Raw genomic sequence first — 70,744 nt, forward strand, 5'->3', positions numbered from 1 at the left:
TGAAATTGTTTAACCTTAGAGGGACGCCCTGAATTTCCTGCTTACCTTGTTTCAAGGCGGAATATTTTCCCTTGGTCATTGGGGAAGAAAACTGTTGGGGTCCAGCTGTGCCCAATTGCATTGTTTTAGGGAGACCCCCTGGGGCCAACGTGGATTAAAAGCATCCTTGCAAACCCAAATGCCTTCTCCCACTTTTAAATAAAGAGACTCTACTGATAAATAAAAATCCTAGATTTCACTAATTTCTTTTATTATCACTATGGTTTTAAACTATTTCATTTCAGATGCATTTCAGGCTAACATTTTGTTTGTACGTGCGGTGTTATTATCAGGCCCTTGGTCACAATAGCATTTTACAATGTAGAATGGAAACCAATGTTTGTGTTATAAATCGGCGCCCTCTTGCGTTTCTAAAATAGAGAACTCTTCCAAACACTTCTGAATCAGCCTTAGTTTTTAGTCCAAGAGAATATAGCTAGAGATGGACAGAAGGAATATATACCAAGCTAGAATCAAGGTGGGGGGAAAAATCCTACATATTTGTTAAAAGACTTGCATTAATTTATATTACCTTTCTGTATCAACTAACAATCCAATCAGTTTTCATGTTCTTAGCAATTGAAGGGGAAGTTGAAGCAAGATACTGAATAGCAATAGCACTTAGACTTATATACCGCTTCACAATGCTTTACAGCCCTCTATACGTGGTTTACAGCCTCTTCTCCCCAACAATCTGGGTCCTCGTTTTACTGATGTGAGAAGGACGGAAAGCTGATTCAACCTTGATCGAACTTTAGACTGGGCAAAGTTAGCCTGCAATGCTGCATTGTAACCACTGCACCACCATGAATGGATGGATGAGGTGGCGCAGTGGTTAGGGTACAGTACTGCAGGCCACTTCAGCTGACTGTTATCTGCAGTTCAGCGGTTCTAATCTCACCGGCTCAAGGTTGACTCAGCCTTCCATCCTTCCGAGGTGGGTGAAATGAGGACCCAGACTGTGGGGGCAATATGCTGACTCTGTAAACCGCTTAGAGAGGGCTGAAAGCCCTGTGAAGCGGTATATAAGTCTAACTGCTATTGCTATGATGATAGGTAGGTAAGTAGGTAGGTAGATAGAATAAATAGAGAATAAATGGGCTGTAATAATATTTAACTGTCCATAGCTCTGAAAAGCAATTGCAATAGCGTTTAGACTTGTATACCTCTCCGTATGCTTTACAGCCCTCCCTGAGCAGTTTACAGCCTCTTGCCCCCAACAATCTGGGTCCTCATTTTACTGACCTCAGAAGGCCGAGTCAACCTTGAGCCAGTCAGGATTGAACTGCTGGCCGTCGGCAGAGTTAGCCTACAATGCTGCCTTCTAACCACTGCGCCACCAGGGCTCTCCACGCACTATAGACCAACTAATATTTTTTGTTAGTGTTGTATTAATCAAACAATGGAGCCCATGGAGACTGGATGCCCAGCCTGTAAATCATCCCCATTGGTTTCCAGCTTATCTGCCTTTCAAAGCCAAAGTGAGGCCCCTAATTCTTTCCCCCCACCCCTTCTCTGTATCTTCTTGACGTTCGTCCCAAGAAAAAGCTCTGGGGACTTCAACAGGCTACGGCCTCCGTTGAGAGTTGGACCTCAGGAAAGAAACGGCCACCGATACAGTGTGAATTGACTGGGGACCAAGGCAACCCCAGAGCATTCAGGGCAGCCCTGATGCCCGGGGACGAAGGGCAAGTGACAGCTGGACAATGACGTCTTGTGCCGTCATTATGCAAAAGCCAGAGCTCTTGCACTTGCGCGAGGCAGAGGAACACGCCTGCCTAATACATTTGGACATAAGCACAGTTCAACATGCATGTTTTTTTTAAAAAAAGGGACAGAAGAAAGCAAGCTCCTTTTTTCCAGAGGCATCCACTGGTCTGTAGCGACTTGCCACTCCCTTTTCATAGGATTTCTTTTTTCCCCACTTCCCCATCGGGCCTACAGCCTGAGGATCGCCTGGTGGTCTCCCATCCCAGTCCCAATCAACTTAAATTGGACAGCGGAGCTTCCTCCTCCCAGCCCTTAGAGGGCGCGCGACGCCTTCACTCGGGATCGCCCGGCGAGGGGGGGGGCGGGGCTACCCGCCAGGCAGGGTCCAACTGCGCCTGCGCGCAGACCTCCCCGCCTCCTCCTGCTGCTCGCCCGTCGCCTGTCATGAATTCCGAGAACTTCCAGGCCGGCGAAAGGCTGGTGAACGCGGCCTACGTGCGGCAGGGATGGCAAGGCCGCCGCGCACACGAGCTGCGAGTGCGGACGCTGCTGGAACAGGTGCTGCTCGCCCCGGGCGGTTGGGAAAGAGCTGGGAGGCGGGGTTTCGGAGGAAGCCCCGCCCCCGGGGCGCGGCTTAGGGGTGCCTCCCCCGTCGGAGAGCGGCGCTGAGTTTGCTTTAGCTGCAACGAAGTGGCGAACCCTGGCGCTTCTATGACGTATGGACTTCAGCTCCCAGAATTCCTCAGCCAGCATGTTCCCAACGTCATAAAAGCGCCATAGTTTCCCAACACCTAATGGCTCAGGAATTCTGGGAGTTGAAGTCCACAAGTCATAAAAGGTGTCATAGCTCTTCTCTTAACCTTAAACTATGGTTTAAATCCAGCTGGTTGTGAGTCCAATCCTAAATCATAAGCTGGCTTGCTTTTTTTGAGTTTTTGAAAGGAATTGGAGATTGGCATCATATATTTCCTAGACCACTTCAGTTGATCTAGCAGATGACAGGGAACAAGTAACTTTGCTTTTGGTCTTATTTCAGCCAGGAAACCAAATTATACCTTAACAAAACAGGCAAAAAATTTCCTCTACATTATAAATAGATAAAATGAACAGATAAAATGAACCTTTGTTATGAAAGAATTTTATTTTTTTTTCAGTTACAAAAATAAGCATTCCATCTTTCCTTATGCAGCGTTCTTGTTCCTCATTTGCCACTTCTTTCACATTCATATAAACTTTTATTTCCCTAATTAATATATTAAACATTCAAACGTTATAAAACTCTCCGTTTTTTCCCTCTTAATTCCTTCTAGAGATGATACCCTATTAACATTCAACGTCATTATTCTCATCATGCACATACTCACAGTTTTCATCTTATTTATACCTCTGCCTTAATATATTTTCTACTTATTTTTTAGCCTTCTTCATTTCCAAACTTCTTTTTTATTCTCCAACCATCGGTAAAATACTTCCCAAATCACATAACATTCCATTTGCTCTTTCTCCTCAATTGCTAATGTTAATCTTTTCATTTCCGCACATTCTAATATTCTCCTTATCACCCAGCTTTAGCCTGTGGCAATGACCCAAGTATTGTTTTAAAATTAAAATCCCGACTACCGTTAAAATTTAGATTTTTCCATATTTTAGCTTGGTTTGGCTATATAAGCTGTCCAGCCTTTATTATTGGCCTTTGAGTCAGGAAGTTCAAAATAAAAAAAAAAACCTCACAGTTTTACTCCCCCTATAAATAAATACCCAGGCAACGCCAAGTTATCGGCTAGTATAATATAAACAAGGTATGGGAAAAATACACAATCTTGTATTCTTCTATCTGACCAAGATCCTAACATCTCTTTCTAGGTAGCTCCATTGGGTGTTATTATATGTTGTATCTTCCCTACCCAGGGTGGATGTGATTTAACAATTTAAATCACTAGTAAAAAGCTATATAAGCTGTCGAGGTTAGGTTAGGTTAGGTTAGGTTAAGTTTATTTATAGGCCGCCCTTTTCCCTGAGGGGACTCAGGGCGGCTTACAACTTATATAGGAAGGGGAAACATACAAAGACATATAGGACAATACATAATTAAAAGAGTAAAGCAACATTCATTCAACATTCGGGCGGGGATGGAATATAATCTTTAGCCCCAGGCCTGACGGGATAGCCAAGTCTTGAGGGCTGTGCGGAAGGTCTGGACGGTGGTGAGGGTACGAATCTCCACGGGGAGTTTGTTCCAAAGGGTCGGAGCTGCTACTGAAAAGGCTCTCCTCTGCGTAGTCGCCAGTCGACACTGACCCCCCACAGTATTTGTCTCCAGAGAGTAAGTCATCTGTGTACCAAGTTTGGTTGAAATTGCTTGAGGCGTTCCAGAGTTATGCTGGAACATACATCGCTCAATGAAGCGATGGACGTGATGAGCCAGGGTCTTGAGGCTGTTAAAGACTGGATGGGGGTTAACAAGCTTGTGCTCAATCCAGAAAAGACCGAGTGGCTGTTGTGCTTCCCTCCCACGAATTGGCCAAGTGTTCCATCTCTCAGGCTGGGGGGTCAAATTGTACGCCCCTCAGATAGGGTTCGCAACTTGGGAGTCCTCCTGGACCCTCAGCTGACTTTTGAACACCATTTGTCAGCTGTAACCAGGGGGGCATTTGCCCAGGTTCGCCTGGTGCATCAGTTGCGCCCCTACCTGAACCGGGAGGCTCTCACAACAGTCACTCGTGCCCTTGTGACCTCTAGGCTGGAGTACTGCAATGTGCTCTACATGGGGCTGCCCTTGAAGAGCATTCGGCGACTTCAGCTGGTCCAGAATGTGGCCGCGCGAGCGATCGTGGGTGCACCTCGATTCACCCACGTAACACCTATCCTCCGCGAGCTGCACTGGCTGCCTGTTGATCTCCGGGTGCGCTTCAAGGTGCTACTTGTCACCTACAAAGCCCTTCATGGTAGTGGATCTGGGTACTTGAGAGACCGCCTCCTGCCAATTACCTCCTCGAGACCCATTAGATCTCATAGATTAGGCCTCCTCCGAGTGCCATCTGCCAGCCAGTGCCGGCTGGCCACTACGCGGAGGAGAGCCTTCTCAGTAGCAGCTCCGACCCTTTGGAACGATCTCCCCGTGGAGATTCGTTCCCTCACCACCCTCCAGACCTTCCGCACCGCCCTTAAAATCTGGCTATCCCGGCAGGCCTGGGGTTAAAGACTCTAACCCCTACTCGAATTGTATGATTGTTGAGTTCTTAAATGATGTAGTGCTTTTATGTTGTAAATTGTTTGTCCTCCCCCCCCGCCCTTTGAACTGTGAGCCGCCCTGAGTCCCCCCAGGGAAAAGGGCGGCATACAAATAAAGTGAAACTAAACTACATACACACACACACACAGAGCTGTTTATACATACATACATACATACATACATACATACATACATACATACACATGTAAAAGAAAAATTATTGTGGGTTTTTCTTTTCCCTGAAGGGCAAATGTCCTGAAGAAGGATGGGACGAAAGCACAATTGAACTCTTTCTCCATGAACTTGCAATTATGGATAGCAATAATTTCCTGGGCAACTGCGGTGTGGGTGAGCGAGAAGGAAGAGTTGCCTCCCAAATCGTGGCTCGGAGACATTACAGGTAAAAAGGCGGTTCGTTTTGACCAAAGTTTTCTTCGGACGCTCCCCAGGTTTTATGCACGCACAAAGCTTTAGAACAATAATAATAGGGTCACTTCATTGCAAGCAGTCCTCGAACCTACGACCACAATCGAGCCCAAGATTTCTGTTGCATTTGTTTCAACGACTTTTCTTTCCGCAGTTGTTAAGTGAATCCAAGCTGTTGGTAACTGAGTAACCCGGTTGTTAAGTGGGACCGATTTCCCCGTTAGCCTTCCCCCAATGTTCTGTCTGATTTCGCAGGTTGATCCACGGGATCGGAAGGTCGGGAGACATCGCAGCCGTCCAGCCGAAAGCAGCCGGCTCCAGTCTCTTGAACAAACTGACTAATTCGGTGGTCTTGGATGTTTTAAGGCTTGCTGGTAAGTGGGATCAAATGCAGCCCCCACCCCCCTCTTTTGAGAGGCCCTCGGTGGTTTTCTTGGCAGACGTTTCATGGCCCAACTAGGTGACATTATCAGTGCTAGAAGAGAGAGGGGTTTGTGGAGAGGAGGAGGAGGAAGAGTGTGGGGTCCTTGGTGCTCTCTGAGCTGGGTGGTTTTCTTGCAGACGTTTCATGGCCCAACTAGGTAACACCATCAGTGCTAGAAAGGGGAGTGGGGTTTTGCTCTCAGTTTATATTATCGTGTCAGTGTCAGGTGGGCGAGGATGTCTTGGGATTTTTTGGGGGTTGGGCTGTTTACCTTTAGCTTTTTGACAGTTTCTTGATCCTCCTCCTCCCCCTCCTCCTCTTTCTCCTTGTCCTTCTCATTCTTCTTCCTCCTCCTCCTCCTTTTTGCAAATCTCACTCCCTTCTAGCACTGATGATGTTACCTAGTTGGGTCATAAAACGTCTGCAAGAAAACAGCCCAGCTCAGAGAGCACCAAGGACTCCTCACTCTTCCTCCTCCTCCTCCTCCTCCTCCTCCTCCTCCTCCTCCTCCTCCTCCTCCTCCTCCTCCTCCTCCTCTCCTTCTCCTCCTCCTTCTCCTCTTTCTCCTTGTCCTTCTCATTCCTCCTCCTTCTCCTTTCTGCAAACCCCACTCTCTTCTGGCACTGATGACGTTACCAGTTTGGATAATGAAATGTCTGCAAGAAAACCACCAAGCTCAGAGAGCACCAAGGACCCCACAGTCCTTCCTCCTCCTTTCCTGCTCCTCCTCCTCCTCCTTCTCTTTCTTTTCTTCCTCCACCTCCTCTTTCTCCTTCTCCTTCTCATTCTTCCTCCTCCTCCTTTCTGCAAATCTCACTCCCTTCTAGCACTGATGATGTTACCTAGTTGGGTCATAAAACGTCTGCAAGAAAACAGCCCAGCTCAGAGAGCACCAAGGACTCCTCACTCTTCTTCCTCCTCCTCCTCCTCCTCCTCCTCCTCCTCCTCCTCCTCCTCCTCTCCTTCTCCTCCTCCTTCTCCTCTTTCTCCTTGTCCTTCTCATTCCTCCTCCTTCTCCTTTCTGCAAACCCCACTCTCTTCTGGCACTGATGACGTTACCAGTTTGGATAATGAAATGTCTGCAAGAAAGCCACCAAGCTCAGAGAGCACCAAGGACCCCACAGTCCTTCCTCCTCCTCCTCCTCCTCCTCCTCCTCTTTCTCCTTATCCTTCTCATTCTTCCTCCTCCTCCTTTCTGCAAATCTCACTCCCTTCTAGCACTGATGACGTTACCTAGTTAGGTTATGAAACGTTTGCAAGAAAACAGCCCAGCTCAGAGAGCACCAAGGACCCCTCACTCTTCCTCCTCCTCCTCCTCCTCCTCCTCCTCCAATCCACAAACCCCACACCCTTCTATCACTGATGACGTTACCTAGTTGGGCCATGCAACGTCTGCGAGAAGACAAGCAAGCTTAAGAGAGCACCAAGGTCCCCACATATATATCCACCTTCCCCTTCCTTAAAGGTCCCTCTCTTAGAAGTTGAGATACGAAACTCTCCTTCCCAAGGTGGCGCAGTGGTTAAATGCAGCACTGCAGGCTACTGCTAGATCAGCAGTTCAGCGGTTCAAATCTCACCGGCTCAGGGTTGACTCAGCCTTCCATCCTTCCGAGGTGGGTAAAATGAGGACCCAGATTGTTGGGGGCAATATGCTGACTCTCTGTAAACCGCTTAGAGAGGGCTGAAAGGCCTATGAAGCGGTATATAAGTCTACTGCTATTCCCTCGCAGGGGCCAAGGCCGCCAGCAGCTGCTTCGTGCTTCCCATGGCAACAGGCATGAGCCTCACTTTATGTTTCTTAACGCTCCGGCACCGAAGACCGAAGGCCCGGTACATCCTCTGGCCCCGCATCGACCAGAAATCCTGCTTCAAAGCCATGGTGACCGCAGGTAACGCCTAACCTGCAGCTTCGGGAGCTCTGCGCCACCTCCACACTTCATTGCATTTAATTTACTTGTGTTCTAAACGTGCCTGCGGCAAATTCCACCTTGCAGGGCGAACTGGAGTCACGGCTCAGCTGGTGGGAGCAGACGGGGAAATGGGGGTCGGTCAGCTCAGGTTTTATTAGGTCCACCGTCGTCGTTTCGGGTGATTTAGATAGCGGTTATTTTGGAGGTAGGCGGCAACCGCTGTCACTTCCCGTCACGTTTCTTCTGAGTACAGGGGGTCCTCGACTTAGCGGCCGTGATCGAGCTCGTGACATTTCTGTCACAAAACGAGACATCGGTGGAGTGCCCCATTTGACCACCTGGTCTTGCCATGGTGGTTGTTAAGCGAAACATCGGGGGTGTTAGGTCATGTGGACTTCTGACGTACAGTAGATAATAGATAAAGAAGATCAAAGATGATAGAGGTAAATGGATGGATGGATGGATGGATGGGTGGATGGGTAGGTAGTGGGTGGGTGGGTGGGTGGGTGGGTGGGTGGATGGATGGATGGATGGATACATAGAGATAGATAGATAAGATAGAGAGATAGAGAGATATGGATGGATAGATGGGTAGACATAGATAGGGATGGATGGATGGGTAGATTGATGGAAAGAGATAGAAAAATAGAGAGAGAGAGAGAGGTGGGATGGATAGATAGATAGACACACACACACACACACACACAAAGGTAGATAGATAAATGGATGAGACTGGATAGATAGATAGATAGATAGATAGATAGATAGATAGATAGATAGATAGATAGATAGATAGATAGCGGTAGACAGACAGACAGACAGACAGACATAGATATAGAACTGTGTTTCTCAACCTTGGCCACTTGAAGATGTCCGGACTTCAACTCCCAGAATTCCCCAGCCAGTGAATGCTGGCTGGGGAATTCTGGGAGTTGAAGTCCGGACATCTTCAAGTGGCCAAGGTTGAGAAACACTGATATAGAAGATAGAGATGGATGATAGAGGTAAATAGATGATAGAGATAGATAGAAAGATGGATGGATGGATGGATGGATGGATGGATGGAGATAGATAGATAGATAGATAGATAGATGATAGATAGATAGATAGATAGATAGATAGATAGATAGATAGATAGATAGATAGATACTGGTAGAGAGACAGGCAGACAGAAATAGATAGATATAGAAGATAGAGATGGATGATAGAGGTAAATAGATGATAGGGATAGATAGAAAGATGGATGGATGCAGATAGATAGATGATAGATAGATGATAGATAGATAGATAGATAGATAGATAGATAGATAGATAGATAGATGATGGATAGATGGATAGACATAGATAGGGATGGATGGATGAGTAGATTGATGGAAAGAGAAAAAGAGAAAGAGAGAGAGGTTGGATAGATAGATAGATAGACACACACACACACACATATAGATAGATAAATAGATGAGATTGGATGGATGGATGGATGGATGGATGGATGGATGGATGGATACTGTAGATAGAGCAATCAACAGGTGAGGCTAAATATTACACTAATCTTCAAATCCCTCTGCTATCCATCTATTATTATATTTAGCGCGTAAAAAGTCCACAAACGGTTTCCAGTCTTGTATAAAGCTGTCTAGTCCATTATCTCTAATGAGAGCCGTTAATTTCGCCATCTCCGCTAGTTCAGTCAATTTCAAAATCCCATTCTTCAAAGAGTTGCCAGCTCTTTTCCTTTCCAGGGCTTGGCGAGTCCAATCCACGTGAAGGAAACACACCCCCAAACTGTTTTGTTTTTGTTTTTCAATTGACTTGTCCATCCAGCCTCCAAAGAGAAGCTTCCCGGTTTCGTGAATTTTTTGCATCTTAACTGTTTTCTGCACGATCGTGGCTCTGTTTCTCCACGCATTCGTGCGACCTCTTTGTAACCTGACATTCCAAAACTGAAACCGTTGTACCCAGATCAAATCAAAACAAACAAACAAAGAAGCGAAAGGGAGGGGAAGAATTAAAATTGCACAAGGATCCTGGATGCCCGTTCATTCGTCCATTCTTTTTTTGTTGGCCGCGTTAGGTTTTGAGCCGGTGGTGATAGAAAATGTTTTAGAAGGAGACGAGCTACGAACCGACCTCCAGGCAGTGGAAGCTAAGATCCTGGATCTGGGGGCTGATCACATTCTCTGCGTTCATTCCACTACGTCCTGTTTTGCTCCAAGGGTGCCTGACAGGTGAATAAATTGTTAAAATATTCATGACTGGGAGAGACATGGGAACAAGTGAATAGGCATAGCAACTCAGTCAGCCAATGGGAGCTTAAAGAGATCTGAGTTGGTGCAGAGAATTGAAACAGAAACTTAAGCAGTCTGCTGCTCTGAGAAGTAAACTAGCACTCTGCCTGGGCTTTTCTGCTGAAATGAAACCAACTGCTTGTGTTTGCCTGTAACTCTCCTGCCTTGCGTTTACTTGGAAGAATCACCTATTGGTATTGTACATTGATTCATCTATTTTTATGTATATAAAGAAGTTAATGAATCCAGCTGAATCAGTTATCTGCGTGTGCTTTCTGGATTTGATTTTTCTGCAACAATCTCTGACATAAATGGTAAATGGTGGTGTGAAGAGTTTAAAGAGTGTATGTATGAAGATTTAGCTGAATTTCACAGAAAGGAAGAAAATATCTGGCCCTTTTGGCTACTCTCCGACAGGCTCGGTAAGATCCTAAATGCTGGAAAAGCAAGGATTGATTCAAATAAAAGAAGGACAGGCTCAATCAATCAGAATAGAGCCGGAAGGGACCTTGGAGGTCTTCTAGTCCAACCCCCTGCTCAAGCAGGAGACCCCTATCTCCGTTCAGACAAATGGTTATCCCCTCTCTTCTTAAAGACCTCCAGTGAGGGAGCACCCACAGCTTCTGGTGGCAAGCTGTTCCACTGGTTAATTGTGCTTAGGAAGTTTCTCCTTAATTCCAGGTTGCCTCCCTCCTTGATTAATTTCCATCCATTTTTTTTTCTTGGCTCCATTCTTTAATTTCATCAGCTGCATCAAAAAACCCGTTCTCCACACTTAATGTCTGTAATAAAGAGGGTGTGGTTTTTTTTAAAAAAAAAAAAGCAAATGCCACGTAGCCAAATACCTTTGATGAGAATCGTGACCCCTGCCTCCCTCTTCAAGGTTGAATTATCTACGATTTTTGTCGGTGATTTGAATCTGTGCAAGGAAGCCGAGCCAGTGACTAAGCGGATCAATTATGCTTGCCGTTACAGTATAATGAGAACATTCTTATCCTTTAATTGTGAAGGTGAAATTGTCTTTCATGGAATGTTGGTTAAAAAGGTTCTGGAAGGAATTTTTCTTACCTGCAAAGAGGTGATTTCTGCAATCACGTCGTTGCAAACACAAGGAGAGGTTTTACAGAATAGAATAAGAATAGAATAGCAAAGAAAAGAAAAGAAAATAGAGAATGGAACGGAATGAAAAGAGAAGAGAATGAAATGAAAATAGAATAGAATAGAATTCAGGAGTAGAGTAGAATAGAATAGAATAGAATATAGAGAATGGAATGAAAATAGAATAGAATAGAATTCAGGAGTAGAACAGAATAGAATAGAATGAATACAGAATATAAAATAGGGAATGGAATGAAAATAGAATAGAATAGAATTCAGGAATAGAATAGAATAGAATAGAAAATAGAGAATGGAATGGAATGAAAATAGAATAGAATAGAATTCAGGAGTAGAGTAGAATAGAATAGAATAGAAAATAGGGAATGGAATGGAATAAAAATAGAATAGAATAGAATTCAGGAGTAGAGTAGAATAGAATGAACACAGAATATAAAATAGGGAATGGAATGGAATGAAAATAGAATAGAATAGAATTCAGGAGTAGAATAGAATAGAATAGAAAATAGAGAATGGAATGGAATGAAAATAGAATAGAATTCAGGAGTAGAATAGAATAGATTAGAATAGAATATAAAATAGAGAATGGAATGGAATGAGAATAGAATTCAGGAGTAGAATAGAATAGAATATAAAATAGAGAATGGAATGAGAATAGAATAGAATAGAATTCAGGAGTAGAATAGAATAGAATAAATATAGAATATAAAATAGAGAATGGAATGGAATGAAAATAGAATAGAATTCAGGAGTAGAGTAGAATAGAATAGAACTGTCCTTTGTCTCTATTCTATTCTCTATTTTCCATTCCATTCTATTCTAAAAGGCTTCCCTGTCATTTGCTTATGGTAAAACCCCCCAGGACGTTTTTCAGTTCTGGCCGTTTCGCCTGATCCTTTTCCATTTTGTATTTGCAGGTTGGAGGAGCTGGCTGAGATCTGCGCCAAGTACGACGTCCCCCACATTGTCAATAATGCATACGGGGTTCAGTCTTCCAAGTGCATGCACCTCATCCAGCAGGTAAGGTGAGCCCCCCGCCACGGAAGGCAGGATGGGGGGGGGGGAAACAAGGGAGCTAGTAGAAATGACGAAACGGACTGTTTTAATGGGGAAGAGTAGACATCCAGCTTTGGTTCTACTTGGAAACCACTCCTGGGCTTTGTGCTCGAGGCAGGGGGGAAAAAATGAACTCCTACCGTTGGGTTTCCCTGATTAATATACGGTCTGTCCTCAACTTACAAGTGTTCATTTTAGTGTTACAACCGCACGGACAAAAGTGGCTGACCCTTTTTCACACTTACGACCATTGCAGAAGAGCCGAGGTGGCGCAGTGGTTAAATGCAGCACTGCAGGCTACTTCAGCTGACTGCTAGTTCTGCAGTTCAGCGGTTCAAATCTCACCGGCTCAGGGTTGACTCAGCCTTCCATCCTTCCGAGGTGGGTGAAATGAGGACCCAGACTGTGGGGGCAATATGCTGACTCTGTAAACCGCTTAGAGAGGGCTGAAAGCCCTATGAAGCGGTATATAAGTCTAACTGCTATTGCTATTGCAGCATACCCGTAGTCATGGGATCAAAATCCAGACCCTTGGCAACGTAACTCACATTTATGACAGTCACATTGTCCCAGGGTCATGTGATCCCCTTTGGCGACCTTCTGAGGAGCAAACTCAACAGGGAAGCCCGATTCACTTAACAACCAGGTTACTCCCTTAACAACTTGCAGCGATTCACTTAACAACAGTGAGCCCAAAATTTATTTGGCTAAGCGAGACGGCCGTGGCTAAGTGAGTTTTGCTGTGACTTATTGCGCGGTGCAAACACAACTTAAAAAGAAACTTTTATCACTTTTGTTCTTCTCTTGTTTTGGGGGGGGGATTTTTGGCTCTTTTTTTTTTAGGGTGCCCGAAGAGGCCGGATCGATGCCTTTGTGCAAAGTTTGGACAAAAACTTCATGGTCCCAGTAGGTGGCGCTGTCATCGCTGGCTTCAGTGACACCTTCATACAGGAAATCAGCAAAATGTATCCAGGTACATTTCTTTCTTTGTTTTGCTTTTAAAGTGGTTTTTTTTAATAAAATGAAAGTGTTGCCTCTGCCTCCCAGCCATTTGCCTCCTTACAGCAAACAGCAAACAGCCTGTTGCAGTTTCAGCTTCAGCACAGCTTGATTAGTACAAACAGCTGATTGTCGGTTGAATCGGTGTCCCAATAATTAGCTGTTTCAGACTGCAAGGTTTCCCATTGCCTATTGCCGCTTCCGTGTGCCCCATTTTCGGCCTCCACACACTCTACTTTCCACCCATTCCGATCCCCGTCGCCCGGAACAGATGGAAAACGGGGTGCGCGGAGGCCGAAAACGGGGCGTGCGGAGGCTTAAAACGAGATGGCGGAAGCCGAAAATGGGGCGCACGGAAGCAGCCATAGGCTATGGCAATCCCTGCAGCCTGAAAGGCCCGCCAATCCGCTGATTGTGCTAATCAGGCTGTGTTGAAACTGAAACGGGCTGTTTGCTGCAAGGAGGCAAATTGCTGGGAGGCAGAAGCAGATTGTTTTCCCCCCTTGTTTTCCTCCCCAAAAGCTAGATGCGTCTTATACTCCAAAAAATACGGTAGTTTGAAATAAATCTATACTAGCCTCCCTTTATTTCTTTGTGGGTAAAACATAAATTCAACACAAAAAATAGTTTGTCGTGAAAACGGCTGCCTGCAATGCGAAGGTGCCTGAAAGATGAAAATGGAAGCAGAATGCTCCATCCCATAATTGGGTAGACTAGGTTGCCCTGATAGATCGGTCCCACCAGAGAGAGAAAACACTCATGTCCTGAGAGGTTTGTGGTCGGAGCCTGAATCTGCGGAGGGAAATGAGAGCGAAATGGCGCCAGCAAAGATTGAGGGGGTGGCTTCATTGGCTTGGGAGGAAAATGGGGAGGAACAGGTCAGGTCCTTTCAGGATTGGGATGGCTTGTATGCAGGGAGGAAGGGGGGCAGGATAACCAAGAGGGGTTAAGCAGTGAACATGAGAGACAGACCTCAGGTGAGGAGCAAGGACCACTCACTCCTGATCCAAGAGCATGGAGAGAGGAGAGAAGGTAAGAACAGCTCAGACTGACCCAACTACTCAAGGGGGACAGCACTCCGCCCCTCTTCAAAAGGTCCACCTGTGGACTGAGACTTAAGGAGACACTTTTGGGAGGGGGAATTGTCGGGAACCATCTCCGAATTACTGGGGTGGTTGAGTGCCAACATTTGGACTTTCCTGGATTCTTTCCATTCCTTCTGGATTTCTGGATTACTTGCCTTGCTCCTTTGATTCCAGGACTTCTCAACTTGCCCTGCTGGATTTCTTGCTTTGCAGCCGTGGTGCTCACAGCTTTAGACTGGACTAGTTGGAGGTGTGTGTGTGTGTGTGTGTGTGTGTGTGTGAGAGGGAGGGAGGGAGGGAGGGAGGGAGAGAGAGAGAAAGAGAGAGAGAGAGAGAGAGAGAGAGAGAGAGAGAGAGATCTTTAGTCTGGGCCTTGCCAGAAACATGGGAGCGTTTGGGGAACTTTGGAGCAATAAAGGGGCAGTTTGAACCACCTGCGGTGCCTCTGTGCCGTACCCCCAAGTCATCACAGATTACGTTTCTTTTCTCTCTCTCTCTCTCTCCAGGTAGAGCTTCCGCCTCTCCTTCCTTAGATGTGCTCATTACGTTGCTGAGTTTGGGCACCAAGGGATACCGGAAACTTCTTCAAGAAAGAAAGGTAGCGTTTCTGGATGAATAGGTGCAAGGTGGCCATTTTCACTTGTGAGCAGGTGGCAGAGAAGGGTAGGACTTCGGCTGTTAGGCGGCCTCTGAATTCTAGTTTTGATCTTTGCCCAGTTTAGCCAACGAAGAACTCTTTATTGTCATTCTACGTATATACACAGTATTCCCATACAGCGAAATTCACATAGCCCCCAGAGACCAGGCCCAACACTCATGGCGATCCCCAAATACCCCCCACCTACCCCAAATCCCCTGCCCCTAAACCACCCGAGTATCCACGCAACAGACCAAGCAGTGCGATCCTACAGCTCACTAAGGGTGGCCCTTTAGTTCATTGTTGAGTGCAATTATATCTCCGGGATAAAAACCATTCGGAAGACGTGAGGTCCGAGTTTTAATTGTTCTGTATCTTCTGCCAGAAGGCAACAGTCCAAAAAGAATTGTAAATTCCTCAAACAGCAAGATGCGAAGATGTCGCCTAGCGCTGCAGCCCGATGATGATATTCCGGGCAGTTGTAACGATTCTCCGTGGAGCATTTTTGTCCGCTGCAGAGCTGCTCCCGTACCACGCAAGGATGCCGTATGTCAGGACACTCTCAACGGTGCTGCGATAGTAGAAGAGATGTAGATGCTGAGATAGGTTTATCTTCCTGAGCATTCTCAGGAAGTACGGCCTCTTCTGTGCCTTCCTTGCAAGCAGGTTAGCATTCAAAGTTAGAACCAGGGGTAGGATTCAGCTGGTTTGGACTGGATCTAGTCAGGGACTAGAGACTAGAGGATAAGAAATTGGGTATGTCTAGTTTAATGAAGAGAAGGACCAGGGGAGACATGATAGCAGTCTTCCGATATCTCAGGGGTTGCCCCAAAGAAGAGGGAGTCAAACTATTCTCCAAGGCACCTGGGGGCAGGACAAGAAGCAACGGGTGGAAACTAATCGAAGAGAGAAGCAACTTAGAACTAAGGAGGAATTTCCTGACAGTGAGAACAATGAACCAGTGGAACAACTTGCCTCCAGAAGTTGTGAATTGCTCCAACACTGGACGTTTTTAAGAAGAGGTTGGATAACCGTTTGCCTGAAGTGGTGTAGGGTTTTCTGCCTAAGCTGGGGGGTTTGGACTCCCAAGGTCCCTTCCAATTCTGTCCTTCGGCCAAGTTCGGACGCCCCCCCCCGGTTCTCGCAATGTATTTTTTTTCCCTCTGTAAATCCAGTTCTCGAAACGTCGCGAATCTTATCGCTCTTCGATCTGCGGAAGGAATAAGACGTAATAACCTTCCTTTCCGGGAGTGTATTTTGGCCTGTTCCAGAATGGTAAAATTTAATGCCAGGGGTTTATTGCCTTAACACTCTTTAAAAGCGAAGCTAAAGCTACGATGTTCTCCGGAAAAGCTATTTATAGTGCGGTTTCTATTTTCGGTTCCACTAGACCAGTGTTTCTCAACCTTGGCAACTTGAAGATGTCCGGACTTCAACTCCCAGAATTCCCCAGCCAGCATTCGCTGGGAGTTGAAGTCCGGACATCTTCAAGTTGCCAAGGTTGAGAAACACTGTCCTAGCCACTGTCTTTCCACTGAAGAGGATGAAGGTATCTGAGGCTTTAAATCAGTGTTTCTCAACCTTGGCAACTTGAAGATGTCCGGACTTCAACTCCCAGAATTCCCCAGCCAGCATTCGCTGGGAGTTGAAGTCCGGACATCTTCAAGTTGCCAAGGTTGAGAAACACTGTCCTAGCCACTGTCTTTCCACTGAAGAGGATGAAGGTATCTGAGGCTTTAAATCAGTGTTTCTCAACCTTGGCAACTTGAAGATGTCCGGACTTCAACTCCCAGAATTCCCCAGCCAGCATTCGCTGGCTGGGGAATTCTGGGAGTTGAAGTCCGAACATCTTCAAGTTACCAAGGTTGAGAAACACTGCCTTAGACCCATGTGGTGGGAGCGGGGAGAGGAAAAATTTTTTTTTCCCCACTAAGGCAATATTTTTCTTTTCCTTCTGTAATCCTCGCATCAGTACAGGCAGTCCTCACCTTACGACCGCAGTCGAGCCCAGAATTTTTGCTTTTTATGCCACATCTGTCCACGTCTGAAGTTCTTCAATGAGTAACACGGTCATTAAGGGAATCCAGCTTCCCCCTTGCCTCGGCTTGCCAGACGGTCGCAAAAGAGAATCACGATACAGAATAGAGTTGGGAGGGACCTTGGAGGTCTTCTAGTCCAACCCCGCTCTTCCAGCAGGAGACCGTATACAGGGCAGCCCTCAACTTATGGCAATAACTGAGCCCAAACGTTACGTTGCTAAGTGAGTTTTGCCCCACTTTACAACTTTTCTTGTTGTTAAGTGAATCACTGCAGTTGTTAAGTTAGTAACGCGGTTGTTAAGCGAATCTGATTTGCCCCATGACTTTGGGGAATCCATTGCCTGAGCATCTGAATTTTGGTCACACGACCGTGGGGATTCTGCGGCCGTCATTAGTGTGAAACATGGTCCGAAATCCCTTTTTTTTTAAAAAAAATTGAGATTTTTTTTTAAAAAAAGGATTTTACAAATATTTACCTCCCCTCCCCCACCCTCTCCACCTGCACCCAACCCCCCCCCAACCTTCCCCCCCTCCCCGACTTCCCAGAACAAATACAGAGTATAAATCTTTAACAAAGATGTTCTAAAATAAACTTAAAGAAAGTTAGTATCATCTTTCATTTGAGCTTTAACTCCTCTTTTGTTAGGCTAACTCTAAACAGATTATATCATTCCTCGCTTTTTCAGTCGTAAACTATCTGGAGTTTCTTAGTCCCGTATTTAGTTTGAATATAGTCAATCCATCTTCTCCACTCCAGTTGATGTTTCTCATCTGAGTGGTCCTTGAGATATGCTGATATTTTAGCCCTCTCTGCTAAGTTTGTTACTTTTAATGTCCATTCTTGAATAGTAGGCAAATCTTCCTTCTTCCAGTATTGCGCCACCAAAAGTTTTGCTGCTGTTATTAAATGCAAAATCAAGTTAGTCTCTATAACTGTACAATCAGTAGTTATACCTAACAAAAATAACTGAGGGGTAAACTTTATCCTTTTTTTTAAGCACATTTTCCGGAGGGGGTACCCAGATTTGAACTGGGGACCTCTCGAAGTCCCTTTTTTTCAGTACCATTGTAACTTCAAACGGTCGCTAAACGTACTGTTGTAAGTTGAGGACTACTGGTAGCTTAAGAACTGCAGTGATTCACTTAAGAACTGTAACAAAGGTCGTAAAATGGGGCAAAAATCACTTTACAAATGTCTCCCTTATCAACAGAAATCTGGGGCTCCAGTGAGGTCGTAAGTCCAGGACTTGTGTCGTGGACGCTAAAAGAAATATAGGTTCAAACTTCCTCATCAGACTGGCTTAATGTATACCTTAACTGTTTTATTTTGCTTTTTTGAACTAACTCCCCACTCCAGAAACTGTAACTGACATGCTCTAGTAAGGAATAAATAAACTTGTTTTAATATTTCTCCAGCACAATAATATTCTTTTGCATCTGGCTTAAATATGGGATTGGCGATAGAGCGGGGGGGTGGGGGGGGGAATCAATGCAATTCAGTTACTATTTTAAAAGTTAAGACTTCTGCTGCTTGGCATTATCATAAATTCCGGATGAAATAGAATGTTGTATATAAAAGGATCATTAATTTATTGTACAGCAAATTGCTTAGCTAGCTCTTTGTAAGATCTAGGAGCTCACTATAGTTGGGGGGGGGAGTTAAATGTATATCCGCTAATGAGTAAGGCCTGTGTTTGTTTCATTTTTCCATTCTTTCTCTTTTTCTTTCTCTCTCCCTTTCTTCCTCATTCTTCCTTTCTTTTTTCTCTCCCTCCCTCTTTCTTTTTCTCCCTCTCTCCTGTCTTTCTCTCTCCCTTCCTCCCTCTTTTTTCTTTCTTCCTCTCTCTTTTCTTTTTCCTTCTTTCTCCCTCCCTCTTTGTCTGTCCCTCTTTCTTTCTTTCTTTCTTTCTTTCTTTCTTTCTGTCTCTCCCTTCCTCCCTCCCTCCCTCTTTCTTTTTCTTTCTTTCTTTCTTTCTTTCTTTCTGTCTCTCCCTTCTTTCTTCCCTCCCTCCCTCTTTCTTTCTTTTTCTTTCTTTCTTTCTTTCTGTCTCTCCCTTCTTCCCTCCCTCCCTTCCTCCCTCTTTCTTTCTTTTTCTTTCTTTCTTTTAGGAAATGTTTTCTTACCTTTCAATGGAGGTGAAAAAATTGGCAGAAAGCTACAACGAAAGATTATTGGATACCCCGCACAATCCTATCTCTCTAGGTAAGGTTGGCTTTAATGGAATGACATGCATAAAAGATTTGCTGGTCTCCCTTCCAAATCAGTGTGTGGTGTGTGATATTCTGGGCAGAATAACATTAAAATATTGCACAAGGGATGTTATGATAGCAGTCTTCCAATATTTAAGAGGCTGCCACACAGAAGAGGGGGGGGGTCAACGTATTCTCCAAAGCACCTGAGGGCAGGATAAGGTGCAATGGGTGGAAACTAATCAAGGAGAGAAGCAACTTAGAACTGAGTAGAAATTTCCTGACAGGGAGAACAATTAATCAGTGGAAAAGAAGTTACCTCCAGAAGTTGTGAATGCCCCAACACTGGAGGTTTTTAAGATGATGTTGGATAGCCATTTGTCTGAAGAGGTGTAGGGTTTCCTGCCTAAGCAGGGGGTTGGACTAGAAGACCTCCAAGGCCCCTTCCAACTCTGCTATTCTGTTCCGTTTTGTGCACAAAATGAAAAATAATTTCTCACGGGTGTTTTTCCCCCCCTATTTGCCGTTCTGAGCCATGTTTCCCCCCAGGACCGCAAAGTGCTTGAGATTCAAAAGGAGAAAGGCGTGTTGCTACATACCGGTGTGGGGGTTTTTTGTTTTTGTATTTCCAGCCATGTCCCTGGGAAAACTGGACGAAGAAAACCCAGAAGCTGTCACGCAGCTCGGATCCATGCTTTTCACCAGACAAGTTTCCGGAGCAAGGCCAGTCCATTTATATTAACATTTCGATTCAGGAATATCTCGGTTCATAGAACTCAGTTGCACCACGAGGGGCCCCTTGCGAAGATCTGGGGCCCTTGAGCTCGTCTTTAAATTTTGCTGTTTTAATCTTTACGGCATTTATTCGTACGGCGTTCAATCATCTTACGCCGTGTGCGTTACGGATCGTAACTTGGAGAAAAGTTGCAGGATAACAGGCAGCCTTTCAGTTAAGCCGGGCCCTGGCTTTTGCGGCTTGATGGACCCATGGATGGGGGTGGGGGGAGAAGGGAGAGGGAGGGTGGGTGAGCATGCACGTACGTTCAACTCTGTTCGCGCATGCGCCCGCCGCTCACACCATTGGAGCTTCATGCATGAGCAATAAGATGATAGACAGACAAATAGATGATTGATAGATTAGATAGACAGACAGACACAGGCAGGCAGACAAATATGCTAGATGATTGATAGATTAGACAGACAAAAATGGTAGATATATATATATATATATATATAGATAGATAGATAGATAGATAGATAGATAGATAGATAATTGATAGAGAGTCTCATAGATAGACAGACATAATAGATGATTGATGGATTAGGTAGGTAGACAGACAGACAGATGATAGGTAGGTAGGTAGGTAGGTAGGTAGGTAGGTAGGTAGGTAGGTAGGTAGGTAGGTAGGTAGGTAGATAGATAATTGATAGTCTGATAGACAGACAGATAGACATAATAGATGATTGATGGATTAGGTAGGTAGGTAGGTAGGTAGGTAGATGATAGATAGATAGATAGATAGATAGATAGATAGATAGATAGATAGATAGATAGATAGATAATTGATAGAGAATCTGATAGACAGATAGACATAATAGATGATTGATGGATTAGATAGATCGACACGGCAGATAGACAGATAGACAGACATATGCTAGGTGATTGATAGATTAGACAGACAGACAGACAAGAGAGAGAGAATTGATAGAGAGTCTGATTGATAGATAGACAGACAGACAGACAGACAGAATAGATCAGGAGTGTCAAATTGAGCAGTGCTTAAATTTGGCCTGGATGTACCCAAGGACCGGCCTGTGGTGCCTCTCACAGCCTCGGCATGGCCTATTTGTGACCGGCGGAGTGCTGTTGGAGGATGGCTGGGGGGGGGGGGGGATGAGTTGCGCCTCACAGTCCTAAGACGAGGACCAACATAGGCAACCTAAGCACTGATTTCTTTTTACTCGGAAGCGAGTCTTGGCAGATTTCAAAGCCGCTTCCATTTTGGGCACCTCCGCGGAAGATGACCCCCTTGTTGGAGTTGATGTCCTTCGATTTCCAGAGTTGAGCCCTCCCTTCCCCGCAAGTCCAGTGGTGGTAGAAAGGCCTTTTGAAACACCCCCCCCCAATTTCCTTTCCTTGCAGGGTGGTGTCACCTGGGACGCTGCAAACGGTGAGTGGACACGCCTTCCGAGGTTTCATGGCCCACACAGACCGATACAGCTGCTCCTACCTCAACGCCGCCTCGGCCATCGGGATGAAGGCGGACGACGTGCAGGTGTTCATCAAGAGGCTGGACAGGTGCCTGAAGGCTCTGAGAAAAGGGAAGGGCCCCCAAGAGGGACCACCGCCCAGCGTAGATCTGGATTCTGACCTGGAAAAATGCAAGATCGAAGGAGGAGGAGGCGCAACAGCCCAGCCTTAGATTATCCCCAAAATTACTTCCAGCTTAGAATGGTTTTTTTTTTTTAAATAGAAAAATAATCAAACGTCAATCAACTCAGGGCCTTCTCCTCCCATTCTCCCATTGAAACGAATCAAGAGAGAGTTATAGTATAGCCCAGTGTTGGAAAACCTTTAAGGCACCAAAGCAGAACATGCGTGCATATGCGCGTGTCAAAGCAGCAGAAACCTGAAGAGACATGCGCGCACATGCCTGTTTTTTTGGCTGTTTTGGGGCATTTTTGGGGCCGAAAAATGCCTTGGAAAACAGCCTGGAAAATTGCCTGGAAAAGGCCCCCAAACCAGCCTCAAAACAGCCCAGGAAACCCCCTGAAAAAGCCCCGAAAAACGGCCTTTTTGGCTGTTTTCCAGCATTCCAGTGCTCACAAAGACCATGCATGTGTGTGCCAGGAATCAGAAGAGCAGCTGGCAGTGGCGCAGCCATGTCTTTTCCCAACATTCAGACGTGCTGGTTCTGTATGCGCCTCGGCTTTCTGGGAACTGAATCCAAGCTGCTTCAAACGTCTAATTACTATTCATAGGGAAGAGTTCACACATACCTCCTTGCCTTAATACACTCTTAACCTTTGCTTGAGCCTACTCAGTAAAGCAGGCTTCCTGTGTAAATTATTTATTTAGGAAAGTGCTGTAGTAGTCGTTGATAAATAAATGAAATTGTCCTGTCGGTGGTGCCAGAATCACAGAACCGTTCTCAGGGGTGAGGGAGCTGTACCCTCTTGCCTTTGACATAATCCTTCATGAATCATTTATTTTGAGACCGCTTCTATGGAATCTCAGCCTGTCTCATTAAAGCAGCTACTTGTCACATTAAATCAGCTAGTCTCATTAGCTACTTTCTCATTAAAGCAGCAGCTTCACCAAAATAATTTAGTCCTATTTCAGTTGGTATCAAAAAGAATCATTTATTTTGAGACTGCTATGGAATCTCATTAGCCTGTCTCATTAAAGCAGCTACTTGTCTCATTAAAGCAGCTACTTGTCTCCTTAAAGCAGCTGCTTTCTCATTAAACCAGTTACTTCACTGAAATAATTAAGTCCTATTTCAGTTCGTATCAAAATGAATCATTCATTTTTTGAGACTGCTATGGAATCCCATTAACCTGTCTCATTAAAGCAGCTGCTTTCTCATTAAAGCAGCTACTTCCTCGTTAAACCAGTTACTTCACCGAAATAATTTAGTCCTATTTCAATTCGTATCTTGCCTTTCAATTATTTAGAAACCAACTTCTAATTAGCGGGGTTCCACCTATGGGCAGGGTACAAAAAACAGCAGTTATCAAAAACTATGCAAGATTGTTCTGGCTACCAAAGGATTTCTTGATTTGTTAACTTTAAGGTTGTTGTGACATGATTTAAAGTTGATTGCTTGGCCCGTGACCAGTCTGAACCGATGTCCGTTTCGGATCTGGCTTCTCTCCTGATGCTATGAAATAAATTAAAATTAATTTGTCTTTGGTTTTGCATATTTTATGGGGCATGCACCCACCGCGTTATTCTCACTTGCATGGATTTGTGTTTTGTTGGTAAGTTGATTTTGTTCATAATTTGGCCTTTTGAGCCCCTTCTGTGAATAAGGTATTCTTTTTTCCTACAGTGTAGAAGAGACAAGATAGATAAGTGTCATTTTGCTGAAGTTGCCTTCTTAACATGTCTGCAGCCCAGATTGGGTGGCCCTGAAGGCTGATGTGTTTGAAATCCACGTATTTAGCAAAAAGAAAGGGTGCCCTAATTGAGCTTGCTTGTTTTCTTGCAGACGTTTCATTACCAGAGTAGGTAATATCATCAGTGCAAGGAGGGAGTGGGAGTGAGATTTGCAGAAAGGAGGAGGGAGGAGGAGGAGGACTGTGAGGTCCTTGGTGCTCTCTGAGTTTGTTTTCTTGAAGACATTTCATGACCCAACTAGGTAACATCATCAGTGCTAGAAGGGAGTGAGATTTGCAGAAAGGAAGAGGAGGAGGCGGAAGAATGAGAAGGACAAGGAGAAAGAGGAGGAGCAGGAGAAGAGGAGGAGGGAGGACTGTGAGGTCCTTGGTGCTCTCTGAGTTTGCTTGTTTTCTTGAAGACGTTTCATGACCCAACTAGGTAACATCATCAATGCCAGTAGGGTTTGCTGTCAGTTTATATTCTAGTGTTGGTGGGTGGGGTCTTGGAGGTTCTTTGGCCGATCCTCGATTGGGAGATTGTTGACATGATGGTTGGTCTGCTGTTCTCCTTGGAGTTGATCCATGCCAAGGCTGTCAAACTCCCCAGCCTATGGGCTGGATGCGTCACACGCTGGCCACGCCCACACCTGGTTTAGCGAAGGGGGGGAGTCCAAAATACGTCCCATGATGCAGCCTTGACAACGAGAGTTCGACATCCCTGATCTATGCTGATCCTCCTCCTCCTCGCCCCTTTCTTTCTGCAAACCCCACTCCCTTCTAGCACTGATGATGTTCCCTAGTTGGGCCATGAAACGTCTGCAAGAAAACCATGAACCTCAGAGAGCACCAAGGACCTTACAGTCCTCCCCCCCCCCCTCCTCCTCCTCCTCCTCCTCCTCCTCCTCCTCCTGCTTTCTGCAAACTTAACTCCCTTCTAGCACTGATGACGTTACCTAGTTGGGTCGTGTAACGTCTGCAAGAAAATCAAGCCTGTTTCTGCCCCCCCCCCTCCCCTTTCTCGCTTTCTATATTGCTGCAGCACAGAAACCCCCGCAGAATATAAAATGCAGCAGTCCGATTTATAGGAAGGGAAGGAAAAGTGCATTAAGTGGGAAACGATGGCACTGCAGCTGGAGCTGGGCAGACCAAACATTCTCTACTGTACAGTCAGCAGGGGGGGTTTTCGGGGGGGGGGGCGGGGGAGGCTGGTGCACAGATGCTTATCAAACGATCCGTGTTGCATCCGTGTTTTCTTTATTTCGCTTCGTTTTGCTTGGGATTGCTGTGCTCTCTCCTTCCTCTGCCAATGCCTGCCCTACTTTTTCAACACCTGCTTTGGAGAAGAACGGAGGTGGCATTCCCTGCTTGCAAATTTTGCAGTCTTCTACCTCGTGCAGTCAAAGGCTTTTTATTTTTTAAAGTTTCCAGAAGCAACTCCAGTTCCATAATTAGCAGAATCCAAAAGGTTTGTTTCCCAGATGATTCATTGTCCTTAGATAATTTATCCGATCCCAACTGGATCGAAATGTGCACCGTCATTTAAATGCTGTGTTCCTGTAGAGAAGAGAAGTGAAGAGAAGAGAAAAAAGAAGGGAAGATAATTGAATTAATTGGAATGAAATCAAATGGAATGGAGGAATAGAATAGAGAATGGAATGAAAATAGAGAAGAAAAGAAAGGAAGAGAAGATAATTGGAATGAAATCAAATGGAATGGAGAAGAGAATGGAATGGGATGGAATAGAATAAAATAGAGAATGGAATGAAAATAGAATAGAATAGAGAATGGAATGAAAATAGAATAGAGAAGAAAAGAAATGATAAAAAAGGGAAGAAAAGATAATGTAATTAATTGGAATGAAATCAAATGGAATGGAGTGGAGAAGAGAGAATGGGATGGAATAGAACAGAATAGAATAGAGAATGGAATGCAAATAGAGTAGAATAGAGAAGAGAAAAAAGGAAAGAGAATTGACTTAATTGGAATGGAGTAGAATAGAATAAGAATAAACAACAGAACAGAATAGAAGCTGGAAGGGCCTTGGAGGTCTTCTAGTCCAACCCCCTGCTCCAGCAGGAGACCTTATGTATCTTATTGTTTTTCACCTTTGGGGGGAGGGGGGATGCACAAACCTTCCAATTTCTTCCAGGCTCCCTTTGGTTGGCTGTAGGTGTCCATTTTTGTCTGCATATTTCAGCTCCCTTCATCTCGGTTTTCTTGGACAATATTATTATTATTGTTTCCTTAGCATTTCCCTGGGCTGAACCCTGTCCAATCCTATGATTAATGCTTATGGCGAATAAATGCATGCTAAACAAGATTTTTACTTTTCCCACATCTTAGCAAATGGCCTGTTTGGGAAGTTGGCGTTTCGCAGGGCTTGTTCTGAGTCGGATCGCGATGCCCTTTCCTGCTTTCAAAGCTGCTGTGAAACCTTGGTTCGGATGGGGTGAGGTGGACGGGTGAAGAACAGACCAGGTGAGGACAGGATGAGATAAACCGAGCTGTAGAAACCCCGAGGAACTGCAAATCTTTCCTCCTAAGAGTAAGCCAAATGTCACTATCCAAGGTGAACCTATTGTATATCCTAACGTGCAGAATAACAGAGTTGGAAGGGACCTTGGAGGTCTTCTAGTCCAACCCCCTGCTCAGGCAGGAAGCCCTGTGCCATTTCAGACAAATGGCTGTCCATCCTCTTCTTAAAAACTTGGAGAATTCACAACTTCTGTTGGCAAGTTGTTCCACTGCTTCATTGTTCTCACTCTCAGGAAATTCCTCCTCAGTTCTAAGTTGCTTCTCTCCTTGATGAGTTTCCACCCAATTGCTTCTTGTCCTGCCCTCAGGTGCTTTGGAGAATAGCTTGACTCCCTCTTCTTTGGGGCAGCCCCTGAGATATTGGAACACAGCAATCAAGGTCCATCAGGGACCTTGAGGTCTTCGCATCCAACCCCCTGCTCAAGCAGGAGACCCCAGATCATTTCAGATCGGTAGCTGTCCTTAAACACCTCCAGGGATGAAGCACCTACAACTTCTGAAGGCAACTTCTGTCCTACTGGTGATGACTTCTCCTCGCTGTTAGGAAATGAGGACCTTCTCTTCGTTAGACCAGACATACCCAATTCCCTGCAACCGTTCTTCACATGTTTTACTAAGTTCACCCCTTGGTTTTTGTTTAAAGTCTTTAAAAGTGAGGCTTCTCCCCCCCCCCCAATTATTATCATTAGTACCAAGAAGTTGTTGGAAGGGCGATGGGTCATCAGTCTTCAACCTGCCGTCCCCAGGAGATCTTCTCCCCACCATCTGGGATCTCTCTGTCTGAGTCGCGTGGCTGCAACGAAGGCAAATTAAAAAGTGCACCAACCTGGCTTTTTCCTCTGAAATTGCCATGTGTAAATGCCTGGAAAACGCTGATATTTTTGTTTCTATAAATAGCAACCCTCCTGCACGGAGTATTTCATCTGCATGGTTCCCTTCGCTCCCCGATCACCAGGACTCGGAGAGAGGGGAATGCAAATTACGCTTCTCATGCTAAGAATTTAGCCAGCGACCAAATCTTGGGAGAGGGAGGAGAGGGAGGTGGGAGAGAAAGGAAGGAGGGAGGGATGGAGGAGAGACAAGGAGGAGAGAGAGAAGGGGAAAGAGAGAGGGAGGGAGAGAGAGAGGGAGGAGAGGGAGGAAGAGGGAGAGGGAGGAGAGAAAAGGAGGAGAGAGATGGAGGAGAAAGAGAGAGGGAGGAAGAGAGAAAAAGGAAGGAGCAAGAGAGGGAGGGAGGGGGAGAGAGAGGGAGGAGAAAAGGGGAAGGAGAGAGGGAGGGGGAAAGGGAGAGGGAAGAGGAAAGGGAGAAGAGAGAAGGGGAAGAAGAGAGAAGGAGGAGGGGGAGAAGTAAGGGAGGGAGAGAGAAAGGAAGGTGGAGGGAGGGAGGGAGGAAGAGGAAGGAAAGGGAGGGAGGAGGGAGCGAGCGAGCGGGGAAGGAAAAGGAAGGGAGAGGAGGAAAAGCGATTAGCAGAGGTAAAAAATGGAAGGAGAGGGAAAGAGGAAAGAGAGAGGGAGGGAAGGGGGAGAAAAAGAGATTGAGAGAAGAAAGAAAAGATGGAAGGAGAGAGGGGGGGAGAGGGAGGGGGAGAGAGAAAAAAAGAGGGAGGGAAGGCGGAGGAAAAGAGATTGAGAGAGGGAAGAAAAGATGGAAGGAGGGAGGGGGAGAGAGAAAAAAGAGGGAGAGAAGGCGGAGAAAAAGATTGAGAGAGGGAAGAAAAGATGGAAGGAGGGAGGGGGAGGGGGAGAGAGAGAAAAAGGGAGGGAAGGGGGAGAAAAAGAGATTGAGAGAGGGAAGAAAAGATGGAAGGAGAGAGAGGGGGAGATGGAGGGAGGGAGGAAAGAGAGGGAGGGGAGGAAAAGCGATTGAGAGATGGAAGGAGGCAGGGAGAAAGAGAGAGGGAGGGAGCTCACTGTGTGAAATGAACAATTGGCTGAATCAGGTTTCTTTACAAAGAGCCAAATTTAGACTCGGCTGTTTCCTTACGTGTGCAGAAAGAAACCGAGGTTAGCTCTCATCAAGGACTTCGTTTGACCCAGGATGTTTTCCAAAGATTTTGGTCCCCACGATCAATCAACCAATCAGTCAGAATAGGAGTTGGGAAGGGACTTGGAAGGTCTTCTAGTCCAACCCCCTGTTCAAGCAGGAGAATGTATACCGCTTCAGACAAATGGTTGTGCCAGCTCTTCTTAAACACCTCCAGAGCCCACAATTCCTGGTGGCAAGCCGTTCCGCTGGTTAATTTTACCTCAGAATCACAAGAGCTTCCATGCCTTTGAATTCTTTCCAGGTTAAGTTTCTGATTGACGCCGTCCTTTTATTTTAATCTGTATGGGACGGTTTCCCCATTGGACGTATAAATCCCCTCTGAGGTTCTTATTTTGCCTTTCAGCATTTCTTGGGAAAATGGAAGTGGGTTTGTGTTCAGAAAATCTACGTATGACAAAAACACACCTCCCTGGACTTAAAACAAAAATGCGACTGTAATTTAATTATGAATAAAAGTAGATGGCTTTATCTGGATTACGGTAACGTCATACGTTCTGGCGTACGGATTAAAATGACTCGTAATTGATCGCAAGGTCCCGTTTGAGAAGATGCAGAATATTTTTAAATATCACCAGGGCAAATGAGCTGGAACTCAAAAGACTCCCTTTGGTTTGTGATCATTAAGGTAAAGGTTCCCCTCGCACATATGTGCTAGTCGTTCCCGACTCCAGGGGGCGGTGCTCGTCTCTGTTTCAAAGCCGAAGAGCCAGCGCTGTCCGAAGACGTCTCCATGGTCATGTGGCCGGCATGACTCAACGCCGAAGGCGCACGGAACGCCGTTCCCTTCCCACCAAGGGTGGTTCCTATTTTTCTACTTGCTTTTTTTAATGTGCTTTCGAATTGCTAGGTTGGCAGAAGCTGGGACAAGTCACGGGAGCTCACTCCGTTACGCAGCTCTAGGGATTCGAACCGGCAAACTGCTGACTTTTCTGATCAACAAGCTCAGCGTCTTAGCCACTGAGCCACCGTGTCCCTTTGCAATAATTATAACTCCTTAAAATCCACCTGCTAGGAAACAGGTCTTGTGCTTGGAATTGTTACCCCTGAACGTGTTTTCAGGGACATCTCTGGAAAACGGGGAGGGGGGGGTCAAAAAAGTCAAGATGGCAGCTAGGACTATAGGATCCAAGTCCCACTTGCAACTAGGTGGATTTCTAGCCAGGCCATTGAAGCTGCCATCTTCATCCTTTTACAGATTCAACTCAAACCAGAAGTTTTGTTGCTCTTGTTGTTGTTGTTGTTGTTGTTGTGATTAATGGACAACTAGAAGACATCATGGAAAATTATTTTTATGCGAGATGAGTACTGCAAGATTATTTTGCGTGCAAAAATGGAGAAAGACCCCAAGTAGAGGAATGGTTGGTAAAAATGATGGAAATTAACAAGAGATGGCAAAATTAACTCGTTGCCTTGGGGGGGGGGGGAGGTAAAATTAACCTCTCAAAGAAAGTGAAGTAAAACAAGCGGCTCTTTCTGAAATCTGCTTTCTCATCCTCCTATTGGGCTTTCTCCTCCTTAATCCACGTTGCATCGTTACTTATTTATGATTCATATGGCAACAACAACAATGTAAATGCCTTTTACCCTGTGCCCAGGTGGGAGGCGGTGGAAAATTGGAGGCATGCAAAATTTGGTTAAGGGAGGGAAGGAGGGGGCAGAGAAAGAAGGAAGGAAGGAAGGAAGGAAGGAAAACGGCCCTATGGGCAAACCGGAGGTTTGGGGGTGGACCTACGGGTTTCCTGTAGGGCCGTTTTTCACCCTCCAGAAGTCCAAACTTCCGGTTTGTGCATTGGATTGTTTTTCGCCCTCCGGAGGCTTCAGGGAAGCTCCCGAAGGGTGAAAAACTGCCAAAAATGAAGGCCGAAGTCAGCTGGCAGAGCTGACAGGGCAACGCCTTGTGTGCCCTAAGAAATGGCTCTGCCTGCCACCTGTGCCATGGGTGCCATAGGTTCACCATCACTGTCCTATTCGCTAACAAAACATTTGTTTTTTTAAAAGAAAGATATGAATAGCAAGATGACATTGCGATTGTACTTTTCTGGAGAAAGCCAAAACCCAAATGCCCCCCATCCTTTTGCTCTCGTGTAGGTTCTGTTTGTCTCCTCCGATCTGGTGGCTCTAAATCTGGAGGGATCCTCTTTCATTAATTCCCGTTTTTTTATTATTTGCTCCCTTTCTATTATTTAATGTTAGCTGCCTCCTCCCATCAATGGGCTCGGAGTGTTTTCAACGGTGATCTCCTCTCGCCTTTTGAGTCCTGTCTTAAGTTTCAAACCTTCATTCACCAACTGGCAGGAGGTGCCTGAGCTCCTGCCATCCAAAAAACAGAGTAAATATAATTTAACCTTGCTGGCATTGCCCTGTTCCCGATTCCATCCACTAGGAATGGGCAGCAGAGGGGAGAAGAAGCAGCCAAGGGCCGCCTAGACAGAGAGGCAGGATAATGGTTAGGATGATGGGTGGGTGGGTGGGTGGGTGGGTGGGTGGATGATGATAGATAGATAGATAGATAGATAGATAGATAGATAGATAGATAGATAGATAGAGCGGGCGGATGGACACAGAGAGACAGACAGACAGATAGGATAATAGTTAGGATAATGGAGGGATGGGTGATATAGATGATAGATGGATAGATGATAGATAGATAGATAGATAGACAGACATAGATAGATAGATAGATAGATAGATAGATAGATAGATAGATAGATAGATAGATAGATAGATAGATAGATAGAGACAGATAGCTAGCTAGCTGGATGGATGGGTGGATGGATGGATGGGTGGGTGATAGATAAATGATAGATGGATGGATGGATAATAGATAGATAGATAGACAAACACAGAGAGACAGACAGATAGATAGGATAATAGTTAGGATAATGGAGGGATGGGTGATATAGATGATGGATGGATGGATGGATGGATAGATAGATAGATAGATAGATAGATAGATAGATAGATAGATAGATAGATAGATAGATAGGAGATAGATAGACAGACAGACAGACAGACGGGTGATAGATAGATAGATAGATAGATAGATAGATAGATAGATAGATAGATAGATAGATAGATAGATAATGGATGGTAGGTAGGTAGGTAGGTAGGTAGATAGATAGATAGATAGATAGATAGATAGATAGATAGATAGATAGATAGATAGATAGATAGATAGAGACAGATAGCTAGCTAGCTGGATGGATGGGTGGATGGATGGATGGGTGGGTGATAGATAAATGATAGATGGATGGATGGATAATAGATAGATAGATAGACAAACACAGAGAGACAGACAGATAGATAGGATAATAGTTAGGATAATGGAGGGATGGGTGATATAGATGATGGATGGATGGATGGATGGATAGATAGATAGATAGATAGATAGGAGATAGATAGACAGACAGACAGACAGACAGACAGACAGACAGACGGGTGATAGATAGATAGATAGATAGATAGATAGATAGATAGATAGATAGATAGATAGATAGATACAGATAGCTAGCTAGCTAGCTAGCTGGATGGATGGGAGGGTGGATACAGACAGACAGACAGACTTTGTTGTCATTTTAAGGAGTGATGAGAGGCTTATTATCCCGGAATCGTGTTTTGCTCTCTCTACCCACACAGGTTGGTGTTCCACTTGGTGGGCCGACCATCCTCACGGCCTGATGCTTGTGCTTCCGCGGGACCCCCTCCCCACATCGATTGGGCTAGATTAGGACCCCCCCCTTCCCTTCCAACTCCTAGATGCGAGAGTGGCATCAGGGGTTCAAACCCTCCCAGATATCCTCCCTTACCTCCCCTCTACCCCCTCCCACTTCCCAACCCTGCAGATACACAACTGGAAGGGAGTGCGGGGAAGGGGGGTGGAAAGTGGCACCCCAGTTATGCCGCTGGATTCCTCCCCAGCCTAACTCACTGGGGTGGGGGGTGCTGAGTGACCCCCACCCCCAGAGCCCCCTAAGCCATGGCTGGGTCAACCCGCTCTACCTGGCCAGGTTGACCACCCATGAAGCCAGGCGAGGCACCGCCCCATTCCCTCGCAAGCTCTTCCCCCACGGAGCCTTTTGGGTGGGGTGGTGGTGGGGGGGGAGAGAGCTGAATAATTCAGGAGAAAGGGGGCGGGAAAGCCCAGGCGGAGGAGAGGCAGAGCCTCCGCCCCAGCTGCAGCCCCTTGCAGAGAGAAACGGGGCTCGCCGCTGAAAGCGCCGCCGAGAGAAACGCGCTAGTAGCTGGCAGCGGCTGGAGCGAGCGCCCTTTTGCAGCATGCAGCCTGGCTCGCGCGCCACTCGCGGCATCTCCCAGCGCAGCAGCAGCAGCAGCAGAAGCAAAAACAGCAGCAGGAACAGCTGCCAGCGGCTCGGCTGGGCGCAGGGCCCGAAGCAGGGAAGGCAGGAGAGGCGGCAAGGGGCGCAGCATGGCCGGAGGGGGCTTTCTTTGGCCCCGGGGGCAGCTGGTGCTGCTGCTGCTGTTGGCAGCGGCGGCGTGCCTGGTGCAGCGCGCCCAGCCGAGGAAGCTGCTCCGGTGCCCGGCTACTTGCAGCTGCACCAAAGAATCCATCATCTGCGTGGGTTCGGCCGGCGTGCCGCGGAGTCTCCCCGCGGACATCAGCTCCTTGTAAGTGCGGGGCAAGGCTAAGGCGGAGGGTGGGGGGGTTGGGGAAGGGAAGAGGAGAAGGGGGAGAGGGGGAGGCAGGGGCTGCATAGGAGGACCCAGCCCCTTTTGCCCCCCCCCCCTCAACCCAGTTCAGGAGAGCCGGCTAGGAGGAGAGGAGAGGAGATGCCAGCAAGGATTGGGAACCCCCCCCCCCTTGGAAACCCTCCCCCACTTTGGTTCTTCTGTTGCCCAGTTTCGTGATGGGCGGTGGTGGTGGTGGTGGTGAGGATGATGTTTCCCTGGTAAATACCCCCCCCCCTGTGTTTTAAAAGTTAAAAAAAAGCTCCAGCTTTAAGCTATATAAAAAAAAGTTCTGCACTAGAAACAAGGAGGCAAACGGGATCCAAATCAGGTGAGGTATTAGTCCCGCTTTGTAAAGCCTTAGTAAGGCCACAGCTGGAATGCTGCATCTGGTTTGGGCTGGTTACAAGGCACCAGCTTTGGCCACCAAAAAAGACACTATAAAGAAGATGCTGAGACTCTAGAAAGAGTGCAGAGAAGAGGAAGAAAGATGATGAGGGGACTGGAGGCTAAAACATACAATGAACGGTTGCAGGAACTGGGCCTGGCTAGTCTAGGGAAGAGAAGGACCAGGGGAGACAGGAGAGCATCTTCCAATATTGAGGGCTGCCACAGAGAGGAGGAAGGGGGTCAAGCTATTCTCCAAAGCACCCGAAGGGCAGACAAGGAATAATGGATGGAAACTGACCAAGGAGAGATTCAACCTGGAAATAAGGAGGAATTTCTGACAGTGAGATCATTCAAACAATGGAACAGAAGTTGCCTTCAGAAGTTATGGGAGCTTTATCACTGGAGGCTTTCAAGAAGGAGACCGGACTGTCATCTGTCAGAAATGGTGTAGAGTCTTCTGCTTGGGTGAAGGGGTTGGACTAGATGGCCTACAAGATCCCTTCCAACCCTGTTAATTTGTAAAGGATATTGAGACTCTAGAAAGAGTGCAGAGAAGAGCAACAAAGATGATGAGGGGAATGGAGACTAAAACATATGAAGAACGGTTACAAGAACTGGACCTGGCTAGTCTAGGGAAGAGAAGGACCAGGGGAGACAGGAGAGCATCTTCCAATATTTGAGGGGCTGCCATAGAGAGGAGGGGGACAAGCTATTCTCCAAGGCACCCGAAAGGACAGAGAAGGAATCATGGATGGAAACTGACCAAGGAGAGATTCAACCTGGAAATAAGGAGGAATTTCCTGACAGTGAGAACCATCAACTAATGGAACAGAAGTTGCCTTCAGAAGTTGTGGGAGCTTCATCCCTGGAGGCTTTCAAGAAGAGACAGGACAGCCATCTGTCAGAAATGGTGTAGGTTCTCCTGTTCAGGGGGGTGGGTTGGACTAGATGACCCACAAGACCCCTCCCACCTCTGTTAATCTGTTTTTTTAAAAAATCTGTTAATTGATTTATGTTCAGACTTTGAGGGAAATGCAGAGAAGGATGAGAAGTATTCTAGGCTGCATCAACAGAGGGAGAGAATCAAGATCACGTGAAGGGTTAATACCACTTTATAAGGCCTTAGTAAGGCCACACTTGGAATATTTGCATCCAGTTGTGGTTGCCACGATGTAGAAAAGATGTGGAGACCCTGGAAAGAGTGCAGAGAAGAGCAAGAAAAAGGATTAGGAGGCTAAAACATACAAAGAACGGTTGCAGGAACTGGGCCTGGCTAGTCTAGTGAAGAGAAGGACTGGTGGGTGGACATAACAGTATTCCAGTATTTGAGGGGCTGCCATAAAGAAGAAAGGGTCAACTTATTTCCCAAAGCACCAAAGAAGGCAAGACGAGAAACAATGGATGGAAACTCATCAAGGAGAGAAGCAATCTGGAATTAAGGAGAACTTTCTTAATCAGTGGAACGACTGGCCTCCAGAAGTTGTGAAAGCTCCCACACTGGGAGGTTTAAAGAAGAGGTTGGATAACTATTTGTCTGAAGTGGTGTAGGGGTTTCCTGTCTGAGCAGGGGGTTGGACTAGAAGACCTCCAAGGTCCAAGACCTCCAACTCTCTTATCTGAGGGCACCAGTTTGGGGAAGTTATAGTGAAATGTATTGAGTGGGGCTCCTCCTGATTTTTCTGTCCCTGCTGCCTTTTTTAGGAGTCTGGTCAATGGGACCTTTCCCGAAATAAAGGAGAAAATGTTTTCTCACCTGCCTTCCTTGCAGTTGCTGTAAGTATTAAGAAGGTGGATAGGTTTGAGTGGTTTATCTATCTGTCTCTCTATCATATCCATCTCCCTCTCTCTTTCTATCCAGCCATCTATCTATCTATAGCTATTCTCTTTCACTCTCTCTCTCTCTCTTTCTATCTATGTTTCTATCTGTAGGCATCATCTATCTATGTATCTGTCTGTCAGTCTATGTCAATCCATCCATCCATCCATCTTTATCTATCAATCCACCCATCCATCAATCTATCCATCCATCCATCCATATCTCTATCTCTATATATATATATATCTATATCTACATCTCTACATCTACATCCATCCATCCATCCATCCATCCATCCATCCTCCTTTCCTAACCATTTTCTCTTTAACTCATCTCTTGCTCCCTTTGGTGTTCTATTTTTCCTTCAGTTTTCTGTTTATCCTTCTATCTCCTACTTTTACATTCCCCCCTTTTCCCCTTTTGTATGTATTTTATCTTTTCTTCAGAATTCCCCCTATCATTCTTCTATAACTTATTTGAGTAATTTGCATCCTTTTTTAGAGAGTCGTTGAGGCCACTTGGAGGTTTAACTATGTCCTCAGAGTCACCTGAGTGGTGCAAATGGGGGTGGAGTCTATAACACGGAGATCAGCAGATCTAAGGAGGCTCCGCCCCCATTTGCACCGCTCAGGTGACCCTTAACCTCCAAATGGCCTCAACGACCCTTTAAAAAGGATGCAAATGACCAGCTGTCTGCAAGGAGCATCAATCCTTCCATTCCCCTCCATTCCCTCACCAAAGCCAAGGGGGAAGCCATATTTACTTACCAACCGTGTTACTCACTTAACGAACTGCAGTGATTCATTTAACGACTGGGGCAAGAAAGCTCAGAAAATTGGCCCAAACCGTTTTATGAGCTGCTTTGTCCCAGTCATTAAACGGATCAATGCAGTCGTTAGGGGAGTAACACGGCATCTAACTTGACAGCTGTCTCACTTAGCAACCGAAATTTTAGGCTCCGTTGTGGTGAGGACTAACCATAGTGATGTGTGTGTGTGTGTGTGTGTGTGTGTGTGTTTAAGCTTGATACCTGCATTTCTTTTTTTTCTTTTTTTAAGGCTGCTGAATTCTAACTCGTTTACCGTCATACGGGACGACGCCTTCGGTGGGCTTTTTCACCTTGAGTACCTGTAAGTCAACTGCTTTTCCTGCCTCCTGCGAAGACTTAAAAGGAAGGACGGTTTATTTCTGATCGTTTATATATAGGACACGGGTGTCAAACTCGCGACACCCCGTTGCCGTCCCGTGACGTTTTGCAATGGCTCCCCCCCCCATTCGCGGAGCTGGGGTGGACGTGGCCTGCGTGTGACGCATCAGGCCTGCGAGCCGCCATTTTGACTCCCCCGGTTTATAAGTCGCGCATTTTGTCCTTGATCTGTCCATTGAAAATTGTCACTGGCAAGATAGCGACCGCCACATCTGATGCTTCACATCTGCAGATGTTCTGGGTTTTGTGTGTGTGAGAGAGAGAAGGAGGGAAAGGAGGGGGGAGGGGGAGAGAGCATGCAGTCCCCAATTCCCAATGCTGCAGCACATTCCCAGGCCTTGAATCCCCAGGGCTGTCTTAACGCATAGCCCCGATGCCGGGGTCGCTTCCGGTTTCTGTCACTGCCGGTTCGCTCCGGGACATGCTTTGCGCATGTGTGTGCTTGCCGCACACTCTATGTGCTTGCACAGTAGTAAAAAAATAGCTTCTGTGTATGCTGTGAAACCTGTGTATGTCAACCCTTCAATGCACCTTGCATCGTAGAAATACAGCAACATATTTATGACCTTTTACTGCATTTTTTAAATTAATACCAGCATGCCAATAAAATAAGTGTATGTTTAATTTGATTGACCGTTTACGTTTTTTATTATTACCATGAGGAGTTGTCGTAGGGGCCCCTGTACATTCCCATAACAGAGAGGGGTTCAAACCGGTTCAGCCAAGTAGGTAGTAGCAATAGCAATAGCAGTTAGACTTATATACCGCTTCATAGGGCTTTCAGCCCTCTCTAAGCGGTTTACAGAGTCAGCATATCGCCCCCACAGTCTGGGTCCTCATTTTACCCACCTCGGAAGGATGGAAGGCTGAGTCAACCTTGAGCCGGTGAGATTTGAACAGCCGAACTGCAGAACTGCAGTCAGCTGAAGTAGCCTGCAGTGCTGCATTTAACCACTGCGCCACCTCGGCTCCTCAGTCGGACACGCGCCCGAACCGAGCCACAGGCGCCACCATCTTGTGTTTTTGCAATCAATGGTGGCTCAGTGGCTAAGGCGCTGAGCTCGTCGATCAGAAAGGTCGGCAGTTTGGCAGTTTGAATCCCCAGCGCTGCGTAACGGAGTGAGCTCCCGTGACTTGTCCCAGCTTCTGCCAACCTAGCAGTTCGAAAGGACGTAAAAAATGCAAGTAGAAAAATAGGGACCACCTTTGGTGGGAAGGGAACAGCGTTCCGTGGGCCTTCGGTGTTGAGTTATGCCGGCCACATGACCCCGGAGACGTCTTCGGATAGCGCTGGCTCTTTGGATTTGAAATGGAGAGGAGCACCGCCCCCTAGAGTTGGGAACGACTAGCACAGATGTGAGAGGGGAACCTTTACCTTTACCTTACCCTGTAAATGCAAAGTTGAAGTGTGATTTTGTTCCCATTTCCACAGCTCCCCGAAGTTGAGGTCCTCCTTAACTTACAATAGTTTGTTTAGCGACCATTCAGAGTTACAACATCACTGCCAAAAAAAAATGTGACCTGTGACTGTATTTCACACCTAACGGCCGTTTATTTATTTCTGTCTCTGTATCTCCCTTTTCGCGTAGATTTATTGAAGGAAATAAAATTGAAACCATTTCAAGAAATGCATTTCGGGGTCTCCGAGACTTGACTCATCTGTAAGTTGTTGTTGTTGTTGTTGTTGTTTCACGCTAATTTGTATCTTGCTTAACACCTCAGCCATGCTGTTACGTCTGGCTGAGTAGATGTACTCCTCGGTTTAGGACAATTTGTTTAATGACAGTTCGAAGTTGCACATCCTGAAACTTATCCTGTGCTTCCCGCAGGATAGTTTTTTCCCCCTCTGTCCCTTCGCTGTTGAACACAGGTGCTGCTTGTTAGGCCTGTGTTGTCCTGCAGAAAACACAACTCCACAACCCAGTCCTTTCAGCAATTCCAAGGAGGCCCCTCACATATTTCCACTCTTCAGGTCACCTTGAAGACCCAGACCAATCTCCCAATCTTGCAGCAATTTTGACACAGATGGCCTCTTTGATTATACAAATAAACCTCCAAGTGGCCTCAACGACTCTCTAAAAAGGATGCAAATGACCAACTGTCTGCAAGGAATATCAGTCCTTCCATTTCCCACCATCCAGTCAGAGCAGAAGAAGCTTCTTGGATGAGAAGTGAAATGCCTTCAAAAGGGAAAAAAAATCAAGTCCAGTTGCCTTGTGTGTTCTGACCGAGGCTTCCCAAGAGCATAAAGCAGAGTCCTTGTTCCAACAAAAACCCCTTTTAATTAATTGACTGTTGTTAGGTAAGATCCCCGTTGGGAGAGCGAGTACGTTCAGCGAAGTGCTGTGAGAGTTATGTTGGAGAACAGACAAACCAGCATACAGAGACACTGCAGTTTAGATAGGCTTTTCCTTTCATGGAAATAAGGTATCAGAATCCATCAAACAGTCCAAGTCATACACGGATAAGACAGTCAGTCATCAACGTCTTTCAGTTAAGGGATAATCCAAATAACATAGTCCAGTATCATATAATCAGTTCGGGATTCAAAGTTTGCTAACAGTTGCAAAACTTACAATAGCTCACGGCACTTTCTAACAGCCAGCTTCCAAAACACTCAGATCAGATCAGCCCAGCATCAAATGAAACAGAGCGTTTAAATCAACCATTAGATTATATTCCCAACAACTGCGAATTCTGCTCATTCACATCCAGCTAAGTCTTTTCGAGGGAGGATTTACAGTCACAGACCTTATCTGGCTTGGAGAGCTGCCAAGCTGAGGTCTGCAAAACTTGACCAGGAGCCTCGGAGAGTCACAAGCCAATTAAGCGAACGAATGGTCTCCTGCAAACTCCACTCCCCTTTCGCTCCTCTTTTATTTTCTCTGGGAAGGGCCATTCATCGTCCACCTGTGGCTTTACTCCCAAGTTGACCCCTGTTCTTTAGCTGTTCCTTTCGTCTGGCAACAAAAAAATCCCAGTGAATTCCCAGCATCTGACTTTCTGAAAGGTTTGGGATTTCTCTCCACTTTAAGAGTTGTTATTAATTTTGTCCTTTTTCTTTCTTTTTTTTTCTTTTTTTCTTTATTTATTTCTTCCTTTCTTTCTCTTTCTCTCTCTGTGTGAGTCTGTCTGTGTGTGTGTTTGTGTGTGTGTGTTTTTGTCTGTCAGTGGTGGGTTTCAAAAATTTTTGGAGCCTCTTCTGTAGGTGTGGCCTGCTTTCCGGGTGTACAGGTGGAACCTCTTCTAACCGGTTCGGTAGATTTGACTAACCGCTTCTACCGAACTGGTGTGAACTGATAGGAACCCACCTCTGAGCTATAGGGTTTAAACGGTTTTCAAAATTATTGTGACATCTAACTTTACTCTTCCAGCTCTCTTGCCAATAACCAGATTAAAGCTTTGCCGAGGGACATCTTTGGTGATTTGGACTCTCTGATCGAACTGTAAGTAGAGCTTCAACGCGTTGTTGTTATTTTGTGGCTTTAAATCTTATCTCAGGATCCAGAATTTTTCCTTGAGCTTTTTGGATATGGAATTGGGACTAGCAAGGAGGACATTTGCTCTCATTCATTTTCTAAACCTTGTGCTTCATTTGAAACGGTTCTCCTCTTGCTGATGCATTTATTTGAAATGTTTCAAGGTTGCTAGAGTGTGCCATATCATACCTACTGAGAGTAACTTTGCATTATAAATAAAAGAAGCAAATGCTATGGAAAGCAATGCCAAGGGGGGGGCAGGGGGAGGAAGAAAACAATCTCTAACAATATTGGCTTAGAGGACAATTAACCAGTGGAACAGCTTGCCACCAAAAGTTGTGACTGCTCCATCACTGGAGGTTTTTTTCAGAAAAGATTGCACAGCCATTTGTCTGAAATGGTGGGGTCTCTTGCCATGGCAGGGGGTTGGACTAGAGGACCTCCAAGGTCCCTTCCCACCTTATTATTCTATGTTCTAATTCTTCTTGAAAGTCTGTTGTCGGTCTAATGAGCAGAAATTGGTTGTTGTTATTGTTGTTGTTATACTTTTATTCATTAAACATGAAACTCAGTCAATTGAACATTTACAAATGTATCACAAATATCCTTGACTGGTGCTGATGGTTGATATGGGTTACTGCCAGCATCCTAGGTATCAGCCAAGTTTATTTATTATCTCTTTTATTCATTAAACATGAAACTCAGTCAACCGAGCAGTTAAAAATAGCAGAGTTTGTTGCAGAAAAATCAGATCCGGAAAGCACACACTGATAACGGATTCAGCTGGATTCATTAACTTCTTTATATAGATAATAACAGATTAATAAATGTACAACACGGATAGTAGATTCTTTCAGTGTGGTAGAAGTTACAAGCAGAACACAAGCAAGAGAAGAGCCGTTAGTTTCAGTTTCACAGTTCAGAACAGACAGAGATAAGTCTTGTTTCAGTTTCAATTCTCAGCACAGTTCTGTTTCAGCTCCTGACTTTGTTGCTATGCCTATTCATTGGCTGACCTTGTTACCATGTTCCTCCCAGTCATGAATATTCCAACAAAAAAATGTGTCACAAATACCATTGATTGGTGCTAATGTTGGATACGGGTTATTGTTGTTGTTGTTGTTATTTGTCTTCTTGTGACAAAGAAACAACATCCACAACAGAAAGCCCCTTTATTAATTAAACTTGATAGACAAACATTGTTTTGTCTTTAAAAGTCCCACTCTGCTCACTTCTTATTTCTCGCCGATGGTCCAATCTGCCCTGTCGCTGTTTTTCCAAACGAAAAACTTGCAAGAATCAGATGAATTTCGATTCCGGCCTGGCCTGAATAGAATAAAATACAGGATTAATTTGGTTGTTAATTTTAATTTAATTTTTTAAATTTTATTGTAAATATCCATTTCGGGTTTTTTGGGGGGATACTTTATTTAATGTCCCTTTTAATTTTTGTAATATGTGTTTTCTTTTATGTTGTACGCCGCCCTGAGTCCTTGGGAGAAGGGCGGCATATAAATCCAATAAACCTCAAACCTTCTTTGCAAACCAGCTTTTCTTTCCCCACGTATTTCTAGAGACCTGCGGGGAAACAAGTTTGAATGTGATTGCAAAGCCAAGTGGCTGTTTTTGTGGCTAAAGATGACCAACTCCTCCGTTTCGGAAGTCCTGTGTGTGGGTCCCGCGGAATTTCAGGACAAGAAATTAAACGAAGCCTCGAGCTTTGACGATGAATGCACCACGACAGGTATTTTGGCGGATTGGTTCATAGTTGAAATTAATAGTTAAATAGTTAAAATTGTCCTCCTCTTGAGTCTCTTCGGAGCAAAGGGATTGTAACTTTAAAGCTTTAATTTAAGAAGTAGCAGATGGAAACTAATCAAGGAGAGAAGCAACTTAGAACTAAGGAGAAATTTCCTGACAGTGAGGACAATTAACCAGTGGAACAACTTGCCTCCAGAAGTTGTGAATGCTCCAACACTGGAAGTTTTTAAGAAGATGTTGGACAACCATTTGTCTGAAGTGGTGTAGGGTTTCCTGCTTGAGCCGGGGGTTGGACTAGAAGACCTCCAAGGTCCCTTCCAACTCTGTTATTCTGTTAAATATTTGCCTTTAAACATTTTTTTAAGGAGTGCATGAAAGAAATAATACTCTTGCTAATTGTCTTCACCATGGATTAGTTCAAAATCCCCCACCGTAACATGAGGATTATACAGCAGGCAACATGAGCTAGGAATGGAGAATCTGAATGAATGTGAACAGTACATACAGGTAGTCCTCGCTTTACGACCGTCATTGAGCCCAGTATCCATTCGGCCAAGTGAAACACTTGTTCGGGGTGTTTGGCCCCATTTTACGACTTTTCTTGCCACCGTTGTTAAGTGAGTCATTGAGTTTGTTAAGTTAGTCGCCTGTTTATTCAGTGAATTCTGGCTCCCCCGTTGTCTTGGCTTATCCGACGGTCGCAAAAGGGCATGACGTGACCCCCCACCCGGGGAATACTGCCACCGTCATAAAGGTGAGTCAGTTGCCAAGCGTCTAAATTTTGATTACGTGGCCACGAGGCAGGAAGGCTGCAACGGTCGTAAGCCTGAGATACGGTACTAAGTCATTTTTTCCAGTGCCGTCATAACTTTGAATGGCCGCTAAATGAGATGTCATAAGTCGGGAACCATCTGTATGTATTATTTTTAGTTCAGCGTTAGCTTCCCCAAGCTGAGCATTTCCAGGTCAGGGCTGAACAGCTTCCCGCCTCCTGCCGAATTCCATTGTAACACGCTTGTTTTCGATTAAATATGATTACAGATTTTGTTGTCCATCAGATCTTGCCCTATCAGTCAGTCTCGATCGACACCTTCAGCTCCAAAAACGACGTCTACGTGGCCATTGCGCAAACCAGCATGGAAAACTGCATGGTGCTGGAATGGGACCACATTGAGAAGAACTTCCGGAGTTACGACAACATCACCGGTAAAAAAATATAACCCGATGCGTCACTCTTAAGTTTTAGTGCGTCCTTTGGGATTCACCGGGTGCGTTTCTCCATTCTGTCACGGCGGTTTTGAGGATTTGGAAAAACTGCCTCTTACGGGGGAGTTGTCTCTCAGCACGGGTAGGATTCAGCCGGTTCAGACTGGTTCGGGTAAACGGGATGCTAATTTTACATCTGGTTCGCCGAACCAGTAGTTGGAAGGAGTGCCTGGCCCCGCCCACCCTTCTACTCCCTTCCCAGGAGTCTCCACGCAGCCCCTTATGCCAGGTAAATGCGGAGCCCGCACGGAGGCTCTGGGAGGGCGAAAAATGGGCCTCCCGGAGGTTTGGAAACGGGCTTGTTTCCGATCTCCAGAGGGCCTCCGGAGCACGGGAAAGGCTGTTTTCGCCCTCCCGGAGGCTCAAGTTAAGCCTCTGGAGCCTGGGGAGGTCAAAAAACAGGCCTCCCGGAAGCTCTGGAAGTTCTGAAATGGGTTTGTTTCCAAGACCAAGCCTGAAAAAGGTCGGTAATTATGAACTCTCTTGAAAGACCGTGGGAGGGGAAAGACTTTGCTGGAGAGGAATTCACTGTCAATTAAATAAAAGGGGTTTATCAGGACAGGGACTTGACTTTGTGCCGCTGGGGAAGCCTAGGTCAGAACATTCACTCGTGCTATCCTTGTGGCCGCCTGCGGCCCACCTCACTCAAGCATCGCTATGAAAGCTGCAGGAATGCATGTGCACACCAGAGGTGGGTTCCTACCGGTTCGCACCGGTTCGATAGAACCGGTTCGTCAAATCTACCGAACCGAAGAGGTTCCACCAGTGGACCCGGAAATCAGGCCACACCTACAGAAGAGGTTCCAAAAATTTTTGAAACCCACCACTGGTGCACACCCACACCCACATGTGCTTGCCCCCTCCCACAAAGTCACTCCCCCTGTTCCAGGCCCCCAACCCCAGAAGTTTTGGGGACTCCTGCCTTAAATGAAGAAATTGCTTAAACAGTAGGTACAGTTTGGGCTCTGCTAACACCAGGGGTGAAATTCAGCAGGTTCTGGAGAATCGGGTACGGAAATTTTGAGTAGTCTGGAGAACCGGCAAATACCACCTCTGGCTGGCCCCGCCCGCATCTATTCTCTGCCTCCTGAGTCCCAGCTGATTGGGAGGGAATGGGGATTTTGCAGTATCCTTCCCCTGCCACGCCCACTAAGCCACGCCCACAGAACCAGTAGTAAAAAAAAATGAATTTTCACCACTGGCTAACAGTATCCCTTTGTTTGAGTCAACAGGCCAATCCATCGTGGGTTGTAAAGCTATCTTGATTGACGACCAAGTCTTTGTGGTGGTAGCTCAGCTTTTTGGCGGATCCCACATTTATAAGTATGAGGAAAGCTGGACCAAATTTGTCAAGTTCCAGGATATTGAGGTCTCCCGCATCTCCAAGCCGAACGACATCGAGCTCTTCCAGATCGAGAGCGAAACCTTCTTTGTCATCGCGGATAGCTCCAAAGCTGGCTTGACTACGGTTTACAAGTGGAACAACAAGGGTTTCTACTCCTACCAGTCCCTGCACGAGTGGTTCAGGGACACAGACGCCGAATTTGTCGACATAGACGGGAAATCTCATTTGATCCTCTCCAGTCGCTCTCAGATCCCGATTATCCTTCAGTGGAACAAGAGTTCCAGAAAGTTCCTCCCACACAGCGAGATACCCAACATGGAGGACGTGCTGGCCGTGAAGAGCTTCCGGATACAAGATGGCCTCTATATCTCCCTCACCAGATTTATCGGCGATTCGAGAGTCATGAAATGGGACAGCAAGCAGTTTGTGGAGATCCAGGCCCTTCCTTCCCGGGGGGCCATGACCCTACAGCCTTTCTCCTTCAAGGACCACCATTACCTCGCTCTGGGAAGTGACTACACCTTCTCCCAAATATTCCAGTGGGATGAGGAGAAGAGCCTCTTTCAAATATTTAAGGAGATCTACGTGCAGGCGCCCCGCTCCTTCACCGCGGTGTCGACGGATAGGCGCGATTTCTTCTTTGCTTCCAGTTTTAAAGGTCACACGCAGATATTCGAACACATCGTGGTTGACTTGAGTTTATGAAGCGGCTCCAGGCGCGGGGAACTCATGTAGGATGATAACTTTCACACGAAAACAAAAGGGGGGGGGAGAAAAAAAAGAACAGATTATTCACCTTTGATAGCTAGAGAAAACCCTTGGCATTAACTCCGCAAAGGTTTTTGTTTCTGGGGGTTTTTGGAACTTTTTAGAAGTTTGCCTATTTAATCAGGGAATGCATTAACTCGGTTAAGTGCATGCCATGCCAATTTTACCCTGGACAAGGGGTATTTTCAAAGCCTACTATTGCTCGTAGACGGTGTGCAAAGCAGTAGTTCCGAAAACGATGCAAAACTGGAAGGAGGAACAGCTGAGAAAGTGGCTGAAACCAAGAGTGACTTCTGCTAGGGAAAAACGATGTTTTTTTCTCTTCAAGACTTGGAGGTTGGAAGCCATTCCTTCCAGTGGTTTGCAATCTGCAGCTGTTAGCATCCTGACGAGGAAGCCTGCTCACGGGATGCGTCTTCGTGAGGACGAAGGCGTCCTGGGTTCTGGACCCTGGGAAATGAAGTGGGGGAAAATCTCTAACTCACGTTCTGATTTGGAGAAAAGTGCTGATAGCTCTTTCAAATCACCAATCCAAAAGAGTAATAAGAAGAAAAGGAAAAAGGGGAGAAGGAGGAGAAATACTGGGGGGTCCTTGGTGCTCTCTGAGCTTGGTGGTTTTCTTGCAAACGTTTCATAACCCAGCTAGTTAATATCATCAGTATTAGAAGGGGTGGGTTTTGCAAAGAGGAGGAGGAGGAGGAGAAGGAAGGAGAAGGGGAAGGGAGAGGAGGAGGACTGTGTGGTCCTTGGTGCTCTCTGAGCTTGGTGGTTTTCTTACAAACATTTCATAACCCAGCAAGGTAACAACATCAGTGCTAGAAAAGAGTGGGATTTGGGGAGAGGAAAGGAGGGCGAGAAAGAGGAGGAGGAGGATGAGTAGAAAGAGGAGGAGGAGAAAGAGGAGAAGGAGGAAGAAGATAAGGGAGGATTGTGGGGTCCTTGGTGCTCTCTGAGCTTGGTGGTTTTCTTGCAAACATTTCATAACCCAACTAGGTAACAACATCAGTGCTAGAAGGGAGTGAGTAACCCAGCAAGGTAACAACATCAGTGCTAGAAAAGAGTGGGATTTGGGGAGAGGAAAGGAGGACGAGAAAGAGGAGGAAGAGGATAAGTAGAAAGAGGAGGAAGAGAAAGAGGAGAAGGAGGAGGAAGATAAGGGAGGATTGTGGGGTCCTTGGTGCTCTCTGACCGTGGTGGTTTTCTTGCAGACGTTTCATAACCCAACTAGGTAATAACATCAGTATTAGAAGGGGGTGGGTTTGCAAAGAGGAGGAGGAGATTACTCCATTAATTAATATCCTTCCCTAGTTGGCTAGTGGGTAGACTTGAATTTAGTAGTCCATCAGAATGAATACGATAAGATTGATGGCTAAATTAGATTTTATCAGGTTTAGGTTTATTAGATTTATATGCGGAGTTTACAGCTGCGGAAGATGAAATCTTTTCAATACTGACGGCAAAAACAGCCTTTTGACGTGAAAGCTTTGCGTTCAGCCTTTAACTCCCCACATTATTTCGCACCCTGTTCTCTTACCTGAGCCTTAGGCGCAAGTCAAGCTTAAATTCTTAATTTTAAACTTTCGATCGCAGTGATAGAGATGTATACCTTCCTTTGGAAAATATCTGGGAAATAATAATCCTTTGGCTGAAATTCATCCTCCTCTCATTCAAACACTGTGTGTCGAAAGGATAAATAAATATTTGAGGCAGAGAGAATGGATCTGGAGCCGATTTGATTGGGTTTAAATTTCCAGACCAAACGGATCAAATCCCCAAAAAGTTGATTTGAATTATTGGAGCAAATTGCTTGCGTTCTCATAGATTTCAACCATTTTTCAGTTCTTCAGGTCTGTAGATGGGAAATTGCATTTTCTGAATCGGGCGCAGAAATCCAACTTGGCTCAAGTTAAGCAATTGAATTGAATTAATTTTTCCAAATCTCTTGGAAGGTTTCAATTAATGTACACATAAATGACATAGTTCAGATACTTTGTATGTCATTTGTTAATTGGGGTTGCTTACCTGTTTTATCAAACCGCAACGTTGAAAAATTGACTCGCGCAAATCTGGCAGACGTGATTGAATAATTGGGCAAAGCGCAGAGGTGGGGTTCAATTACCTCCCCTACCGGTTCGCAGATGTGAGCATGCACGCGCCTCGTCTGTGCATGCACATGAACAGTGTTCGCACATTACGTTGGGGAGGAGCCTCCCACAGCCGCCCCTACTAGTTCGTACGAACCAGAGAGAACAGGCTGAAACCCACCTCTGGCAGTCTAGAAGGCCTCCCTTCCAGCTCTATTCTGATTGACTGATTGATTGATTGATTGATTGATTGATTGAAATAGTTTAGGGTCTCCTGCTTGAGCAGGGGGTTCGACTAGGAGACCTCCAAGGTCCCTTCCAGCTTCATTCTTATTGATTGATTGATTGATTGATTGATTGATTGAAATTGTTTAGGGTCTCCTGCTTGAGCAGGGGGCTGAATTAAAAGACATCCAAGGTCCCTTCAAGCTCCATTATTATTGATTGATTGATTGATTGATTGATTGATTGAAATTGTTTAGGGTCTCTTGCTTGAGCAGGGGGCTGGATTAGAAGACATCCAAGGTCCCTTCAAGCTCCATTATTGATTGATTGATTGATTGATTGATTGAAATTGTTTAGGGTCTCCTGCTTGAGCAGGGGTCTGGATTAGAAGACCTCCAAGGTCCCTTCAAGCTCCGTTATTGATTGATTAATTGATTGAAATAGTTTAGGGTCTCCTGCTTGAGCAGGGGGCTGGATTAGAAGACCTCCAAGGTCCCTTCAAGCTTCATTATTATTGATTGATTGATTGATTGATTGATTGATTGATTGATTGCAATTGTTTAGGGTCTCCTGCTTGAGCAGGCGGTTGGACAAGGAGATGTCCAAGTCCACTTCCAGCTCTATTCTGATTGAAAATGTGTCAATTTTATAGGCAGCTATCAGTCCAGCTTCCAATGATTAAAAATCCCTATTGCAAAAAAAAAAAGAGAGAGCTTTGGGTTGCTTTTATTGTATTAGAACAATAAAATTCAGAGCTTTGTGGCATTTGAGGGTTTGGTAAGAGAGGAGAGTTGGGTCCCAGAACTCTATTATAATTTTTTAAATGTCCTGATGGATTATTATTATTATTATTATTATTTTTCAACTAATGTATTCCCAAGCCAAAAATGAACCTGACTATGATCATCATTATCAACGATAATGACAGCATATTAACTTGTCCAGACCCATCTCTAAAAGGGTTTAAAATAATAAATATATAGTCTAAAATGCATTACCGAAATAAATATAATCTCTATCTGCTTTGCTCTGTCTGAGGTTAAGACAATTCTTGGCTACATACATCTGAATACATTCTTTTTTTTTAAAAAAAAAAGTCTCTCTTTTTAAGGCCTAAAAACTAGTGATGCTTAACCAGACAAAAGTTTTGCAGTCTTGACAACACAGTCTTGTCTATTTTCCCAAACCCAGCAAATTTGTTCCGGCCCAGCCTTAGCAGAAGCAAGAAACAGACTCCTTGTCATGGAAAAACCCCTCTTGATTTATCTCCTGTGAATTAATTGCATTCACCCACCGAAAAGTCCAGGCCTTCGTCCTTCAAGGAGTTAACTGCAGCAACAGACCTTATCAATTCCTTGAGTTCCCAGCCAAAAGGCTGCAAATTTAAGTTCTGGCAAGCAGTCTCTGCGGCACGAAACACAATGAGCAAAATCTTCAGAAATACGAACTGTTGTCTGCTACGACCACCACTCCCCTTTTCCTTCTATTTATTCCTCAGCCAGGGAGGGGCCATTCAGCATCTACATGTGTTTTTGCTTCCCGAGTTGACTCCTTGTCCTCCATAGTTCACCTCTCCTAACTGCTCTGTGCATTATGTGCATCTGGAACAGGCCCCAGCTGTTCTTCCTCCTCACTCATCCTTCAGAGGCAGCTGCCTCTTCCAGTGGCTGGGAAACGTTGGACGGGGCTGGATGGATGCCAGAGAACTGTTCTTCCTGTTTCTGGTGCTCCCGCATGTCAGGGAGCTGTTCTTCCAGTTTCCGGCACTCCCCCGCCTGTGTGTGCTCCCATTTCGGCAGCTGGTACTGAAAACTTTGCCAATATTGATCTGGAGCTGGAGCAGGGGGTTCGACTAGGAGACCTCCAAGGTCCCTTCCAGCTTCATTCTTATTGATTGATTGATTGATTGATTGATTGATTGAAATTGTTTAGGGTCTCCTGCTTGAGCAGGGGGCTGAATTAAAAGACATCCAAGGTCCCTTCAAGCTCCATTATTATTGATTGATTGATTGATTGATTGAAATTGTTTAGGGTCTCTTGCTTGAGCAGGGGGCTGGATTAGAAGACATCCAAGGTCCCTTCAAGCTCCATTATTGATTGATTGATTGATTGATTGATTGAAATTGTTTAGGGTCTCCTGCTTGAGCAGGGGTCTGGATTAGAAGACCTCCAAGGTCCCTTCAAGCTCCGTTATTGATTGATTAATTGATTGAAATAGTTTAGGGTCTCCTGCTTGAGCAGGGGGCTGGATTAGAAGACCTCCAAGGTCCCTTCAAGCTTCATTATTATTGATTGATTGATTGATTGATTGCAATTGTTTAGGGTCTCCTGCTTGAGCAGGCGGTTGGACAAGGAGATGTCCAAGTCCACTTCCAGCTCTATTCTGATTGAAAATGTGTCAATTTTATAGGCAGCTATCAGTCCAGCTTCCAATGATTAAAAATCCCTATTGCAAAAAAAAAAAAGAGAGAGCTTTGGGTTGCTTTTATTGTATTAGAACAATAAAATTCAGAGCTTTGTGGCATTTGAGGGTTTGGTAAGAGAGGAGAGTTGGGTCCCAGAACTCTATTATAATTTTTTAAATGTCCTGATGGATTATTATTATTATTATTATTATTTTTCAACTAATGTATTCCCAAGCCAAAAATGAACCTGACTATGATCATCATTATCAACAATAATGACAGCATATTAACTTGTCCAGACCCATCTCTAAAAGGGTTTAAAATAATAAATATATAGTCTAAAATGCATTACCGAAATAAATATAATCTCTATCTGCTTTGCTCTGTCTGAGGTTAAGACAATTCTTGGCTACATACATCTGAATACATTCTTTTTTTTTTTTAAAAAAAAAGTCTCTCTTTTTAAGGCCTAAAAACTAGTGATGCTTAACCAGACAAAAGTTTTGCGGTCTTGACAACACAATCTTGTCTATTTTCCCAAACCCAGCAAATTTGTTCCGGCCCAGCCTTAGCAGAAGCAAGAAACAGACTCCTTGTCATGGAAAAAACCCCTCTTGATTTATCTCTTGTGAATTAATTGCATTCACCCACCGAAAAGTCCAGGCCTTCGTCCTTCAAGGAGTTAACTGCAGCAACAGACCTTATCAATTCCTTGAGCTCCCAGCCAAAAGGCTGCAAATTTAAGTTCTGGCAAGCAGTCTCTGCGGCACGAAACACAATGAGCAAAATCTTCAGAAATACGAACTGTTGTCTGCTACAACCACCACTCCCCTTTTCCTTCTATTTATTCCCCAGCCAGGGAAGGGCCATTCAGCATCTACATGTGTTTTTGCTTCCCGAGTCGACTCCTTGTCCTCCCTAGTTCACCTCTCCTAACTGCTCTGCCCATATGTGCGGCATCTGGAACAGGTCCCAGCTGTTCTTCCTCCTCACTCATGTCATCCTCCAAGGCAGCTGCCTCTTCCAGTGGCTGGGAAACGTCGGACGGGGCTGGATGCATGCCAGAGAACTGTTCTTCCTATTTCTGGTGCTCCCGCATATCAGGGAGCTGCTCTTCCAGTTTCTGGCACTCCCCCCCCTGTGTGTGCTCCCATTTCGGCAGCTGGTACTGAAAAGTTTGCCAATATTGATCTAGAGCTCCTGCTGGAGCAGGGGATTGGACTAGAAGACCTCCAAAGTCCCTTCCACCTCTATTCTGATTAAATTAAACCTCCAGTTGCATGGGAGCCATTTGGTGAAAAGCTAGGGACTCCACGGAAGCCATTTTTTAAAAGAATATTTGCAGCACACTTTGGCTGGTTCAAAACCAGTAGGGATTCAAAGCATAGAAGGTTCTGGAGACCTCAAAAGAAGATTTCTTATAACACTCGTCCTCTTTGTTTACCGAGGTTGGCCGGAATGAAACTTTCGTAAAACATCTCTTCGATTACTACAGGTGGACTTTGACTTGGGACGATTCAGTCAGTGACCATTCCAAGTTATGACCGCACCGAAAAAACCCCCATTTTTCAGAGTTATGACCATTGCGCGATCATAATTCAGACGCTTCTGACTACTGTCTCATATTTATAATGGCGGCTGTGTCCTTGAGGGCCACGTGACCAAGTCAATGGGGAAGCCAGATTCGCTGAACCAACCCTGTCACTCACTTAACAACTTCAGCGATTCACTTAACAACTGTGGCAAGAGAGGTCATAACACAGGGCAAACAGAAATACTTAGCAATATTGGGCTCAATTATGGCGGTATGTCGAGGGCTACCTCAATTCAAATTTGGGGAAGTTAAAGGTAAAGGTTCCTCTTGCACATATGTGCTAGTCGTTCCCGACTCTAGGGGGCGGTGCTCACCTCCGTTTCAAAGCCAAAGAGCCAGTGCTGTCCAAAGACGTCTCCGTGGTCATGTGGCCAGCATGATTCAACACCGAAGGCACACGGAACGCTCTTCCCTTCCCACCAAAGGTGGTTCCTATTTTTCTACTTGCATTTTTTACCTACTTTCGAACTGCTAGGTTGGCAGAAGCTGGGACAAGTCACGGGAGCTCACGCCGTTACGCGGCGCTAGGGATTCGAACTTTCTGATCGACAAGCTCGACGTCTTAGCCACTGAGCCACCGCATTCCAATTTGGGGAAATTAAAGGTATGGTAAGGGACATGAGTTTAGCACCATGAACGTTTGTCTTTTAAAGTCAGAAACCGGTCTCATGAATTGTGTATTGTTCCAATCTCTTGAAACTCCTTCGTTTGTGACACAGGATCCGTCCATTTCAGTCAAATTGGCTTCAAGTAGGCATACAAACTTCCAGAAAATAAAAATCAATTGTCCTGATCTTGCTACAGGGAATGTAGTTAAAGTTTCAAGCATTGATTTGTTGTGGCCCGCCAGCAGCCAGCAGAGTTGGCAGCAGACTCGGACAGTGAGGAGGTTGGGGAGGAAGATGGGCCAGTCCTGAAATCTGGGGAAGGCGCAGAGACAGAAGGAGGAACCCTAACCCGTCCGCACCACGCTTCCCCGCCCGCCGATTGGTGGCTGGCTCACCAATCACCCCTCCCACCTCTAAGAGTCCTATCTGAACCTTAAAGTCTTAAAGCTGTCAAGTTTGAACACCCCTGGGTTTTTTTTTTTTCTAAAGGGTTAAGGGTGCAAGGGTCTTGTAACTTGACAGCTTTAAGACTTGCGTGCTTCAATGCCAGAGTTCCTGAGCCAACATGACTGGAGGAGGGATTCTGGGAGTTGAAGTCCACAAGTCTTAAAGCTCTCAAGTTTGAACACCCCTGGGGATTTTTTTTTCTAAAGGGTTAAGGGTGCAAGGGTCTTGTAACTTGACAGCTTTAAGACTTGCGTGCTTCAATGCCAGAGTTCCTCAGCCAACATGACTGGAGGAGGGATTCTGGGAGTTGAAGTCCACAAGTCTTAAAGCTCTCAAGTTTGAACACCCCTGGGGTTGTTTTTTTCTAAAGGGTTAGGGGTGCAAGGGTCTTGTAACTTGACAGCTTTAAGACTTGTGTGCTTCGAATGCCAGAGTTTCTGAGCCAAAATTTTGGTTGCTACACAAGAGCATTGTTAAATGAGTTTCACCACATTTTACAAGTTGGCCAAGTCCACCCAGTCACATGACTGCCAAGCCACTCCCACTCAGTCACATGGCTGGCAAGCCACTCCCACAAAGCAGGCCACACCTACAGAAGAGGTTCTAAAAAATTTTGAAACCCACCACTGGTAGGTAGGTAGATATGGATGATAGATGGCAGGTAGGTAGGTAGGTAGGTTGGTAGATGATAGATAGATAGATAGATAGATAGATAGATAGATAGATAGATGATAGATAGATAGATAGATAGATAGATAGATAGATAGATAGATAGATAGATAGATAGATATGAATGTTAGATGATAGAACTTATCCAGACAATCGTCGGGAGTCAAATTTGACTCAAAAGCAGATAGATAGATGATAGGTAGGTAGGTAGGTAGGTAGGTAGGTAGGTAGGTAGATAGATAGATGGATGATAGATGGATGATAGATAGATAGATAGATAGATAGATAGATAGATAGATAGATAGATAGATAGATAGATAATTGATAGAGATTCTCATAGATAGACAGACATAATAGATGATTGATGGATTAGGTAGGTAGGTAGGTAGGTAGGTAGGTAGGTAGGTAGGTAGGTAGGTAGATAGATAGATAGATAGATAGATAGATAGATAGATAGATAGATAGATAGATAGATAGATAGATAGATATCGATGATAGATGATAGATGATAGAATCCAGGCAATCATTGGGAGTCAAGTTTAATTCAGATAGATGATAGGTAGGTAGGTAAATAGAGGGGGGGGGATTGACATGATAGATAGACCCCATGGACCATGTTCCTCCAGGCCTTCCTGTCCTCTACCATCCTCTGGAGTCCATTCAAGCTCACGCCAGCTGCTTGGGTGACTCCATCCAGCCCCCTCCTTCTCTGCCGTCCCCTTCTTCTTCTTTTGCCCTCCATCGTTCCCAGCATGAGGCTCTTCTCCAGGGAGTCCTTCTTCCTTCTCATTAGGTGGCCTAAGTCTTTGAGTTTCCCCTTCAGGATCTGGCCTTCTAAAGAGCAGCCAGGGTTGATCTCCTCTAGGACTGACCGGTTGGATGGCCTTGCAGTCCAAGGGACTCAATGCAGGCGTCTCCTCCAGTACCAGAGTTCAAAGGCCTCCATTCTTTGGCTTCCTTCCCTCTCATCAGGTGGCCAAAGTCTTTTGAGTTTCCTCTTCAGGATCTGGCCTTCTAAAGAGCAGGCAGGGTTGATCTCCTCTAGGACTGACCGGTTGGATGGCCTTGCAGTCCAAGGGACTCAATGCAGGCGTCTCCTCCAGTACCAGAGTTCAAAGGCCTCCATTCTTTGGCTTCCTTCCCTCTCATCAGGTGGCCAAAGTCTTTTGAGTTTCCTCTTCAGGATCTGGCCTTCTAAAGAGCAGGCAGGGTTGATCTCCTCTAGGACTGACCGGTTGGATGGCCTTGCAGTCCAAGGGACTCAATGCAGGCGTCTCCTCCAGTACCAGAGTTCAAAGGCCTCCATTCTTTGGCTTCCTTCCCTCTCATCAGGTGGCCAAAGTCTTTGAGTTTCCTCTTCAGGATCTGGCCTTCTAAAGAGCAGCCAGGGTTGATCTCCTCTAGGACTGACCGGTTGGATGGCCTTGCAGTCCAAGGGACTCAATGCAGGAGTCTTCTCCAGCACCAGAGTTCAAAGGCCTCCATTCTTTGGCTTCCTTCCCTCTCATCAGGTGGCCAAAGTCTTTGAGTTTCCTCTTCAGGATCTGGCCTTCTAAAGAGCAGCCAGGGTTGATCTCCTCTAGGACTGACCGGTTGGATGGCCTTGCACCCAAGACGGACAGGTCATAGCAGAGAACTCTGACACAATGTGATCCACTGGAGAAGGAAATGGCCACCCACTCCAGTATCTTTGCCATGAAAACCCCGTGGACGGAACCAACAGAGAGCAAACACCGTGTGTGTCAAATGCTCCAAAGTGCATGGGATAGGAGAAGAAGGAAAAGCTATTTTGTAAACAAGTCCAACTTTTTTTGTCTAAAGTGGCATCCTTTCCTCTCCCCACCCCACCCCCCACTAGCGGAGAGGACAATTTGATTTATTGGCCTTATATAACACCATGTTTTCTCTTTAGATGTCGGGCTTTGGGGTTTCTTTCCACAATGTCCTGTCCCAAACAAGGCTAATTTATTTTTGGAACATTTGAAGACCTGAATTCTGGCCACGGCCGGCCAAAGATTCTGCAGAAGTCTGAAAAGCACACAAGAATCCTTTTTGGGAGGGGCGGGGTGGGGGGGGGAAAGGAGAGGACTTCCAGGGGGGCTTTGGCAATGGTCTCTCCATGCTTTGGCAGGTCTCCATGTACCTGCTCGCGATAATTTAGAGTCTAGGACAGAGGACAAAACTCAAATAAACAATGGAAAGAGGTCAGCAGAGATCTACGGCTTTCAAACTTTCAGACTTCCTTCAGATTTCAGGCAAATGAATGTTTTAATCTTTCCTTCCTTCCTCTAGTGGTCAGTTCTTATTAGTATAGAATAGAATGAGCTGGGAGGGATCTTGGAGGTCTTCTAGTCCAGCCCCCTGCTCAAGCAGGAGAACCAATGTTATTTCGGATAAGTGACTATCTAGACTCTTCTTAAAAACATCCAGTGTTGGAGCACTCACAACTCCCGGAAGCAACTTCTGTTCCACTGGTTAATTGTCCTCATTGTTAGGAAGTTTCTCCTTAATTCCAAGTTGCTTCTCTCCTGGATTAGTTTCCATCCGTTGCTTCTTGTCCTGCCCTTCTGGTGCTTTGGAGAATAATTTGACCCCCTCTTCTTTGGGGCAGCCCCTCAAGTACTGGAATACTGTTATCATGTCAGTGAATCTGCAGAGTTAAAACACACACGTACACTTATAAATGGGGGGGGGGGAGGGAAAGTGTACGACAAACGATTTCTTTTTTTATATATATATATTTTATTTTCAAAACAAACATACAAATCCTCCTTTACATACTGTAGAAAGTGTATCAGTTGGTTACAAAAGGCTTTTGTGCATCTCTTCCACCGTCATCAAATATAATTCATATTAATTCTAATAATTTAACTCAGATATTTATTATGTTACCATCATCATACCTCCACTTTTATTTGGCTATAATTATTTAAACATCCTTCATCATAAAATATACCAAGATTTAATACATAACCACATGCTGGCATTTCATTTACTTATTTATAAAATCCTCCATTAGCATTATAGCCTCATATCCTGTTTTAGCTAAACATCCATAATATTTAATACCAAAATTTTCTAATCCTCCATATATATAGTTTATTATCGTTATCCCTTCTTTATTTAAGTATATCCTATATCATAACATTTCCCCCCTATTAGTTAAAACTTAGCTGTGCCTAATTTTGTTCTTTTTTATTGTTATTGTTATTAATAACCTTTCTATATAGTCCAAAAATATTTCTAACCTTCCCTTCACGGGTAACATTCAATATTCATATCCAATTATTACTTATTATAACAGCTCAACATTGTATACATTACTATCATTATCAATTTTTATTTAACTATACCTATTATCACTGAATTTAACTAAGTTTAGCTAGTTTTAAATTGTACTCTTCCATCTATCAACCTGTATCTCTCCAATAGCAAAACAATCTTATGTCTTCTGTACAAAAAAGCTATATGGAAATATCCATGAACTTCCCAGGAGCAGAGTCTAACTTGATCACAAATCCTTTTCTAGTTTTTAACCTCCTCATCATTTTATTGGAATGGTGTGGTAGCCTAGAGATTGCCTCACAATCAGAAGGATGTCAGTTCGATCCTAAGTAGAAGCAGATATTTCTCTCTCTGGGCACAATGAGAATATATCTGCTGAACAAAACTCCACACTGGCAACAGGGAAAGGCATCCGGCCAGTAAGCATTCAGCTCCATTCAGTTGCCCAGACTCCACTCCACAAGGGATTATGGGGTTGTTAAAAGACGATGATCAAGTGCCATTTGATTCCAAGCAGCTCCTCCAGGAAATACAATTGTTTTTTCTTTTTCTTTTTCGCATCTTTCCAGTTCAGCTTGCACTTTTCTGCAAATTCTCTTTTTTCCCTTCTATTACTGTCAGCACGACTCCCTGAAGGTCACTCTGGAAAGGCTTTGATGATAGGCATTATTTGTTGATTTGCGTCCGTCAACAAATTTCTATTTTCGCTTTGGAGATTATTACCGGATTGTGAGAAGAACGAGGGTGTTTTATTTCCTCCCATGTGGCTGTTTCAAATTTTGCGGATGTAGCTCTGCTGACTGAATCATCTTCAGTGGCAGGTGCCTTATTGCAATTTCTGGACTTCGTTGTGGAGAATGTGAGGTCAGTGATTAATTAAAAAAAAAAAACCTCGCCATCTGCTATTATCAATACACTCCTGATTTTAAATGTCCATAGGGAAAACGGGCTAGCAGATGTGACAGGGTGTAAAGTCCTTCGTTTGCAAATTGCGATAATAGCCCGTTTTATAATCTCAAGTCTCCAAATGAAGCCTTGGCAATCTCACACAAATCCAAAGTTAGCATTTGCTGGCTAGTGAAATGTTGACTTTAGCAAACCTCCTTCCCTGGGGCAGGCAGGGGGCCCAGTTCACCCTACAGCCTGCATGAATTTCAACTAAGAGGAGTAGGGTAGGAGTAGGAATAGAATAGAACAGAGAATAAGAATAAAATAGAGAACACAAATGGAATAGAATGGAACAGAAAAGAATAGCATTTTTTATTGGCCAAGGAATTTGTCGCTGGTTTTTACTAGAATACAATATAGAGTAGAGTAGAGTAGAGTAGAGTAGAGTAGAGAATACGAATGGAATGGAATAGAATAGAATAGAATAGAATATGGAATGGAATGGAATAGAAATAGAAATAGAAATAGAAATAGAAATAATAGAAATAGAAATAGAAATAATAGAAATAGAAATAATAGAAATAGAAATAGAAATAGAAATAGAAATAGAATGGAATAGAATTGAATATGGAATGGAGTGGAATAGAATGGAATAGAAATAGAATAGAATATAGAATGGAATGGAATAGAATAGAATGGAATATGGAATGGAGTGGAGTGGAATAGAATGGAATAGAAATGGAATAGAATAGAATATAGAATGGAATAGAATGGAATAGAATAGAATAGAATAGAATATAGAATGGAATAGAATATGGAATGGAATGGAATAGAATAGAATTAGCATTTCCACGGTTTTATTTTATTTTTTTAAAAGAGATACAGATAATCCCAAGGGTAACCATTTGCAGAGAATGGTCTTATAATTGGGTTCCAGTTAAAATTACTGACTGGTTAATTGAGGCATAACCTTTAAAAAAAAAAAAGATTTTGCTTAATTTGATGAAGTAGAGATTAACACAACACAATCTATATATATAAAAGCAAAATACCACTCACACAGCATCAAGAAATCTCCAGAACCTTAAAGCCTACAAACTTGAAATGTGGCACATATGTTCCTCTGAGGCTTCTAGGTGCTCGCTAAGAAAGGATTTTTCAAAATGACCATCAGATCATTAGTATTTCTTATATTATTATTAACACGCTCTGATGCTAAGAAACTAGACGTTCTACTCCCCCTCCCCACCTAAAAAGAACTCTGTTCCAACTGCCACTTGGGTGTGGGCGTGGCCAGCACGTGACTCATCCTGCCTGAGGGCTGGGAGTTTAGACATTCTACTCCCCCTCCTCACCTGAAAAACGCTCTGATACTAAGGAGTTAGACTGAGGGAGAGAAGCGGATAAGATAGGAGAGATCTCTGTGGGGCACGCCTGAGGGAGAGAAGGGGAAAGGAGAGGATCAATGGGGCCAGCCTGAGGGAGAGAAAGAGAGAGGAGAAGCCGATGGTAACTACTCATTAATTTTCAAGCTGTAAGTGTCAATTTATCAAGCCCGATAACATAGTTTTGTAGTGGACCACGGGTATCCAGCTAGTTTATAATAAATCCATGAAACCTGACTCCTAAGAGATAAACATGTGGTGTGTGTGTTACCAAGAGCCCCTTATCTTTAATTTTGGGAGCCAGAAGGTTGACAGGTTTGCCCTGAAATAAGGAGACAATCCAATCCGTTTTCACTTAGGCACAAGAATAGAATATTAATAATATAATATGAAAGATGCGTATAAATATATGTTGGTGGTTTGATATATCCCATTAACCTTTTTGACACTGGATGCCAAAAGTGGACCGTGCCAGGGGTGGGTTTCAGCCGGTGTTACTGCTGGTTTGCTTGTATGTGTGCGTGCACTAGATGTGCACTGCGCATGTGCGCACAGTTCAATGGAAATTTTTCTGCGCATGCACAGAATTTTAAAAAAAGAGATGGCAGCGGTAACCAGGAAATCGGTTCGGGGCGTGGCCAGCCTGGATCACAGCTGGTTCTGCCATACCAGTAGGAACCCACCTCTGGACCGTGCGCACCAGAGTGCCAGAACCCAGAAGAGAGCCGTGATGGGCTCTGTGTGCTACCTCTGGCATGCGTGCCATAGGTTTGCCATCAGGGCTCTGGGCCTTTTCCCTGAAAACATTTCAGGTTGGATTAGGATGCTGCAAATGAAGCAACAAGAAAACGAGCTGAAAGGTCATCACGGTACAAATGAGTAAAAACAATAACTAATGTTAATTTAATGCAATGCTTTTTTTAAAAAAAAACCCAGTCACATTACGGTAGCTGGATTATTTAATGCGTAATGCACCTTTCGTTTAATAGATCATAAGGCTGCCATCTGGTGGATTTAATAGCGACTTCCTTATAGTTAAATAAGGAAATTGTTAGAAAAAGAAACAGAATTTGCACCCCAATTCTGGTCCGTTACATCACGTCAATAAACCATACTTGGTACCTTTTTGAAGGGGGTTATGTACAATATACTAACTAAAGCCACGCTGACATATTATTTAGGGGGCGGAGTTCCAACATTGCAGTGGTATCACCGCTACAGCTAGTCCTCTTTGTCTTTTCTATAAACAGAGGGGTTTTTTTTTTTTACCCTTCATTTATTCACACACTTCATCAAGTAAAGGGCCTTTAATGAGGCGCATTCAACATTAACTGAAATGACTATCGTTAAAAGCCTCGAGGGGAAGTCTGGTGGTGACTCACTCGGAATCTTTAAGTTGTCCTCAGGTCAACCTCAGCTTATTTTTATTTTATTTATTTTATTTTTTCTCGGCAGTTTTAGGAGATGAATTTGCTGTGCCCTTTGTCTAGGGCTGTGAGGGTGAACCAAAGTGGCATGCTTAGCCATGTCGCCTGGCATGTACGGCGTTGCCCGTTCTGAGTTTCTGGCACACATGTCCGCGTGACGATCAGCTGACCTTCGGGTGTGCGGCAGTGCTGGGATCTGGAAGAACGGATCTTCCATTTCCCGGCATGAACATGCACGCCAGCCAGCTGAATGTCATGCGCACACATGCGCGCCAGTAACAGGAAGACTAGCTCGCTGGTGCACGTGGCCCCTGGGCAGCTCCTCTTCTGAGTTGCGTCACTGGTCTAGGGTATCCCTTCCCATCCTAGATAACTCTGCAAATTAGGGCTTCTGATTTGGGCTTCAAAATTCCACCCTAACCACAATAGAATAGAATAGAATAGAATAGAATGGAATGGAATGGAATGGAAGAGAGTTAATTGGAATGGAATGGAATAGAATAGAAAATATGGAATAGAATAGAATAGAATTAATTGGAATGGAATAGAATTAATTGGAATGGATTGGAATAGAATAGAATAGAATGGAATGGAATAGAATAGAATAGAAAATATGGAATAGAATAGAAGAGAATTAATTGGAATGGAATGGAATGGAATAGAATTAATTGGAATGGAATGGAATGGAATAGAATAGAATTGAATGGAATAGAATAGAATAGAAAATATGGAATAGAATAGAAGAGAATTAATTGGAATGGAATGGAATAGAATTAATTGGAATGGAATGGAATGGAATAGAATTGAATTAAATTGAATGGAATAGAATTAATTGGATTGGAATGGAATGGAATAGAATAGAATAGAATGGAATGGAATGGAATAGAATAGAATAGAATAGAAAATATGGAATAGAATAGAAGAGAATTAATTGGAATGGAATGGAATAGAATTAATTGGAATGGAATGGAATAGAATAGAATTGAATGGAATAGAATTAATTGGAATGGAATGGAATAGAATAGAAAATATGGAATAGAATAGAAGAGAATTAATTGGAATGGAATGGAATAGAATTAATTGGAATGGAATGGAATAGAATAGAATTGAATGGAATAGAATTAATTGGAATGGAATGGAATAGAATAGAAAATATGGAATAGAATAGAAGAGAATTAATTGGAATGGAATGGAATAGAATTAATTGGAATGGAATGGAATAGAATAGAATTGAATGGAATAGAATTAATTGGAATGGAATGGAATAGAATAGAAAATATGGAATAGAATAGAAGAGAATTAATTGGAATGGAATAGAATAGAATTGAATGGAATAGAATAGAATAGAGGAGCGGAGCGGAGCAGTGCAGAGCAGAATAGAATAGAATAGAACAGAACAGAACAGAACAGAATAGCATTCTTTATTGGTCAAGGAATTTGTCTCTGGTTTTTACTATTTATCCCCGCCCTCGTTTCATTTCAGATTGTTCTCATTTTATTATGGAGCCTGATGAAGAGAGCATACCAATTCGTGCTTGGTTTACTAGAGGTAGCATCTTAATATATATGTCACTTCCTTTATCGGGGACAATATGAATACTTTTATTTTTCCATCATAATATCGCAGGTGATCAAAACATACTGATTGCCCCAGGAGGAGATTTCTGCTTAGAAAGCTTTCTTATCCAAGGAGATAATAACTTCCCTGCTGCAACGTTCAGCATTTTCCAGGGCTGCAAGAATATGAAAGAGCCTGATCTTGAAGAATTAATACTCCAATTAAACTGTTCATAAAAAGTTAAAAGTCATTTTGTTCAGCAACGATGAGCAGAAATCCATCTCTTGGCGTCCTCCACCGACAATCTTTTTCTCCTTTCTCCTTCTCTGCCATTAACTTTTTAGAGTTGCATCGATCACCTCTTTATGGTTTTCAAGAAATGCCTTTTAACGTTTTTATCGTTCCTTATAATGATCGGATTATGATTCGTGTTAGCAGTTCCTTACATATTTCTTTCCAAGGGTGGGCAGTTTAAGTGCCACTTCCTCTCTCGGCATTCAAGTTTGTTCGATTTACAGACCTAAAGAAAGCTACAGGGGTTGGATTCAAAAATTTTAGCAAATGGTTCCCTGCCCAGTTGCTGGATGGGCGTGGCCTGCTTGGCATCACTATCACCAGGTTCTGGAGGGTTTTTTGAGCCTTCGGGAGGGTGAAAACGGCCTCCCCTAGGCTCCAGAAGTCCTCTGGAGGCCGGAAATGGTCCAATTTCCAGATTTCCGGAACTTCCAGGAAGCCCATTTTTCACCCTCCCGGAGCCTCCGTATGGGCCCTGCACTTTCCTGGCATCCAAAGCAGGCTGCATGGAGACACCTGGGAGTGGCCAGCCAGTCCTTGCAACTACCGGTCCAGCGAGCGAAATGTAAAATTAGCACCTGGTTTATCGGAACCGGCTGAATCCCAACTCTGGCTAAGCCTATTTCCAGAATACTGTGAAGTTTGCTTTCACAAATTAAATGATTTCATTCCTTGAGCTGCCTTTCTTTTAAATTTTCATCTAACTTGGCACGGTTCACCAGCGAAGAAAGGACATACCTCTATACACAATTACGATGTTTTGCAGGATTTCAATATCTTTTCCTTTAAAAAACCTGTTTGTTTACATACACGCTTGCAAACACCACAACCAAAATTCATTTTTTTTACTACTGGTTCTGTTGGCGTGGCTTGATGGGCTTTGTGTGGCGTGGTTTCGCTTGGTGGGCTTGGCAGGGGAAGGATACTGTAAAATCTCAATTCCCTCCTGACTCCAGGGGAAGGATACTGCAAAATTTCCATTCCCTCCCGACTCCAGGGGAAGGATACTGCAAAACCGGTATTTACCGGTTCTCCAAACTATTCAAAATTTCCGCTACCGGTTCTCTAGAACTGGTCAGAACCTGAATATCACCTGTGCTATGAACTCAGTGGAGGCATCAGGAAGGGCATCCATCCTGCAAATGCTCAACTCTAATCCTGTTGCCCCGATTCCGCCCCAAATTGAAAGATTACAGGGTCATAAAAAGAGGAGTGGGTGTTTTTTTTTTAATTGAACGGATAAAGATGGAAGTACTAATAAAACACAGCTGGATTTCAAAAGGCGCAGTTCGTTAAAACAATGAAGCCAGGAGATGGATGTGCAAGGTTAGAAAAGTTTAGAGGCTAACCTCCGAAAAAAGATTCCAATTTGTTTCGGCGTAAGAAGCAGATGGCATCAGGAAGAGATAACAATTGATGGCGCAGAAAGTTAGGAATTTTTAAAAAATGAATAAAAATACGGAGAAAATAGGTTCACAACTCACCTGTTTATGTAGGGAAAGGAGGAAAAAAGGCACATTACTTGTAGCAAGTATTTTGTGAGTGCTGTGCAGGGTAACTGATCCGAAACTATGCAAATCCATCATACTGGAATCTCAGGTTCTCCCCATGCTCACTTCCTCAAGAGGCAGGGGGGGAAATTGCCAAAGCTTCACAGGTTATTAACCGTTTCTGCTTGATCTTCAACTCCATCTGCGCACCTGGTTAAATACCAAATGGAAATATTTGTGCATTGTAAAAAAAAAAAGATCAGAATGAGAATGTAGAACCGCGTTGAAGGTTGAAAGGATATATTTTGGGCGCAGTTCCTTGGCTATGGCCATGAACCATTGGGATTTAGAGATAAAATAGCTACCGGTAAGAGATTGGATCTCAAAATGGAGACTCTTTATATTTAATATTGCGCTCTCAATTCTCACCCTTCTTTTGACATTTATAAGTCAGAGTGCTAATTTAGTCATGACGGATATCTGCCCTGAATAAGGCTGGAAAACCCAACTACTTTACAGCAAAAAACTGAAGTAGGGGATTGAAGAAAATGTATAAGTAAGCATGTGGGATTTTATATCCTACTACCGTGTTTCCCCGAAAATACGACCTTTCCTGAAACTGATCCCTTGCCATATTTTTCGTGTGGGCAAAAATATAAGCCCACCCCCAAAAATAAGCCCCCTGGACAAACCCCCGTCCGTCCGTTCACCGACCTAGCGGTATCCCGAAGGTGCCCATGTTGCTTGGCACCTTCGGGATACCGCTAGATTGGGGAGTGGCCTTCTGCCTGGCCAGAGGGGGGAAGTTCCCAGGTGGCTGCTCCCTTGTGAGCGGGCTCCCGAAGAGCTGGGCACATCCTCAAATATAACTGGGGATTGGAAATGAAACATCTGGATGGGGATCGACCTTGAGGAAAACCCAGCGGTTGAAACCACCATACGAGACCTCCCCCCTCAAGGGAGTTTGCACCCTAGTGTCTTATTTTGAGCGAAATCGCAAGCATAAATCTTAGCAAAGCCAGACTGAAGCTTTAAAAACAGAAGGTGGCTTAGCATGTCGGAATGGGCTTCCTGCTGTTTGGAAGTTTGGGATTGAAGGTTGGCGAGTGATAGGACGTCGCTTTCCGTGTTTCTCCTTCGGGGTGTCCTCTCTGCACGGCCAATCTTTAAAGGTCTCCAGCGATCCATTTGTGCCGCCCGAGTGTTTTATTCTATTTTACGGAAATTCCACTGGATTTAAAATAAAATTAAAAAAGTTTGATGATGGGATGGGAGGACAAGAACGGGCTGCAGGAACTGGGAATGTCTAGTTGAATGAAAAGAAGGACCAGGGGAGACATGATAGCAGTCTTCCAATATCTCAGGAGTTGCCACAAAGAAGAGGGAGTCAAGCTATTCTCCAGGGAACCTGAATGCAGGACAAGAAGCAATGGTTGGAAACTAATAAAGGAGAGAAGCAACTTAGAACTAAGGAATTTCCTGATAGTGAGGACAATTAACCAATGGAACAGAAGTTGCCTCCAGAAGTTGTGAATGCCCCAACACTGGAAGTCTTTAAAATGATGTTGGATAGCCATTTGTCTGAAATGGTATAGGGTTTCCTTCCTAGGCAGGGGGTTGGACTAGAAGACCTCCAAGGTTCCTTCCAACTCTGTTATTCTATTCTATTTTATTCTATGGATGGATGGAAGGAAGGAAGGAAAGAAGGAAAGAAGGAAGGGAGGAGCGAGGGAGGGAGAGCAGGATTCTCCAAGGCATCTGAGGGTAGAACAAGAAGCAACGGGTGGAAACTAATCAAGGAGAGAAGCAACTTAGAACTGAGGAGAAATTCCCTGACAATTAGGACAATTAATCAGTGGAACAGAAGTTGCCTACAGAAGTTGTGAATGCTCCAACACTGGAGGTTTTAAGAAGAGGTTGGATAACCATTTGTCTGAAGTGATGTAGGGTTTCCTGCCTAAACATGGGGTTGGACCAGATGACCTTCAAGGTCCCTCCCAACTCTTCTATTCCATTCATTTCTATTTCTTTCTATTTCTATTCTCCATTCCTCTCTTCTCCATTCTAGTCTCTCCTAGGGCTGAAGGCTGGTCGTAAGCTGAATACTGTTGGCGGTGGTCTCGCTTAACAGCAGAAATCTGGGGCTGAAGGGTGGCCGTAAGCCGAGGACTGACAGTAGTCTCACTTAACGGCAGAAATCTGAAGCTGAAGGGTGGTCATAAGCCGAGGACTACTAGTGGTGGTCTCACTTAACGGCAGAAATCTGGGGCTGAGCGGTGGCCGTAAAGCTGAGGACCGCCAGTGTTGATCTCATTTAACAACAGAAATCTGGTGCTGAAGGGTGATTGTAAGCCGAGGGCTACTAGCGGTGGTCTCGCTTAGCGGCAGAAACCTGGGGCCGGAAGGTGGTCGTAAGCCGGGGACCGGCGGGGGGTGGGCTAGAGGACCTCGGAGGCCCCTTTCCGTGCCCTCTGCTGGCGCCGGCCGGGGCGGGGAGCCGCTTAGCGGGGAGGCTTCCGCAGGGACCCGCCTCTCCTGCCCAGCCGGCCGGAGGAGGCGGCGGCGGCGGCGGAGAAGCCGGAGGAGGAGGAGCGGCGGGGCCCGGCGGGGCAGCCATGAACGGCAGCCGCAGCGAGAGCGACTGGCAGGGGCTGGTGGGAGAGGTGAGAGCGGCCGAGCGGCGGCGGCGGAGGGGGGCAGCCCGGGCAGGGAGGGAAGGCAGCCAGGCCGAGGCCCCCGCTGGGCCTGCTCGGCTCCGCGCTCGCCTCCCGCCGCCCCCGGGCATCCCCCGCGCCTCCCTGGGCAGGAGATGCGCCGCTTGGACGGAGGAGGAGGAGGAGGAGAAGGAGGGAGGAGAAAGAGGGAGAAGGAGAAAGAGGGAAGAGGAGGAAGAAGAAAGAAAGAAAGAAAGGAGAAGGAAGAGAAGGAAGAGGGAGAAGGAGGAAGAATAGGAGGAGGAGAAAGAGGGAGAAGGAGAAAGAGGAGGAGGGAAGAGGAGAGGGAGGAAGAGGAAGGAGGAGAAAGAGGGAGAAGGAGAAAGAGGGAAGAGGAGGAAGAAAGAAAGGAGAAGGAAGAGGGAGAAGGAGGGAGAAGGAGAAAGAGAGGAGGAGGGAAGAGGAGAGGGAGGAAGAGGAATGAGGAGAAAGAGGGAGAAGGAGAAAGAGGGAAGAGGAGGAAGAAGAAAGAAAGGAGAAGGAAGAGGAGGAAGAGGGAGAAGGAGGAAGGATAGGAGGAGCAGAAAGAGGGAGAAGGAGAAAGAGAGAAGAAGAGGAAGAAGAAAGAAAGAGAGGAGGAGGAGGAAGAGGGAGAAGGAGGGAAGGGGAGACGGAGGAAGGATAGGGGGAGGAGAAAGAGGGAGAAGGAGAGAGAGGAGGAGGAAAAGGGAAGAGGAGAGGGAGGAAGAGGAAGGAGGAAGAAGGAGGGAGGAGAAAGGGAGAAGGAGAAAGAGGGAAGAAGAAGAAAGGAAAGAAAGAAAGAAAGAAGGAGGAAGAGGAGGAAGAGGGAGAAGAAGGGAAGGGGAGACGGAGGAAGAGGAAGAAGGAGGAAGGATAGGAGGAGCAGAAAGAGGGAGAAGGAGAAAGAGGGAAGAGGAAGAAGAAAGAAAGAGAGGAGGAGGAGGAAGAGGGAGAAGGAGGGAAGGGGAGACGGAGGAAGGAGAAGGCGGAAGGAGGAGGAAGGATAGGGGGAGGAGAAAGAGGGAGAAGGAGAAAGAGGGAAGAGGAGGAGGAAGAAAGAAAGAGAGGAGTAGGAAGAGGAGGCCTACGGAGGAGAAAGGGAGGAAGAGGAGGATGAAAGAGGAAGAAGGAGGAGAAAGAGGGAAGAGGAGGAAGAAGAAAAAGGAGGAGGAGGAAAAGGGAAGGAGAAAGAGAGAAGGAGAAAGGCAGAAAGAGAAAGGGGGAGAAGGAGGAGAGGCCTGGTCCATGCCCCACAGGCTGAGGGCTGCCTTGCCCCGCAGGAGAGTTGGGGCCCCTGGGCCTTCCAAGGGGGTCCTGGAGGTGACTTGTGAAATGACAAGGGTCTTTGCCCCCCGCCCCGGTCTGTGTATGTTGCAATTCAGCATGGTTTACTTCCCAGGTGGCACCTGGAGGGCTGCCCTCGCCCTCCCTGAAGCTGGCATAGCCTTGCAGAGTTCCCTTCTGTTTGAAAGGGAACAAACTCAGTGAGGACGATCAGCCGGTGGAACAGCTGGCCACCGGAAGTGGCGAATGCTCCAACACGGGGAGGTTTTTAAGAAGAGATTGGCCTGAAATGGGGAGATAGGGGGTTGGACTAGAAGACCTCTGGGGCCCCTTCCCACTCTTGTTCTCCTGAATTCTATATGCTTCCTTGGGAAATCAATGTGCGTGTTGTGTTTGTTCGGTAACGCACAGCGTGTCCTTTCTGCTGAGTGGCTACAGGACACACACACACACACACACACACACACTTGAACAATTATTGAATTTAGGCTCTGTTTGTCGTGCCTCCCGTTGACTTCAAAACTAACCAAACAGGTTCTAAACCAGCAAGGCCAATTTTTTTCTTTAAAAAAAAAGGGGCAACAGGAATCGAGAGATAGCAAAACCTCTGTGGACGTATCTCGTAACTCTTGCACCCGCACTTACGACCACAATTGGGCCGAACCTCTCTCACTTCCGCTAAGGGAGACGGCTGTTAAGGGAGCGTTTTTGGGCCGTTCTGGAGACGTTTCGCGCGCCGGTTGTTTAAGCGAATCGCTGCAGTTGTGAAGTTAATAACAGCGTTGTTAAGTGAATCTGGCTTTTCCCCATGGGCTTGGCTTGTTAGGAGGTCGCAAAAGGGGGTCGCGTGACACACACACACACAGAGGACACTGTGGCCCTCATAAATATGAGCCAGTTGTCGAGTGTCAAAATTAGGATCACAAATGGTGACAAATGATCTTAACTCACTGTTTTCATTGTTGTTGTGACTTTCAACAGTCATTAAATGAACTGTTGTAAGGCGAGGACTAGCTGTTATTGGTCAAGTAAGTGGTGTGAAGGAGCTGTGAAGGATGGGCTGTATCCCCTTCCTTCCTTCCATCTTTTCGTTCCTTCCTTCCTTTCCTCTCCCCCTTTATCCCTCCCTTTCTCCCTATTTCTTCCTTTTCTTTCCTTCCTTCTTTCCTTCCTCTACTCCCTCCTTTCCATTTTTTCCTTCCTACCTTCATGTTTTCCTTCCTTCCTTTCCTCTCTCCCTCTCTCCCTCTCTCCCTATTTCTTCCCTTCCTTCTCTTTCCTTCCTTCCTTCCCCTACTTCCTTCCGTTTTTTTCCTTCCTTCCTTCCTTCCTTCCTTCCTTTCCTCTATCCCTCTATCCCTCTCTCCCTATTTCTTTCCTTCTCTTTCCTTCCTTCCCCTACTCCCTCCCTTTGGTTTTTTTCCTTCCTTCCTTTCCTCTATCCCTCTATCCCTCTCCCTATTTCCTTCCTTCCATCCTTCCCTTTCCTTCCTTCCTTCCTTCCCCTACTCCCTCCCTTCCATTTTTTTCCTTCCTACCTTCATGTTTTTCTTCCTTCCATCTTTTCCTCTCACCCTCTATCCCTCCCTTTCTCCCTTTCTTTCCTCCCTTCCTTCCTCCTTCCATCCTCCTTCCTTCCTTCTTCCTCCCTCCCTCCCTCTTGTCCAGAAATGCTAGCCTTGATATTTTATTTGCCTGATTTTACTATCAAGCTTCAGGCAGCTGTTGGCTCTTAGGAAAATGTCACACGTGGTTTGATATGCGCGGAGGGACTTCCAGGTTAGAGCAAGGAGGAACCTTTACAACAAAAGCCACAACTGCTTGTGTTTACACTGTGTGTGTCCACATATCCGTTTGGTCTAGCTTCGGTGTAATATTTAACCAACCTTCGCTTGGGACCTTACGAGCTGAGAGCGAGTCACACCTGCTTAGGATATGGATTCAGACTCACCAGGAAGTTCTAGACTTGGATAGGAAATTATCCAGATGTTGAGGAGACCGGATGTTCTGACCGAGGCTTCCCCAAAAAGCACGAGGCAGATTCCCGGTCCCGACAAAACCCCTTTTATTAAACAAATGTCAATCCCTCTCCTTCACCTTCAGCCAAGGCCTGGCAAATAGTCTTTCAAAGGAGTATTTATGACCACAGACCTTATCTAGCTTGGAAAGCTGCCATGTAAATATTGTCCAAATGTGGTCCTGTGCAAGGAAAGGCTGGGCACAGAGTCCCTGAGATTCATGGACAGATCTTCACGCTCCTGAAACCAACGAACGAATGAATTGTTTCCTGCAAACTCCACTCCCTTTTCGCTCCTCTTTTATTCCCTATGGGAGGGGCCATTCACCGTCCACCTGTGGCTTTACTCCCAAGCCGACCCTGATTTCTTAGCTGTTCTTTTCTTCTGGCAGCTCTGCGCATGCGCACACTGGGAACAGGCTCCAGCTGTTCTTCTGCCTCACTGCTGTCTAGCTGCGAAGGCAGTTGAGAACCGCTGGACAGTTTCAGCTCCGTCTCTGCCTCCGATGCAGAGCCTTCTCCTTCTCCAGCGCCCAGAATTTATGCTCCTAACGGAGACGTTGCTTCAGTGAGTTTTGCCCCGTTTTGCGACTTTCCTTGCAATGTTTGTTAAGTGAATCACTGCAGCGGGCTAAATTAGCCACCCCGTTGCTAAGTGGATCTGGCTTCCCCGTTGACTCTCCTTGCCAGAAGGTCGCAAAAAGTGGAATCACGTGAGACACCCCCATCCCCGGGAACGCTGTGAGCGTCGTAACTATGAGTCAGTTGGGCCCGAATTTTGATGACGTGACCACGGGGGGAGGCTGCAACAGTCGTAAGTGTGGAAAAGGGTCCTTTTTCAGTGCCTTCGAGTGGTCATTAAAAGAACCATTTGTAACTTGAGGACTACCTGTATTCTTCTCCCCCCCCCCCCCCGTTTAATGTTTTTATTGAGTTATAAGATAAAATGAGATACAAAATACAAAAGTAAATAGGAAAACGGTGCAGACGAAGAGGAGGAGAGGAAGCGAGGGAGGATAAGAGAAAAGGAAAAAGAAATATTGACTTCTGACTCTTAGTAAAATAAGGCGTTATCATCAAATCACAACTTTTTGCTTCAAAAGATGGGATGGGTTAGGATAGGGATGGCTAATTTTTTTGTCCTTGTGTGCCGAAACGCCTGCGTGGGCGACCCCCGTCCTCCGCACCCCGTTTTGGGGCCACCAGGCCTCCCCAAAGCCGCCTGGGACCAAAAATGGGCTGTGGGGGCACGTACCGCAGCCCCCTGTGGGACTCCCCACCCCCGTGCATGCGCGTGGGACCCCCCCCCCACACACACACCCTTGCGTGCACGTCTCCCACATGGGCGGCAGAGACCCGAAAATCAGCTGGCCGGCGGGAGGCGCATGCAATGCGCGGTGGAGCTGGGCTGGGGCGACGGCTGGTTCACCATGACGGGCTTAAGACATTAGGGAAAACGGAGTGTGTATCGTTTACAGACGGGCAAAGCTTTTTCCGGTCTTCGTTTCTGATGTTTAAATTGACATGCGTGTGTGTTTGAATAGGGCAGGCGCTAGGAGATTATTCCTCGGTCAGCTGGCTGTATGTGGTCGTAAAACCATTTGCGCATCAGAATTAACGAGGCCTAAACAGGTTTATCGATAAAAATACCTCGGCAGAACTAATCACCATCGGATGCAGAAAGAAAACTAGGCCACTTTTCTCCATATGGAGAGGGTCATAAGTCAATTTTTTCAGTGCTGTTGTAACTTGGAACGGACACTAAATGAACTTCTGGAAGTTGAGAATTACCTGTGTTTAGTCCATACTTCCCTCATAACGAAGAGAGTAAGGGAATAATTTTATTATTTTATTAAA

At 45.3% G+C, this 70,744-nt stretch overlaps 3 protein-coding genes across 3 annotated transcripts in view; all 3 read left to right on the forward strand.

Annotated features, from left to right (window-relative positions):
- The first annotated feature begins 2,132 nt into the window (after positions 1-2,132).
- On the forward strand, positions 2,133-23,058 carry SEPSECS (Sep (O-phosphoserine) tRNA:Sec (selenocysteine) tRNA synthase). The gene is made up of 11 exons (XM_032224068.1): positions 2,133-2,307; positions 5,227-5,381; positions 5,663-5,781; positions 7,562-7,720; positions 9,813-9,966; positions 12,060-12,162; positions 13,042-13,171; positions 14,789-14,880; positions 19,068-19,161; positions 19,781-19,871; positions 21,292-23,058. Exons 1-11 carry the CDS (start codon positions 2,194-2,196, stop codon positions 21,569-21,571), a joined length of 1,491 nt encoding a protein of 496 aa, XP_032079959.1. The 5' UTR covers positions 2,133-2,193; the 3' UTR covers positions 21,572-23,058.
- Positions 23,059-32,260: 9,202 nt separating this feature from the next.
- Positions 32,261-45,229, forward strand: LGI2 (leucine rich repeat LGI family member 2). Its single transcript, XM_032223682.1, has 8 exons — positions 32,261-32,460; positions 34,570-34,683; positions 35,785-35,856; positions 37,523-37,594; positions 39,308-39,379; positions 40,987-41,156; positions 42,215-42,379; positions 43,672-45,229. Exons 1-8 carry the CDS (start codon positions 32,261-32,263, stop codon positions 44,487-44,489), a joined length of 1,683 nt encoding a protein of 560 aa, XP_032079573.1. The 3' UTR covers positions 44,490-45,229.
- Positions 45,230-65,435: 20,206 nt separating this feature from the next.
- Positions 65,436-70,744, forward strand: part of CCDC149 (coiled-coil domain containing 149) — a 12,591-nt gene continuing 7,282 nt past the window's right edge. Inside the window, exon 1 of the mRNA XM_032223567.1 lies at positions 65,436-65,574. Within this exon, the coding sequence (XP_032079458.1) occupies positions 65,527-65,574 (48 nt within the window). The 5' untranslated portion in view covers positions 65,436-65,526. The remainder of the gene's footprint in view (positions 65,575-70,744) is intronic.

This window comes from Thamnophis elegans, chromosome 9 (assembly GCF_009769535.1).
Source record: "Thamnophis elegans isolate rThaEle1 chromosome 9, rThaEle1.pri, whole genome shotgun sequence".
Taxonomy (NCBI): Eukaryota; Metazoa; Chordata; class Lepidosauria; order Squamata; family Colubridae; genus Thamnophis; species Thamnophis elegans.

Bases quoted from the DNA above. Each gene is read 5' to 3' on its own strand.
- SEPSECS (XM_032224068.1), top strand. From the start codon at position 2,194: ATGAATTCCGAGAACTTCCAGGCCGGCGAAAGGCTGGTGAACGCGGCC. The intron at 2,308-5,226 runs GTGCTGCTCGCC...TTTTCCCTGAAG, and splicing joins TGCGGACGCTGCTGGAACAG to GGCAAATGTCCTGAAGAAGG. The intron at 12,163-13,041 runs GTAAGGTGAGCC...TTTTTTTTTTAG, and splicing joins GCATGCACCTCATCCAGCAG to GGTGCCCGAAGAGGCCGGAT.
- LGI2 (XM_032223682.1), top strand. From the start codon at position 32,261: ATGGCCGGAGGGGGCTTTCTTTGGCCCCGGGGGCAGCTGGTGCTGCTG. The intron at 32,461-34,569 runs GTAAGTGCGGGG...AAATGTATTGAG, and splicing joins CCCGCGGACATCAGCTCCTT to TGGGGCTCCTCCTGATTTTT. The intron at 35,857-37,522 runs GTAAGTCAACTG...CTTTTCGCGTAG, and splicing joins CTTTTTCACCTTGAGTACCT to ATTTATTGAAGGAAATAAAA.